We start from the raw sequence: 69593 nt of genomic DNA, 5'->3' as shown, positions 1-69593 counted from the left end.
TCAATGTTTAATAAATGTGCCATGGATCTTCTTGCTATGTGAATATTGACTTGACAACAGTTGTCCTAAAGTTGACAATGGAGTAGTTTCCACAATGATACGCAGACAGGGAAAGATCTTTAGTAAGTGTTTATTTGCAGCCAATAGTTTTTGGAACTTCATACTCTATAATATTTTTGAGCACGTGAAAGCTGTGGTGAACATTTTTGGTTTACATTTGGTCTTTTAGCTTCCTCCTTTCACCTGTATTTACATATTGTTTTTCAATTTTGGAGTAATGCTACTTTGAGGATGTGATACTCTCATTTTGATTGTATCTTTGATTTTCTATATCTGATTTAATTTTGATCATGGTTATTTCAGGTCTCTTAAGCTTGGTGTAGTAATTTCAGGCCCGGCGTCAATTGGATACAGAATTCCATTTACATTTATGCAAATGCTCATAATGATTTTCTATATTGCTGTAACATGTATACATAATTCCATTTACATTTATGCAACTGTTGTATATAGTATTTTTTTGGTTGGAGCTGCATATTCTAACAAAGAAGTTGAACTGTGATTTCGAGATGATAGAATCTATGTTATGTCACAAACGGTTCTTTCGTCATCTCCCTGGTGTCGTTATATACTTTTTTAACATGTCACTGTCAATTACTGGCCAGGCCAAATCTCTAGTAAGCGAGGTCACTAGTCAAGTCACTGTTTACCTTAAGTCACTGGCCATGTCATAGTCATGAACATGTCATTGTTAATCCCTGGCCTGTGAAGTCATTGCTCAGGCCAAATCCCTAGTTAGTGAGGTCACTGGCCAGGTCGCTAGACAAGTCATTGGCCAGAGAAGTCACTGGAAAAGGCCAACTCTTTGGCAACGTGTGTTAACCTCATGTCACAGATTATGTAACTGATCATGTAACTGACCATGTAACTGACCGTGTAACTAACCATGTACCTGATCATGTAACTGACCATGTATCTTACAATGTATGTAACTGACCATGTAATTGATCATGTCACTGACATTGTCATTGACATGGCATGTGACTTCACTGGCTAGATCAGTAGCTGGCCAAGTTACTGATCATGTAACTTGCAAACTCAATGCTAACCTTCTTATTTTAAAAATGGAACAAGAACATGTCAAGTCACTAGCTAATGAAGTCATTGGTCGGACTAAGTCTCTAGTAAGTGAGGTCACTGACTATGTCACTGGCCATGTTACAGTCATGAACATATCACTGTCAATACCTGGCCAAGTCACTGGTCAAGTCAATGTTAACCTCAAGTTACTGGTCATGTCGCTGACCACATCACAATCAATCCCTGGCCAAGTCACTGTTAACCTCAAGTCACTGACTATATCACTGTTAGCCTCAAGTCACTGACAAAGTTACTGGCCATGTCAAAATCAATCACATGTCATTGACCATATCACTGATCATGTAACTGTCAAAGTCACTGGTGATTTTCTCATTTTCACAATTTTGTACAGGATATACAAACAGAAGACATGAGCTAATTTAACATAAAGTCGTAAATTTATGGACTGTTTTAACATAATGAATAACTTTAACTTGGATCATAAAAAGATATAAAAAAAAAAAACTAATTGATTTCGTAAGCTACTACTGTATGATTGGCCAATGACCTGCATCCTAAGCCATAAACAAATTCTAGGATACCAAGTTGCCTTCAGATAATCCACAAAATTTTATGCATCAACAAAATCTTCCATGAGATCCGCAAACAAACCATTTGTTCCTCTTTGTTGACATATGTCATCTACTTCCTGATGAAGCCTTCTTGATACTGTAGCTCGCATCTCGTCCTCCAAACATTTCTTTACCAAGTTTTTGTGCCATGCATGACAAACCTGCTAAAAGCTTATTAACACTGAGCACTGAAATACATCCCTGAGTTCAAAGAAAATAAGGGAATTCCAATCCATTATCTTCAACTAATCAATTGAAACAAGAAAAAAAAAATACTACTCCAGATTATTTCAAATAGTTTCCTGTATTGCCACTGATCCAAACACTAAAAGGAAGCCTCATTAAATAAAGAAATAAAATTGTTCAGCCTTCAAGCCCAAAGCATGTTGACCACGGATAATAATAGCCGTTGAGTGCACCAAAACCATAACTATGAATATATTGGATTATAAAGGAACGGTTGGCACACAGCCACATACTATCAACTCAATAGTGTATTTTGCCATGATTCTTCTTGCAGTTTGGTGGAAGCTAAATACCATTAATTCTATATAATTCAGTGTATGAACCAACATCAGCATTCCCATCTACTTCAGTAATCTATAAACACTAACTCAGTATACAAAACTACATGACATTCTGTACCTTAAAGCTTTCAGGCCCAGATAAGTAGATAACCATGTTAAAAATAATAGTGCCCTTTAATTTTCTATAACTAACACAACATACATGAGTGATGTAAACTTGATAGTATTTTACACTGCGAACTTCCTAAAATAACTCGAATTCACAGTTATACAATAACTTCTCATATTCTTTAGTAATCACACACATACACAAACAGAGTATACATGCTGCATATATTTCAATAGAATCAAGATTGAACTTTGCACTATTATGCACTTCTCTTTAGATAAAACCCTCAGTAATACATTCTTCTTCTAATAAATGTTGCTATAACAAATCCCCTAAAACCTTATGGCAAATCCTGACTTCACTATATTTCTACCAATTTACCTTAAAGCTATATGTACGGACTGCAGCCTTCACCGGCCAAATCCTAATAACACATCAACAAAACCATGATGCATCACAATTCACATCTCAGTGATCTCACCAAGGTTGTTCTGAGATGTAGTAAAGGTTTTAAACGAAACAATAATTCCATATATGCAAAACAATTAACTGATTTACAAAACCGTTTGATATATAAACCTCAATAGCCACCGCCATCAAACCAGTCCAGTCCTAAATCACACCAACAAAAACCACAACTGATCTCGATTAAAATCGAATCATCCAACCCAAAAAACAACGAATCATCAAAGATTGTTAAGAGAAGAAACAAATTAGCCAAGGAATGAGTTAACCTCTGAAACCAATAAACCGCGGCACTATAACATCAGCAGCCTTCTCTAGATTAAGCCAAACCCTATTAGCACAGCAACAAAGAACAAATTTGATTTTGATATCTTAAAAACCAAACGAATCAATCGATCGCAGAATGAATCGAAGAAGAAAAGAGGCTCTGAACCTATTTCCGAATCAAATCTAGTGATTAACACAACAAATGCGCTTACCAGTGGAGGTGGTGACAGCCGGTGAGGTTTTTCGCTCGTCGAAATTTGGCATCGTCGGAACAGTCTCGGGAACGCTTCTCTTGGTGTCTTGGCCTATTTTGCGGTCTCCTGCTTCCGATTGTGGATAACAAATCACAGGCGACACTGAAGCAGATATCGGCTTCGCGGTCAGTGATGAAAATGAAGAGATCGACGTCTTGGTTAATCCGGTAAGGAACTGCTTCTGGAGGTCTGTGTCTCTGTGAGGGGAAGAAGAAGAGAGAGAGAGAGAGAGAGAGTTGGCTTTAAGGGCAGAATGGGAATCAAAAAAAATAAAAACTGACCTTTTTTTACATCACCTCATTATTCATAAGGACTAAATTAATATTACTAACAATTCATTATGGACCTTTTTATCAAGTGGAAAACTAGGTGACATTTTTATCATTTCATACTCTAATATGACCTTTTCCATCATTTCCCTTAAAGTTTATTAATAAAATCCGTAATTTTGAGAAAAATATTAATATTACCTTAATTTTATTTTACTTTATTATTTTTTTATTAAAATTTTGATATATATATTTAAATTCTAATTTTGTGCCCCACTTGATAAGAAATTCTGGCTCCGCCACTGCCCGCGGCCAACCCGTTTATTAAATAGGTCATGGCAGTAGACCTTCTTTTTAATTGTGCGGGTGCAACCCATTTTATTTCGTGCGATTTTCGAGTCGTGTGATTTGGTCGTGTCAGAATTAACAGCCCTAGTTAAAACCCAACACCTACTGGGTGGTTAAGTTTGGACAGTATCGATATAATGGTAGGCCACAGTCCACGCTTGTCACTGTTTAACAGTGGAAATTGGCACATTAGATATGCGTACAGGTAAATATTCATAATGTACTACTAGGGCTACAAGTCTCTAGTTTGTTCAAATATTTTGTTCTAGATTCTAGTCCTTAGATACATTATTCCTAGTCCAAGTCCAAAAGTAGTTTATCAATGTTTCAAACTAATATTATTCTCATTTCCTTTAAAATATCTGGTTCTTTGGGGAATTCGGTTTGTTTGTAAAGAAGAGACAACATACATCTATACTTCAGTGTTTTAAATCCATAGTTATAACAGGATTTCAAACCAACACATTATTTCATGGTTTTGTTAAGTAATCTTATTGTGGAAAATTAATTCACCATGACATACGAAAATCAATGTAATAAAACTCTCATTCTGTAACGGTATTCTTTTTTATTTCTGAAACACAACCACATTAGCAACTTGATTTCTCTGAGTCAATGAAGTAAACTTGCAACAAATCCACAAAAGCTGAAAAAAGATGACACAAGGCTCAGAAACATCAAGAAACAGAGGTCGCGGCCTTGAAATTGCCCTTCTATCTAGAGGAGTCTAGAATCTCATATATCAGAGCAGTACGTGGGAGAAAAACGCTACCATTAGCCAATTGATGGATGGCCTAGAAAAGAATTCACACTATCATCCAGGGTCGATAGAAACAGATGCATGAGTAACGTACAAAAGGTTCTGCAACAGTTAATTGGTCCAAAAGGGAGTAAGGGTCGAAATTCATAATGACAGATAGAGAATAATAGGGTTCTTCTACCAACTTGGTCGAAAGGTGACGAAAATTTATGATTTTCTTTGTGATCAAAGAAAATGAAGAATAGTAAAAAAACATTAGCTAGCTAGCTATTGTGAGTTTGTGACCAATGAATCAGCTTAGAAATAAGGCGGGCGGGCGGTAGAAAATAAAAATGTACGTCATATAATCATAGAATCTCAAGAAATTCTATAACCTTTGATGGTGATCGGTGGTGGTGCAGTGCTTGGACTTCTGTGTTTCCTTGGTCAAGAAAAAGAAAGAGGAACTTGAGCTGTATTTCAAAAACACTTAAATTAAGTAGAATATAATGAAGGGTGAGGATTATATTACATCTGATTGATTCAAAGGAATTTTCCTAATTATATATATATACAATCGGAGTTGGGCTAGCTGCATGATCAATTGCTTAAATTTTTTGAGTTCGAAAGTTTGACCTAATTAATTGTTGTGGTTACTAATTGAAACCATGTTATGGGAGGGGCAGGGCGGGGGGGGCTTCTTCAATGGGAGACTCACAGGAAGTGAAAATTTGTTTAGCTATTGGAAACACTACCATTATAATCTCACTTCTCCGCAAATGCATTTTAGATGACAAAAGATCTTCGATTGATTTTAGCACAGATCATTTCAATTTTGCACAATTACCAATTACTGCATGTGTCAAACCAATAACTGATATCGATTAGAGTACATTGCTAATAATCATCTAACTAGCTTGGATCAATCCAAGCACCGGCCATTCTTTAGCTAGCAAGCGAATTGGTGGAGATAAAATTCTCACGCAATAAGGCACATGATTTTGAGTTTTTGACACCAAATTCATCATCAAATTTTGACTTGAAAACTGATCATTTATAGTTTTCATATCGATCGAGCTGAGGACTAAATCGATATGTGACTCAGTTATTAACCTTCGATCTATTTAACCGTCTTCTAACTTGCTCTCCATTATTGCATGCAATCAGACCACTTAAACTCTGTGGTACAGTAAATCAATGCTGAAATGACAATTAATTTTTGTCGATCAAAATGTATCTATATCAATTAAGTTCCAAATGCAATGAGTCGTGACATGTTTAATTTATGAGTCGTAATATAATAATGCTCTGTGTTCGAACTTCGAACATGCCAATCCATTGTCTTACTACAGCATCGGCCAGAGACTCAAGATGGCATGATTATTGAAAACAAAAACAAGAATAATGAAAAGAAAGTACAGGAAGTTGCAACTGTACGTTTCAGTACAATATATAACAAGCTAGATAGGCTAGGTTCGGATATGATCAAATGTGGACTTCATGTAGTTCTTGCCGCTTTGCTGAAGTTGTATGTATTCCTTGTAGTTCATAGCAAGGTACTTTGGAGCTTGGCCTTCTCTTTCACACAACTCTGCTGCTGGTGCTATGATCGTGTCTACGGATGGTCCATGTGGTATAGCTATCGATATCCTTGTAGCTTTGTTGTTCACTGTAGCCCGATGCATCACACTCTTGTACTTACCATTTGTAAGAATCTACGGACAACAACCACAAAAATTAATTAACTATAGCTATAGGCTACAAACATTCACAGTTTTTGTGTACGTTTGCATGTGCTTGTCAAAATTTACTGTAAATAGAAGTTATAAGTTTAGAAAAGAAATTAACCAGCTAGTACCTGCATTTGATCAGCAAGGTTGACGAAAAAGCCATTGGGAGGGCCATTGACAGTGAGCCATTTTCCATTGTGCTCAACTTGGAGGCCATTCATCTCATTCTGAATGAGGAGTGTGACTAGACCATGATCGGTATGATGGGGTATACCAATGGCATGTTCAGGCTGAGGACAAGGTGGGTAGTAGTTCCCCGCTAGCATTTGTAAGCCGCGATCCAGGTTCATTGTGTTGTATATGTAGTCCGGCCCCAAACCCAAGCTTTCGGATATTGCTCTCGTTATTTCCAAGGCTACTTCTCGGCTTCTTTTGCCAAACTCCAGCGAAACCTCACTAAAACAAAGAATGAGAAAAGGAAATCATCAACAATTGAGAATTAAGAGGAACATATAGACATATTATTTTAGTACACAAGTGTAGTCAGACTGTAAATTCGGACCATATAGTCCAGATTCTATGACCAATTTTGAGAGCTTATCGGGTAAGAGATTATCATCCTCAAGAGTTATACCTGAAGCTAGCTGGTTTGTAGAGGGAGTGAAACTCCGGGTGTGTTCGGACCTTGAAGAAGTCCCTCCATAAAAGTACTTTGTCCAGTGCTAGATTATAGCTTGTTCCATATTTGAACATCTCGAGAACATCATTTCCTGATTTAAACTCCTTCTTCTCCTCGTCTGGAAGACTGAAAAATCCATGACATGCGTCAATCATCGCCTTCATTAGGCTCTCTGGTACTCCATGGTTAATTGCCTGATATCAAATGAAGTTATAAGAGAATTAGCTTCATGAACAAAAAATCCACGTATAACAAGACCAACAACCAAAGCTTATATATTAGTTAACATACAATGAAGAAGCCCCATTCTTCACAAATTTTGACAAGATCGCCAACGATTTTTGCTCGCTCGTCAGGAGAACCAGAGGTGAGAAGAGACATATCAACAATGGGAATAGCAAACTCAGGGTCATTAGGATCAGCTTCATCATTGGGGTTTATGTTGAAGGCATATGCAGAAGGCACAGAGTTGAGAGCTGATGACTCAGCTAGTGATTTGATGCTTGTGACATTTGATGTCTCCTGGGCTTGAGCAACTGCAGCCATCTTGAGATTGTGGTGATGGAAGTGACTAGATACTGAGTAATTTGTGAAGAAGAGAAAGAATATAGTGTTGAATTGGGTTGTTGTTATGGAAGGAAAGAAAGAAATGGTTCCCATTTATAAGAGTAGTCAAGCAGAAGTGATATTGAATTTTTGTGGTCAAAATCCTCTCACTAAATATACAATTTCTAGATTCTTTTAGATAAGTTGATTAATTAAGTGAACAGCCTACCACATGGGACTACACATGATTGAAATTGATGCATGCATGTAAAATACTTCTACATTACGTATAAAATAAGGCAGAGCCGTCCCTTGACCAAGGCAACCAAGACAGTGGCCTTGGGCCTCAGTTTGGGGAAGGCCTCCATCTCAATATATATATATATATATATATACACGAAAATGTTCTGAAGAGGACGTCCGCAACCCAGAAAAAGTGCGGATGTCCCTTCTTTCTCCGCGATCAAGCTCCGACGGCGACGCGCCTCTTGCCGGACGGTGGCTACATGCATCCCAGACCAGTTTGCAGTGAAGACGAAGGCCAAAGAGATCGAGGTAGGAGGTCTGGGCAGCGTGGTCGACTGCAAAGTGGTAGTCTGATCAAGGTCGACTGGAAAGTGGTTACCGGCGAGTCCACCCGACTGGAAAGTGGTCCGGGATGTTCAGAGGGTTCGTCCGGCAACCGCAGCGTAGCCATCGCCGCCGGAGGAGAGACGTCCGCACTTTTTCTGGGTTGCGGACGTCCTCTTCAGAACGGTCCTCATATATATATATATATATATATATATATATATATATATATATATATATATATTATCCAGAGCGGAGCTCCGCTTTGAAATTAAAGTGCGCATTTAGAGTTTAGGGTCAGTTTTCGGTCGCATATCCACATCTTGACCGTTCAGTTTTTAGGTACTAATGTATAGATCATCTCTGCAAAATTTCAGCCAAATTGATGATCTTTAAGGTAACTAACTCGCTTAAACCAATGGACGAACTGAATTTGTCCAACATGAACCGTACTAGCTTTAAGGCAGTTATCAATGCCTTAACGACCATCAATTTGGCTGAAATTTTGCAGAGATGATCTATACATTAGTACCTAAAAACTGAACGGTCAAGATGTGGATATGAGACCGAAAAGTGACCATAAACTCTAACCTCGCTTTGAAATTTCAGAGCGAGGCCTCGCTTTAGGATCTCTATATATATATATATATATATATGTTAAAAAAAAAAAGATAGTAAAAGAAAAAAGACGCAGAACTGCAGTCTGTAGAAGACGACGTTGAGGCCAATGAAATCAAACCCTTGACTCCATGAGACCTCAAAATTTCCTCTTTTTCTTTTGTATTTGTAAGTTAATTAAACACCCCAAGCTTTCCTCTTTCTCCATCACTTTGGGATTAGAAAAGAAGATAACCAAAAGTTTTGCTCTCACTTTCACTAATTTGGGCAAAAATGAAACATTGGCTGCTGAAACATGAATTTTGATCCCGCTCTGATTCTTTCAACGACAAACGGTAACATTTCTTCCTTTTATGTCTATTTAAGCCATTGATAGACTCTCATAGACGCATAGAAGCAATCTTTCTCTTCCTCTTACTCAATTCTGAATTTCACCATCTGTTCTAATTTCGTAATCATAATTCAGATAGTTGATACAATTTTAACAAATCATCAAGGCCTGAAGTCCAAAATTTTGTGGCTAGAAAATCAGGTTCTAATGTTCTTTATCGGCATTGTTACTTTTTATTTTGTTTATATAATATACTATGTTTTAGTTTGAACTTTGCTTTACTGACATTTTTTTTTTCAATGGACAAAATTATTAAGAAGGTCTCTCTAAATTTTTCCTTAGGCCTCACTTTGTCACGGGACGGTCCTGAAAATAAGTATACTGTATTTATGCATGGTACGTGCCAGCGAGATCATGAAGAAATGAAGAAATCTAAGCTTTCATCGTGTAATATATTAATACTAATTGAACTGTTTGTTTTTGTAAATTAGCTAAGGTCTAGTGTTGTAGAATATTCCAATCCAAATATAGAATAGCTTGTTTACTACAATCGGATATAAAGAGACACATGATGGAATTGAAATGCAAATTCAAGAGGAAGCAGGATAGGAAAAAGCTAGTGCCCTGGGTTTTAGAGCTTCTAGTTTATACAACATTTTCCAAAAGCACGTTCTTACATATGTAATATATATAAAATCCAGTAGTAGTTATCAATGTTGTTTGTAACCTGATACCCAGCTAAAATAATATTTCTTCTTCTTTTGATAATGATGATAATTAGTGATATTTTTTGTAAAAAAATGATAATTAGTGATATTGGGTGGTTGTGGAAATTGGCTCTGACCGTCAAAGGTAGATATTCATGATGTACTACTAGAACTACAAGTCTCCAGTTTAATCAACTCTTTTGTTCTAGAGTACTTCTAGTCCTTAGACTCATTGTTAGTCCAACTCCAAAAGTAGTTTATCAATGTTTTAAAATAATATTATCCCCATTTCCCTTAAAATATCTGGTTCTTTGCCTCCTTGGGGAACTCGGTTTGTAAAGAAGACATAACATACATGTATACTTCCTTCTTTTAAAATATGTAACAAGATTTCAAACCAACACATTATTTCATGTTAATTAATTAAGTCATCTTATTGTGGCAAATTCACCATAACATGCGAAAATCAATGTAATCAGACTCCCATTCTGCAACGGTTCTCTTTTTTATTTTATGAAAGACGGCCACATTAGCAGCCTGATTTCTCCGAATCAATGAAGTAAACTAACAACAAAACCACAAAAGCTGAAGAAATATGACGCAAGACTCGGAAAGATGAAGAAAAATCGGAGGTCATGGCTTTGAAATTTGTCCTTCTATCTAGAAGAGTACAAAATCTCATATATCAAAGCAGTACGTGGGGGACTTCCACCATTAGCTAATTGATGGATGGCCAAGAAAAAAAATCCACCACTATCTGGATAGGTAAATAGAAGATGCATGAGTAAGAAAAGGGTTCTACAAAAAGTGACGAAAGGCATAATGACAGACAGAGAATAATAGGGTTCTTCTACCACACTTGCGGTCCAAAGGTACGGTGTTGACATTTTATGGTACTTTATATTTGTGATCAAAGAATATGAAGGATAGTCAAAAAAAGTTAAAAAACAATAGCTAGCTAGCTATTGTGACCAATGAATCAGCTTAGCAATAAGGTGTGCCGTGTGTGGGACGGTAGAAAATAATAATGTACGTCATGTAATCATAGGACCTCAAGAAATTCTATATCATGTGGTGGAGACTGGTGGTGGTGGTGAAGTGCTTGGACTGCTGTGGCTGAGGATTAACGATTATATCTAATCGAATCAAAGGAACCTTTCTAATTGAAGTTGGGAAGCATGATCAATTGCTTAAAATTTTGAGTTGGGTTGTGGTTAATTAATTGAAATCATGTCCGAGATATATGCATAGATGGGGAAAGCTATGGTATATTAAGATATTATGTAATCGCACTTTCTAAGGATGATTATTTAATTGGAGACGACTCGCTCACAGTGAAGTGAAAAGTTATTTAGCTCTTGGAACACGTATTACCATTGTAATACTAATCTCACTTTTCAGGAAATACAGTTTAGCAGACAAAATATTTTTGATTTAGTGATTGTAGCAGAGATCATTTCAAATTAAGGAACCTAAAGACTAAATGTGTCCAATCTTTGAAACTAATAACTACTAATTACCGTGTCAAATCGATAACAAGCATCACCTAACTACGAAGGATCAATCCAACAAGCATAGTCTTTGGCTAGCAAGCTGATTCATGGAGATACAATTCTCACGCAATTTCGAATAGAATTTTGACACCAAATGCATCATCAAATTAATTTTGTGGAAAGAATTTTTGGGTAACGTACTCTTAAGCCTTTCCAAAAGCAATGACAATCCTGTACTAGCAATATAAGTCGGCGATGACGGCTTCAAAGTGATTACCAGTTAGATGAACATAAGCTGAAGATTGGTGAGAGCACCATGGCCCATCGGTCTAGAAGATGCGTCCGACGAGCCGACGAGGTTACTGAACGAAATTACCATACCACAAAGTCTGACCGACAATTAGGGCTTAGGGCCTTTAGGCCGGGTAATATAGTTTTACGCCATAAGTATTACTTCTTCCTCAAGGCACATCAAATATCCTTTCATACACTTCCTAGATCTCCTTTACAAAACATAGATGAATCAACTTCCCCCAACAAACAAGATTCATATCCATAATAACATTATATATACATCCATGGGAAGATATATAATGTGATCACATTAATAGGAATCGTATCAGAGTTGACGTGCAGTAGAAGGCCCAAATTGCAACTTATGCAAAATATAGCCTAACTGCATAAGTGGCTTTGATCAAGGTTTTTTTAATTTTTTTTCTTTTTTTTTAAAGAGACTGGCTGTTGGCCATTATGGTTTTCTGTTTTCATTTAGTTAGATTTCTAAATAAATGTCGACAAAGATCGTGTGATCCAATTATGTATTGTAACACACGAGCCAGTCTAGGCCCTAATTGATTAGGTTAGAAGGTTTTTTATTTCAAAGCAAAAAATGTAATTGTGTAATTGTCAATTGATAATTAAATTGGCTAAAGATATAACTACCTAGTAATAAAAACATTCCTTGAAAAAACTAACCAACCAAAAAAAACTCTCTCGAGAAACCCTAATCTCGGCGGCGACAGCCATTTGAGAAACCATTCTTGTCTGGTGGCGGCCCTGGCTTATCAGCTGGCCTTGGCCTCGCCGACGCCATGCGGTTTTGCTGCCGAACGGGGCCTGATTGCGACAACTTCAAGTGTTCCCTTGTGTTGGATGTTGCTCAAGCTTCTGGCGGGAGGTGTTTGGTTTCGGGTGTGGTTGCGACATCTCTGGGAGGTGGTTGTTCTTATTTTGATGGTGGCTCGGATTGACGGCGCGGCTCGAAATCTGAGGTGGTGTGGGTCGGAGTCGCCGAAAATGGAGCAGGTTTGTGGTGGTGTTGCATGTGGCGGCGAGGTCGTCATGATTTGGGTCGTGGGGGCGGAGTTTCGTCGTGATTTGGGTAGTGGTGGTCTTGGCTCGGGGCGGCGAAATTATGGTGGTGCTGTCACGGTGGCGGAGCGGCGCTGGGATGGTTGGTGGTCTGGAGGTGGAGGCTGTATCCTGGGCCTGCCAATCCTTGAGTGGGCCTTCTCTTGGGCTCCCTTGGACTGCACAAGCTTTGGGCTGGGGTTTTCTTGGCCCATACAATTTCTCTTTGTTTTAGGGATACTATGTTAGTAGTTTTACTTTCAATAATTCCCTGAGTTTTTAGAGATCTATGCACTTGATGTGTCTATAGTGCCTCTGGAGTAGTACTGAAGGAGGATTTACACTAGTCTCTACGAATTTAATGTATAATGAGTGGACCTATTTCTATGTACCACCGTGGGTACTACCACACCTTCTTGATCTGTCTAGTTGAAGGCAGTAGAAAGGTATGTAATGGTCATTCTGGCATGCAATGAATACTATTGACACCCGTTTTGGGTTTGATTCAAAAAAAAAAAAAAAAAAAAAAAAAACTAGTAATAAAAACCATTTAACTAATAGTTTGAATAGGTTAAGGGGTAAACCGGTTACCAAATTTTAAGTAATTTGGACCATTGAATATATTACTAATCCAACGATTTAAAATATTTAACAAAATAGGTGCATGCCAAACATTCGGATACTTCAGAAAATTCTTAACTTTGCATGATTGTTTCTATTTTTTTTTTTTAGGGATTTTCTGCGACTAATTGGAGTCAGCTAGTTGTGTTTTCACCACTCATTTTTTTTTTTTTTTAAGTTCTGATTTTGTTTCACCACAATGTAGTGTCATTCTATTCTTCCATGCAAAAAATGACTCATTCTAGCTTTCTAATGTCTCCTCATTGAACTCAGTAAGGATTGATTCAAATCAGGGTGAATTAAAGATCTTTCTAGCTGTAGTACGTGAGGTTGCAGCATTCCAAATTAAGATACATCATCTGTGTTACAAAATCATTTTTTTGTTGGTCATGATCAAAATTTATGTACTTTATATAGAGGCGAGCCAATCCATAGTATTGCATTTTACCTACGCACCACAATAGAAGTTGATATTCTTATTGTGGGTGTTCTAAATAATGATAAGGGATGCTGTTCAATAAGTGGGCCAATTAAGCAGAAGTCACTGATTTAGGATTTACCATTACTTGACCTTTAAGATGAGTTAAAGCACTTCAGGTTGTGATCTCAGGTACAGAGCTGTGACAAGTGCATACGATAGGAGTTCAGGTACAGGCAATGCTGGTCGACGACATTACCAAGCGTCAGTCATTTGATCGTGTAACAAGGGGGTTACAGTAATTGAGGGAACATACTGACAGCAATAATATTGTTGTCATGCTGCCTTTTTTTTTTTTTGGTCAAAGATATTCATTAAAAAGCTGGAAAGCAGCCCAACCATACAACAGTAGAAAGCCAAGAGGCTAAACTGAAAATAAACAGAGCTCTCAAAGTCAAAGCCACAGAAGCCAAGACAAGAGGAACTACGTACAGACGCAACAAACAATCAAATTAACCTAAGTGAAGCAAGACAGAAAGAAAACAAGAACACAATTAAAAGAGAGACATCAGAAGCTTCGTCGGACAACCAACGCAGCAGCGTCCATCAATCAGGGAACGCATGTCTTGGTAACAAATCTCACCTGGGGACACTGCGAGCTGTACCATTTGAGGATGCAAAGGAGTTTTCCCAAAGGGAGAACCTTTTATTTATGGAGGCATCAGCTCTTGAAACTACTAATGTTGGATATGCATTTGTCACAATGCTAACATAAATTTATTGAATAGTTAGGTAGAAGGCTCACATTGCCAATGAGGAAGCAGAGTCTGGAGGGAATTCCTCACTTCTCAAGGGAACTAAAAATATTGTCCCTGGACAACAGCCTGTACCTTAAGCAATATCCGACTGTTGCTTCTCTTCATAGGTTTGTTGGCCCTTAACCTACTGCGATTTATGTTTCTGCTGTTTGCGGATCAAGTAATGTTCTTTAACCCTCTTCTGTTTAATATCTTTACATACATTCCCGACCGTTTGTCATTGTTTGACATCGTTTCATTTTCTCATTTTTCAGGGGACATTTTAATATGTCAATCTTTTTATGATATTTATTTGGGATCATAATGTTTTGCAGGACTTTAATGTAGGAAAATTCTACGGTACCTGTATGTATGTGATACACTCATTTACAGATTTAACAACAATTTTGTTGTCATTGTGGTAAATAGAGTTATTTTTTTGGTAATTTTAGTTCTATTAGAGGTAATTACTCCACCTATGATATTTTTACAAGTTTATGAACAAATTGTTGTCGATGTGATAACTTTGTTCAATTATATGTAAATGTGTAAATGTGATAACTTTGTTGTCAATATTGTAAATTTGGTTCAAATAAATTGTAATTTTGGTTCAATTAGATGTAAATGAGTGTATGATAAACATTCAAGTACTGTAGAAAACCCCCTTTAATCAGGGGTGGCCCTGGGGGTGTTCAAATGGAGCAGCCGCACAAGGCCTCCGGTTTTCGAAGGCCTCTAATTAAATTCAATTTTGTAATGGCTTTAGATAAATATATAGGTGAAGAATGTTAAGAGTTATTGAATTGTTGTTCAGTTCAGTTGGCCACTTTACCTTAAGTTGTCCATGGGTGCTTAGCTCTGTTTAATTTTTTTATTTGCCTTTTTTGTGATCTTCTCTCTTCTTTTAATATTTTTTTTTTCTTTTCATTCCTAAGGCCGGCCTCTCTACTTTCTTCTTCGATCTTCTGTTATGTTTCTTGACTTTTTTTTTTTCCTCTATTTTTCCTTCCTTGTTTATGTTTTTAGGTGTCCACTATTTTTTTCTTCTATTTATACCAAACATTTTTTCTTAGTTCTTCTAAGGGTGAGTCTAGTTAGACATCCTAATTTGCTATTTGGACCTCCTCTAATTTTTGTAAAAATTTAATCACTATTTTACCCCTCTTATAGAAAATACAAGATTTTGGCCCTCATATATCAAAAAAAAAAAAAAAATTACAAGTGAATATTGCAGTCGTGTCCAATCCCAACAGAGAAGTTCCAATGAGATATGTTTACACTATTTATTTGCAGATCCAATATGTTTTCTCCGTCGTCTCTCTCTATCAAACTTAAGGAATTATGAATTAATTTATATTTAATCTTTCATTCAGCAACTATAACAAAGGCAATCCAATGGGTTAATAAATTTGATGAGCAACAGAGCCAGCGAAAATCAGTATTCTACAATCCTTTAGTAAACAAATATAATTTCTATTCTCATTATCAACATGCAAGCTTTGTTCTGCAACCAAAAAATTAACTCAAACCAATTCCTTCTCATATTTGTTTCTGGGCTTGGGCTGCCGACCAAATCGTAGAAGCTTTGCAGTGAACTTTGGTACTCGGCAACCAACTCGAGCTGAAGATATAAACGGATGGAATATGAGGTTGATAAAATGGAATTCAAATATATAAAATACAAGTAAGGGTAAATTAGGAAATTTGATGGACAAAAATAAAGAAGGAGGTATAAAAAGCAAATTGGGAGGTCTGAATAGAACCACCCTTCTTCTAATTGAGATCGTGATTAATAAGGCATCATTTAAATTTTTGCACTAGGCCTCTTAATTTTCAGGACCGGCCTTGCCTTTAATGTATTTAACTTTCAAAAAAAAATTGTTTTGCAGGACACACTGATCATTCTGCACCGACTCATGCGTGTTATTACATGAAATAGAGCCTTCATTCAAAGGCATACCAAATGGTGATGGAGCAAAGGAGGAAGACTTAGGTGATTATGAAACTCATGCCACTGCATGTTTTGGATAAGTTGTTAGCATGGGAGAAAAAACTTTATGATGAAGTGAATGTGTGTTCTAATCAATCCGCATTTCATTTTCAAAGCTGAATACAATACCTCAAAGAAGATCTCATCTAGGAGTAATGCAGTGAAAATAAGTTGAGCCAACTCATACTCACACATGTGAAACTTAATTTAGACTATCTAATGAGCCACGCAGAGCAACCTTCCTAGACCCAAGATAAATCCCTTCGGCGCATGTGAAATGCTCCAACTGTTCATTGCAGCACAGTGCCTGGCCACTTTGACAGCTTCGGGATTCGAACCTAGGTTGGGGAGCACACCCAACCAGGCAAGAACCACTAGGCCACTTGCAGTGGTTTAATTGCATATTTTGTTATTACGTATAGAACTCAATGTTTTAATAGGAAAATTTTGTAAGATTACTCCTTATTGGACAACCATAAATTATAAAATTGTAACGGTATAGAGCACTAAGTCAACAATAAATTAGATAATAAATTATATCTTTATTGATAATCTGGTTACAATATATATTGTATGATTATATATATTGTTTATGGGCATTTAATACTAATCATTCATAGAATACCTCCAACGGTCATGAGGATTGTCATAAAGTGTTCTTTATGGGTTAGGCCTTTATTGATATCTAACCACTATATATGTCACGCCCCGAATTTCAAATAAAGAAATTCGAATCCAAAACGCGATGACTTAACAAGCACAAGCAAACACTTAGAAAAATTTTCATTTAAACTAAGCAATAAAACAAATCGAGCTCACAATGTCAATACAGACTCGTTCTTTAGAGTCACATGCATATTACATTATAGAGAGTTTACAAATCAAACTAAACAATAATTCAATAAGTAAACACACTCATTACTCAGCGGAAGACTCAACCAAAAGTACACTTCTACGTCCAAGCTAGGATAGCAACAACACCTCAGCTTCGACAACTGTTACTCTGGCCTGCATAATAATCCCTACACCATGGAATAGTGCACTAGGTTGAAACAACAAAGCCGGTAAGCTTTTGCAAGCTCGTTTGAGTAAACCTAAATAACCACAAAACACCTTTCCGACTCAAGGATAACAAATCAACACAAAGATTATTCCAACATCAAAATCTTTTTCTTTTTAAAGAAAACAACAGTCACCACCGTGACAACCAAATTATTCTAAATGAAAACTGATAATCCCTGCATAGAAAATTAGTTCAAGAACACAATCCAAAATAGAAATCATAGTAACTCATGCACATAGTTTAGTTCAGGGAAAAAAATACAAACAGTACCCAACCTATGGCCCACTAGTAACTTTAGTACCTAAGTTTTCAAAACTATCACTTTGGTACCTGAAATTCGGAACCCGACCCAACTTTAGTACCTGAAACACTGTTGGCTGTTACGGTGTTAGCCACCTGGCAAACTTTGAAGGGTATTATGGTCCCTTCACTGTTCATCTTATTCTTCCTCACACTCTCTGTCTTCTTGTTTCTCCCAACTTCGTTTGTGTGGCCGCGGAGGGTTTTGATGAGGTCGCCGGTTTCGAAGTCCAAGAGGTGGAGGGTTTTGTCGTCGGAGACGGAGACCATGAACTGGGAGTCGGCGGAGAAGGCAAAACACGAGAGAGAGAGAGAGCTGGGAGCTCTGACCCAGGCACCACCGCGACCTGAGAAGGAAACCCGACCAGGGGGACGCCTTCCGGCCACCCCACGACGGCGCGCGGCCACCAGCAGCTTCATCTCGGTGTCGTCTACGTCCCTGTTGTCCCAGATTATACATGCAGCGACTGGGAACGGAGAATCGAAGATCCAAAGCTTGAAGAACCTCCGGCGAGTTTCAACAAATTCTGGCGACTCCGGCCACCGTTTGGGGTGTATTTGGTATGGAAATTCATCCCCTCGTCATGCTCTACATGTTTATGTAATTAGTTTTCAATTGGATCATGTTTTGACAACTTCATTTCTGGGTTCATCTCGGTTCTGCCGTGTTCTTACGCCGGCGACTTTCTCGGCATTTCTGGGCTCCGTTTCTTGCTCGGATACAATCAAAGATCAACCCTGGAGAAGCTTGTTGAGCGGCTAGCATGGAAGTCAACAGTTCACCACCATTCCAGTTTCGGCAGTGAGCTCGGGAAGCTGAGTTTGGGTGATTGAAGTTGATTTTCGATTTTCCAAGGTATAACCCCGACCTTGAATCAAAGTTTGGTACTTGGTGACAATCGGATGTTAGTCCCTGAAAGTTGAAGATTTGGGTTGGCTGTGCGGTATGGGTTGCATGATCAAAATGAGTGTGTGTTGATGAATTTGCTACTGGTATCAAAATTTTGGATTGGGGTTGATTGCTTTGTTGTATGCTTACTGTGAAATGGTTGACATGTGATGTATGGGTTAATTGAATTATGTTGTTAGGTCGGAACGCCGGATTTTGGTGTCGTTGGAAAGGATTGTGGAGAATTGGGTCGTGCAGCGCGATTTCACGACAGGCCTGGAATTCGAAGACGACACTCAAATACCCAGAACACCGGACATGTAGGACGCCATCGATATTACCATCACCATTGACGGCAATAGAGATGCAGCACACCAATCAATCCAAACAAGAAAAAATCCAAAGAACAAAAAGAAAAAACCTCAGAGATCGTTACTGGGATCTGTTATTCTTAAAGCATTGGCGAAACCCAGATGGGAAACGAAGCAATCTGCTATGTAGAATTGTGGGCCGGCCCTCCATGGATCTGAGGATCGAGGCTCATTGGAAAAAGGCGAGAGCTTTGGGGGAAAATTTGGGACGGAGAAAACGAGAAAAGTATGAGTCTTTGGGGAAAGTAACGGCGAAGGAGAAATGGGTCGGTGTTGAAATTGAGCGAGGCTGCGTCGTTGGGTCAGAGCGGATGACCGACGAGAATGTGCCTCTTCTGCAAAATAAAGAGAGGAAGAAGAAGACGAACAGTGAAGGGACCATAATACCCTTCAAAGTTTGCCAGGTGGCTAACACCGTAACGGCCAACAGTGTTTTAGGTACTAAAGTTGGGTCGGGCTAGATAACCTGGGTACCAAAGTGATAGTTTTGAAAACTTAAGTACTGAAGTTACTAGTGGGCCATAGGTTGGGTACTGTTTGTATTTTTTTCCCTTTAGTTCAGAAGATCACATTAAAATCAAACAAAATAAATCATAGTAATCCCTGCATGGTTTAGTTCAGGAGATTACTTAAAAATCAACAATAGAATGAAAAAGAAAATTAAATAAATAGGAAAATCAAACAACTCACGCTGAAACCAAGAAACCACCATTCAACTCCAAATAAACGATCTCACAAAATGAGTCATTTTCAAAACTCGACATCCTTACCTCATAAGGGTAATATACATCACTGAAGTGATAAAATCATATTATTTCAACTCACACCATAATATGAAAATCAAGTCCCTCATGGAAAATAAAAGAAAGAAACCACTTGAAACTCTCTTTTAAAAACGTGTGTTCATGAGTCCGAGGTAACCATGTGTTACCCCCCATGACATACAATGGCGGACATACTAGAACTCTAACTGATCGTAACCACTCACCCGGTAAAAAGCGTGGTTCCCGATATATTTGCCTCAATCACCACTGTGACACCAAATCCGTAGATCCGAAAACATTTAAAAAGTCTTACACGACTCAAAATTTTACCCTAGAACTCAAATACTCTTTCAATACAATAAAATCAACAATTACATGATATATTGTATTCCCACAAAGAGTAAATGCTCACAAAAGTAATCTGAACAAATTCAAAATTTATTACACATAACACAATGCCACGCCATCAAGGTTATATTCCATGTAAATATATATATACACACACACACACACATACACGCAGTGATCCACTCAGGAATGACTACTAATGTTAACTATAGTTCATAATCACGAAAATTGAAAAATTTATTTTTATAATTAAAATCTCATTTTACTTACCCATGAACTGTAGTCGAACAAGTTTGAATAATTTAAACAAATATTTATTTCATAAAACAATTTTCACAAATCAACGATTAACTGTATGATAATGAAATTCGGTTCGTAAATGAACCACGTGAGATTTACTCACCTCTAATTCCAGCTGTGTCTTCATCGATAGCCAAGATCACACAATAACAAAATGTTCGCCCAATACAATTCTGTCAAGCACCTAATCACATAAGGTCTTAACTTAGCACACAATTCACAAATCACAATTATACGACGATCCAACTGTTAGATCCTCACGAATCGCCTTGAGGATCATCTTTACTAATTATACGAAGTCCCACGGTTGGATCCTTATCCAAGGCCATCCAATATCTTCGGAACACTTCTGTGATCAATATATCGAAACTACAGGTCGATCGAACAGCCTGATCCTCACGGATTGAAAACTGAGACGATCGAAACCGTAAAAATCCTAACATGATCATACAATCTCCAAAAATTAATATCGAAATGCTCTTAACAATGAGCATATCGTAATCAGGAATAGAAATTGTCCCTGGAGTGGCCTGGAAACCGCCGCAAAGCGCCGCCATTAACTTCCAAATTAGGTGGCAGGGCCTATGCCAAAGTCTTCCTCTCAACAAGCCCAACAACTTTCACAACTAACACCAAGTCTAAATCAAAGCAAAAAAGCCAGAAATTACCCCAACAGAAAGCAAATCAGAATTTTTGCCCAATTTTTCGATTTGCTTCAATTCTCTCTCCACGCTTCAAATCTGTTCAAACCACTTCGTGAGCATGATCACGTCTTTAGGGGTTCCAGAATGGCCGGTGGCCGGAGGATGGAGAAATCGGGGTTGACCTCCCACTATAGCTAGGATCCGGAATTGCTTGCTGCAGTGTCTACGGACCGAGGTAGGTAGAGATGCTGCCACAGGAAGGTGGAGGAGAAGAGGCGAAGCTATTACAACAAGTGGCGAGGCCAATGGTGGTCGGATGGCGAAGAAATCAGTAGAAGAAGGTGAGCGACGATTTCCGTCGAGGAGAGAGAAAATGCAGCTCAAGTTTCCAATTTTGGAAACTTGTCCTTGTTTGCAATTTTTAGAAAGTTTCATCCTTTATACCAAAATAAAAAGTTTTTCCAAATGCCATAACTTCTTCATACGAACTCCGATTTTCACTTTCCGTATCGACGCACTCTACAACTTTCATGAAGGAAGTTTTCACAGAATCCTAACGTAAAAAGGTTAATATTTGAATCGAGTGTTTCGAGCAATTTAATTGTCCGAACTAATTTCTAATTCTCAATTAATCATCAGAACAAGGCATCAAAACCATAATTTGTACCAACTGGGACATTCATTAATTTGACACACTATACAGGAAATTAATACGAAAATTCAGGTCATTACAATATATTCAGGGTCCCTGCTCTCACAAAGACATATTGAATAATCTAGCCCATTTAGAGTGTATATGGATTTTGGAGAGAGTAGAAATTTTCTAGACTCGACATCAACTACAAGAAGAATGGCCATCTTAGGTACACGAATATATTGTACAATAAGCAAACCATGTACCAAGTTCACCAGGTTCCACCGTCTGATAGACCCGTTCGACAATGACGTACCACTGGATGAGGAAGGGAACTCTATCTTCCCTCACAAGCACAACGGTGTGTTCTCTCTTTAGGGTTTAGAGAGAAAAGGTTTGACAAGGAACTCTTTTGTGTTTTGAATTGAGGGAATTTTAGGCTATAATTGCACAAGCATTGAATCATTGCAGTAGTCATAACTTTTAATTTGATTCTTAACCTAACAAGCCTCTCTTAATGTTTTTTTTTTTTTTTAAATACACCCTTAGCCAACCCACTTTTTCTTTTTCTTTTTCTTTTGCAAACAACATGTGACGCCCATGCAGACGTGCAAGCAATGATTGGGAAATGCTTTACATATAAGCAATAATCATCACTGATTAACTATTAGTTAAAGTCTACATAAGAGCGTTAGAGCAGTAATATAAAATAAAACCTCCACTCAATTTGCTAGCAACTTCACTACTTCGTAGTACAAGTGGTTACTCTATGTTCGTTGTCTTTCAAGGTGACTCCGAGAGTAGAAAACATGAAGCTTCACATCTTCTCATGGAAAATATCCAGAAGGTCATCCCAATATTTCATGATCTCATTATCCAAGGCATCTACCAAAAAGTCACCTCACAGTGCTGATACACAGCTCGTAAAAATTTGAGGAGCTCCTCCGTTTTTTCACTGAATTCGTTGTCTAATTTAATATTTTAGTTTGTTTTCATTAAAACTTGTATACCCTCAATCCTTGGATATGAGCAATATTTACTTATTCTATGCTTAGAATTGATACTTTTTTGGATGACTTAGATGAGCGCTTGTTTTTAGGGTACCACCAAGGTAGTGGGTACCCGTCACTATTTTGCATCTCTTTCGGTTGGCTTTTGAACCAATCTTTAGTTAGGAATGCATCAAACTTGTCATAATATATAAGATGAATCATTTTCTCCAAGCACGATGTGACGAACCATGGCTTCAACAAATCTTAGTGACTGACTTGGCTGCTCTCGTAGAATATTTTATCCACCACTCATTTTTTTTTTTACTCGTAGGTAAGTCCTCATTCTTCCTTGAACAGATTAAATAAAACATGTCTTTCTGTTCCATCCTGAAACCATAGCTTTCCATCATAAAATAATTCTACTAAAAAAATTCGCCTTGCAATGCTGATACACAACTTGTAAAAATTTGAGAAGCTTAACAACAGTACCACCATAAACCTTGTCCTTATATATTAAAATATTCTTCAAATATTTGTTCAGAATCACAGTATTTAACGTGTTACAGTACTTGTCAAAAGATGTAGAGTGAGCGCTGTGGAGAACACTTGTCAAAATATCCAAAAGACCATCCCAATGTTTCATGATCTCATTATCCGTGGCATCTACCAAAATAGTCGCCTCACAGTGCTGATACATAGCTCGCAAAAATTGAGAACCGAATGTGGTGACCGGAACTATGGAAGACTAATTGTTGCATATGAGTTGTTGATTTGATTAAAAAACAAAAATTGTTCATTCACTGAAGGAAAATCAATCGATCAATTCATTAGAAAAAAAATATATCGAAATACCATATAATCTTGTGAGACCGGCTTGAAGCCCTGAAGGTAGATGCCTAACTAGATTTAACAAAAAAAAAATAAAGAGTTAATTACTGTTTACTCCCTATACTTATAGGGTTTCATCGTTTCAGTCCCTGACCTTCGAATTTCATCTAAAAAGTCCCTGAACTCCCAATTTCCTCCCAATTGGTCCCTGCCGTCAAGCTCCGTCCAAATTGACTGTTAAATTGCTGACGTGGCATCCATTTTAAGCTGAAATATCCATTTTACCCTCAATTACTTTTTTATCTTTCTCTCTTTTTTTTTTTTTTTTTCGTTTTCCTTTTGACCTCCTCTTCTTCCGTGGATCTGCAAGACCCAATCCCCCTGAAAACCCACTTCATCTCCTCCACCAATTCTTCCAAGTTCACTCACCTAACCACCTCCTTGACTTGCTCTGCCATCATAGCCCTCGACGCCAAGTGGAATCCCCTCCGCTCCCACCACCCCACTTACCCAACCGTCCCTCTCCTCCAACTTGCCTGCCAACTCGGCCGCGAACTCGCCGGCGACTCGGTCGTCTTCTTCCTGCTCGACTGGACCCTCCTCCAGATCAACTCGCACCTCCAATTCCTTTGACGGGTCCTTCTCCGACGATCGCGACCAGATCTTCGAAGCCCTAAAAGTCCAAACTTTGAGAAGATCTTCGGCAACTCGGCCAGGTTCTCCATCAATTTCGAAGCTTTGAACTTGGATTCCATGTACGGTGGTGGTGGGCCCACTGATTCCTCCTCCAAGGTCCCTGATTTTGACCCGGCGTTGCGGGGCTGAAGAGCTCCACTGGAAACGATATTTTCTCCTCGACAGTGACGTCGCCGCCGTCTCGGGCAAGTGATAGTAGTGGGTTTGATGACCTTCTCGGTGGGTTTGGCAAGGCTGAGCCGGCATCGTGGAAAAGCTCTAGCAAGGGTGTGCCGGCAGCTTTCGATGATTTGTTAACTGGGTTTGGAACTAGTAGCAGCTTCCAATATGAAAGGTATTGTTGCTTTCTCTCATTGCTATATTTGTTGCTTGAATTGGATTCCGGCCTTTACATGATGAATTTTCGATTTGGGGCAGTACTAGTGTGGAGTTTGAATTGATGGTTAGTTATGTGAATGTTGCACTGTATATTGTGCGTCAAATTTCATGGGCTACGTGTTGATGAATATTATAGGAACATGAGTTTGAACATTTTTTTTTTTTGCTGATACTGTTTTGCTGTGATAATCTTGTTATTCATGGCTAGAGATTCTTAATTCTTCCTCAATTTAATGCTGAAGCAGATTATGTATCTGGATTGAAACGACTGGGATGATGTCGCCACCACTCTCACCGCCCATGCCAATTCCCCCTCGTCTCGCCATCCAAGACCGCTGGGGAGAAGAAGATAGAGAGAGAGCTGGGTTTTTTTTCAAGAAGATGATGGAGATGAACAGAGGAGAGAAAACCTGGAAGAAGAAGAGGTAAAAGGAAAAAACAGAAGAAAAAAAATTAATTTAAAAAAAAAATAGTAAGTGAGGGTATAATAGACTTTTTGGAAGGGGGGGGGGGGGAAACCACCGCCACGTCAGCAAGATAACGGAGTCTTTGACGGATGCTTGACGGTAGGGACCAATTGGGAGGAAATTGAGAGTTCAGGGACTTTTTAGGTGAAATTCGAAGGTCAGGGACTGAAACGATGAAACCCTATAAGTATAGGGAGTAAGCAGTATTTAATCCAAAAATAAAATAAGATTCATAGGCCAAATAAGATACTGTGGAAAAAAAGTGAATGATTTTGTTGAGTTTTTTAACGTCCAAATAAGATACTTTTTAAAATGAGTAGTGCTACATACACCAAAAAATTATACAAAAAACTAATACCAAAGGATGTGGCATACTACGTGGCATATGTTCAGTCATCACCTTCAATTAAATAATTTGCAGCATATTATCTATCTTATAATATTCATTTTCAATTAACCTAAAAATGTAAAAAAAGAAAAAAAAATTAAAATAACTTCCTTATCTAAAAGGAAGACGTGATGATCAAACAAAGCAATCTATAACTCTGCAAATTTTACAATTCACAGATGTATAGAAAGAGGTGGATGATTATAGATACCTAGCCTTGAAAAATTAAACGTTCTTTTTTTTTTTTTTTTGAGAAGAGAAAAAAAAATTAAACATAATTGAAACAAGCCATGTAATCTAACTAAGATGTCGCTCATCTTTAGAAATTAGAATCATCGACCTTCGAATCTTCAACTATTGATTAAGGCACTTGAGGAAGGTTGAGGAAGACATCGATGCAGCAAGGATTCTTGTCTTTGGATTAGAGGCCGGAGGAATAGTAAAGTGTCTTTGCATGATTTGCCCTTTTTTGACAGTTTTATCGGATTCTTGTCTATAATTTTGTCCTCGTCTATGATTGTATCCATGATTTCATGGCTATGGCTATGGCGGGTCATCTTCACTGTGGAGGACTCTGGAGGTGTTCTATCAAAATAAAAATTTTAATTGTTGATTTTTATTTTAAATGAAAAAGAATAAAATAGGAAGACATGCAAGAAATTATTAGGATTAAGATGATGATGTGGCACATGCCACCTCATTTGGTATAGGTTTTTTGTATAACATTTTGGGATCTTAAGCATTTTCCTTTTAAAATTTGTTGTCCATCTTTTTTTTTTTTTAGGAAGCTGATTTATAGGATGAGAGAATCCAATACTTACATCAAGTAAAACCCTCTCTACTAGGTATGGCGAGGAGTTGCGGGGATCCATAAAACTTTTGATATTTTTTCATTCTTTAATTCTTCAGAATTTACTAAATCTTCCCAGCTATTGCTAATGTTAATGCTTTTAATAATATCATGCACGACAACGTAGTTCTTCATCTATTCCAAATATATGTGAATATGGAAAGAAGATATTTGATTATGGAAAGCTATGGTTTTAGACTTTTAGGATGGAACGGAGAGATATGTTTCATTTATTCCGTTCAAGGAAGAATGAGGACTTACCTACGAGTATAAAAAACGAGTGATAGATAAAATATTCTATGAGAGCAGTCAAGTCAATCACTCAGATTGGTTGAAGCCGTAATTCGTCACATCACGCTTGGAGAAAATGATTCATCTTATATGTTATGGCAAGTTTGATGCATTCCTAAATAAAGAATTAAAGATTGGTTCAAAAGTCATCTGAAAAAGATGCAGAATAGTGATGGATACCCACTACCTTGGTGGTACGCTAAAAACAAGCGTTCATCTAAGCCATCCAAAAAAGTGTCAATTGTAAGCATAGAATAAGTAAATATCGTTCATAACCAAGGATTGAGGTTATACAAGTTTTAATGAAAACAAACTAAAATCTTAATTTAGCTACTACCTTAATTTCGTATGGTTGCTCAAAATTAATTCAGAAAAATAATGACTTTTAGCAACAAGTAACTGAAAAGACAAATAAACTTCGACATGTAGGATCCATATTGCAGAAAAGCATTGGTTAGCACAAGCATAAAGCTTTGGACTTGACCTTCAACAATAACATTGGTTGGTGCATATTTCAGAATCAAGATCTGGGTGCATATTTCAGAATCAAGATCTGCTCTTCCAGCTAAAACTAAACTCTCACAACACTATTGCTTGCCTATTAATCTATCATGCATCAACTGAAATTAATCCACCAGTTAGAGTCTACATAACAGCATCAACTATAACTAGCAACTTTACTACTTCCTACTTCCTAAACTCCCATAGCAGCAAACGTGAAGCTTCACATCTTCTCCTGGAAAAGCTCTACAAGGCTGTCCCAATGTTGCCTGATCTCATTATCCATGTCAACTTCTGAAAAACCCCACACACGGTGCTCATACACCGCTCGTAAGAATCTGAGGAGATCAGGTATATCACCGCCACAGGTCCTGCTGCCCTTATATGTTAAAACAGCATGCAAATAACTGCTCAGACGCACTGTGTATAATGTGTTAACGTACGGGTTGCAAGATGCAGAGCTCATAGTTTGGGTGAACACATGTTGCCTTAGAAGTAACCCAGTCACATATTGCCGATGAATCTGTGAGAAAGATCGGATCCTTTCTTCGGCTGTTTTTAGAAACGGGTACGTAATAATCTTCTCCAACAGGAGGTCCCATCTGAATAAAAGAATAACAATAAGAGTGAAGAAATTGAGAACTTTAATTGTATGCTGAATATATAATACAAGTGTGGTTATCTGCTAGAGTTCAAGTCTATCTAAACTATCTACAGCTTATGAGATAACTATAGACAACCATAAACAGTCCCGTTCACCTGGTCACGAGATGATTTGCTCACTTACCGTCAGATTTCTAAAACTCAATCCAAGGGCTGACAGATCTAATCATTTAAATCACTTTCTCCTCTTCAATAATCATTTCAATTACTTTCTCCTCTTCAATAATCAAATTGATTATTGAATATTACCCACGTCTTCTGCACTCAGTACCCAAATTTTGGGGAACCCAGGATGAATGAGGTGATGATTTGATGGTGAGAGTTAAAAAACACAGAGCGTTTATCAACTGGTGAAGATCATAATTCATTATAAGATGATCAAAGTGAGAGAAAAAATGTATTTTATCAAAGAAAAAAAAAACACGAAATTAGCTCCGTGTTTGGAGTTTTGTCTACAGTATATTAATACGAATATATAACTAAATCAACTCCGTTTGCTAGTGAGCTAGCTCTATTGCAGTTGTAGACTAGTTTAACTTGATCATGAGTTAGTTTATAACCGGATAAAATGTACGATCTTTCGGATGACTTTTGAACCAATTTTAGTTAGGAATGCATCAAACTTTTCATAACATATAAGATGGATCATTTTCTCCAAGCACGATGTAACGAACCACGATTTCAACAAATCTGAGTGACTGACTTGGTTGCTCTCGTAGAATATTTTATCCACCACTCATTTTTTTGTACTCGTAGGTAAGTCCTCATTCATTCTTGAACGGAATAAATGAAACATATATCTCTGTTCCATCCTAAAACCGCAGCTTTCAATAATCAAGTAACTTCTTTGCCCATGGCATGTACTGAAAAAAATTCGCCTCATAGTACTGATACACAGCTCGTAAAAATTTGAGGAGCTCAACTATAATACCACCATAAGCCCTACCCTTATATGTTAAACTATATATCATTCAAATATTTGTTCAGAACCACAATATTCAATGTGTTATGGTACTTGTCAAAAGATGTAGAGTTAGTATTGTGAAGAACACTTGTTGTCTTAGAAGTGAGTTGGTTAAGTATTGGAAAGATCGGATCATTTCTTCCGCAATTTTCAAGAATGGGTATGTCATTATTTTCTCTAGCAAGAACTCTCAACTTAACAAAAAAATAATAATGAGGGCAAACACAAATGTATTTGAAAATTTCAATTGTAAAACTACAGTAAAGGAGCACAGGGATAAATGTTCAAATCAAAATAGTTTTACTGTAGATAACATTTGTCCCCACAACTTTTGTTTTTTGTTTTGTTTTTTATTTTATTTTTTTCATAAGAAGAGAAGAGAAGAGTTTTATAGATACTATGATAATAGAAGGATTAAATACTTGTTACTCCTCGTACTTTTCCCTGAAAAACAGTTTGGTCCCTCGCCTTTTAAATTAAACTGAATAATCCTTATTCTCTCAAATTCTCATATAACAAGTCCAAAATGATCCGAAATGACTATTATGCCCCTCATTTCCTATTTTTATTATTTTTTTCTCTATTTTTTTAATTTTTCTCCCCTTTTTTTTATATTTTCTCTCTCCCTCTCTCCTGGCCGCACGGTCTCTCTCTCTCTCCCTCGACCTCTCTTCTTCTTCTCTTCCTCTGCAACCACCGGAGAACACCAGCGCCGCCCTCTCCTCGGGCTCCCCCGCCTCCACCGCCAAGAAGCTCCAGAACGCCATCCGCCTCCTCGAGTCCCAGCTCCGCTCCGAGGTCCTCTCCCGCCACTCCGACCTCCTCTCCCAGCTCTCCTCCCTCCAGCACGCCGACCACGCCCTCTCCACCGTCCGATCCTCCGTCCACACCGCCCTCACTCTCCAGCTCTCCAACCTCCACGCCACCTCCGAGCTCCTCCACCACACCCTCCGCGCCCTTCGCCTCTCCAAGAAGCGAAGATCGATCTCGCCAAGGCCGCCCAGCTGCATTGCGAGATCTTGGCGCTCTACGACGAGTACGATCTCTCCGGCATCAAAGTCATCGAGGAGGACCTCGGCTCGGTCAGAGAGACCGGCGACAAGTTGCGCGGCGAGGCCATGAAGGCGTTGGAGCTAGGGATGGAGGGGTTGAATCAGGGGGAGGTGGCCATCAGGTTGCAGGTGTTCTCCGGTGGTTGCAGAGGGAAGAAGAGAGAGGGAGCGAGAGGTCAGGGGAGAGAGAGAAGGAGGGAGAGAGAAAATATAAAAAAAAAAAAAGGGGGAGAAAAATTAAAAAAAATAGAGAAAAAATAAAAATAGGAAATGAGGGGCATAATAGTTATTTCGGATCATTTTGGACTTGTTATATGAGAATTTGAGAGAATAAGGACTATTCAGTTTAATTTAAAAGGCGAGGGACCAAACTATTTTTCAGGGAAAAGTACGAGGAGTAACAAGTATTTAATCCATAATAGAAACTCATGGATAAATGCTCAGATCAAAGCAATCAAGGAATCTATCCCTTTCTTTCCACTGCTTATCGATTGCCAGTAGTATTTTCCATACATTGTTAATCGATTTGATATCTCTCTTTATCAAAATCGTCAACTGTTTCGGACAGACCAAAAATTTTATAACCTTTCCTTCCTTCAATTGCTCAGTGTTGGCAATGATCTTTTCAACTATCGATGGGGCTAATGATCTTACAGTTGACCTTTTTTTTTCTTTTTTTTTTTGCAGGTTAAGTTGAGCACTTGTTTTTAGCATATCACCAAGGTAGTGGGTACCCATCACTATTCTGCATCTATTTCGGATGGCTTTTGAACCAATCTTTAGTTAGGAATGCATCAAACTTGTCTTAACATATAAGATAGGTCATTTTCTCTAAGCACGATCTGACGAACCATGGCTTCAACAAGTCTGAGTGGCTGACTTGGCTGCTCTGCTAGATATCTTATCCACCACTCGTTTTTATACTCATAGGCATTTTTCTTTGAACGGAATAAATGAAACAATTCTTTCCTTTCCATCTTGAAACCATAGCTTTCCATCATAAAATAACTTCTTTGCTCCGTACTTTAACTAGTACCTCAATGTTTCAGCTCTATTGATTATCTCTTGCTGCTCTACTATTGTAAACAAAGTTGAACTGAATAGTAAAAGTCAAATTAGAGTCTTTGACAAAACCATACAATCTGGTTTAGTAAACATAGGAATACATAATGCACTACTGTGCAGATGATAGAACTAACGAAACACTTACAACTCTGAGTTAAGTGATATTTTTGAAAAGTTAGTAAGTTAAGTTCAAATGTGTCATAACTCAATGACTATTGGTGATTTTTTTGGCTAAACTTAATAAAAATCAGTAAAAGGTGAAGAACGATGAAGCAAAGCTCAGAAATATCTTAAAAAATTATCGGTTGAAGTCGTGAATTTGAAATTTCTCTATCGAAAGGTGTCTAAAATCTCAAATCTACAAGTTGGTGAGAAACTCATCCACTAACCAATTGGTGGCCAATGAAATGTTGACCATATATGCTCTTGTATATTGTCCAAAGAATGTAGAAATTAGACATGCATGACTAGTAATAAAAGCATCCTGGAATAATCCAAAAAAATCATGAAATATGAGTTCAAAAATGAGGAAGAAAAAATCATTTTATGATGAAAAAGTTGTGTTTCACAATGACATTGAAAAGAGGATCTTCTTTATTCCCTATAAAAAGAGGAATGACTCATATTAGATCACTAAAAGTGAATGACAGAGTAGATTTTTTAAGAGTCTAGTAGGATCAGCAATTCAGACATCTTAATTAAAGTCATGGTTTGTGACATCTTGTTTGGATAAACAAAAAATGCACCTCATCTGTTATGACAAATTTGATGCATTTTTTTGTGAAGATTGTTTCCGAAATCATTCAAAAGAGATGTTAGATGAATATAGGGACGTACATCCTTGGGATTAATGTTTCATTAGGTAACTATGAGCTAGTCGAGAGTTGATAATGTATCTTGTTGGAGATAAAGAAGAGGAAGCACAATTCTATAGTTTTATCTTGGAATTGTCGTGGACTTAACAAGTCAACCATAGGTATGTTGAGAGTAATTATTCTTATCTATGATCCCATGATTATGTTCCTTATAGAGACCCGCTTGTCATCTTGTAAAATAAGAAGAATATCTTACTCGCTGGGGTTCTAAAATTTTAGGGCTTCCCCTGCCAAGAAAAATGTAGCTGATCTTAAGGATTTCAATGCCAGCACAAATGAGGATGAGGATGATCCAAATAATAGTGTTGGATTGACCATATTATGGAAAGCAAATTTAATATTAGAATTTTCTGATAACTCAGACAACTATCTTGATTTTGTGGTTACCAAGTCTCCTCTTAATTCTTTCGTTTCTCCCTTTTCTTTTTTTCCCGATTTCATCTGTGTATTGTTTTTGCACAAAGATACCATGGGCACGCTAAATACATGTTGAAGTCTCAGCTGATTCACATAGATTTGGAAAAGATGAAGAACTACGTTGTCGTGCATGATACTATTAAAAGCATTAACATTAGCTGTAGCTGGGAAGATCTAGCAAATTCTGAAGAATTAAAGAGTGAAAAAGATATCAAAAGTTTTGTAGATCCCCACAACTCCTCGCGACACCCTAGTAGAGAGGGTTTTACTCGATGTAAGTATTGGATTCTCTCATCCTAGCTTAGGGGCTACAGTGGCAAATATAGGTGATCGAGTGAACCCTGTTTCAGTGACACTCAATAGAATAGCTCAGTAAAAACAATATATTGAATTTACAAATGCTACTTTGAAATGAAGCTATATGTGAACCATATTATTATCCTGGGCCTGGGGGAAGAGATTAGACCAAAGGATATATCTTTTTAATATATGCTTGTACAAATGCTATTAGTTATTTCTTTTTTTCTAATGAATTGATCAATTGATTTTCCTTTAGCAAATGAACAATTTTTGTTTTTTAATCCAATCAACAACTCATAAGTAATAACTAGTCTTCCATAAGTCAAACTCACGACTTTCCATTTACAAATGCGAGACTTAGAACATCTTTAGCAGACTCTCTATTTTGACTCCTTAACTATTTTGGAGAGCATGTTTAGTTTTTTATATATTTTGGGTCTTTAATTTTATTTTGGGTCTATGCCCAAAACAAATTGGACGTCGCACTGCAGGACCCAAATTAAATTGTGCTCATTACAAGCCTGTTAGATTCTGTAAGGCCCTTGGATTCGGTCCAGGTGATAGTTAATTTCACTGCTATATAAATAGAATTATAACACGTTTTTATTACATTTCTCTTAGGCTTGATCAATGTGGACTTCATGGAGTTCTTGCCGCTTTGGAACCACTAATACCAACATCGGCCGGAGATTGAAGATGGCATGGCATGATTATTAAAACTAAAATAAACATAATGAAGTGCAACAGTTTCAATACAACACATAACGAGCTAGATAGGCCGGCTAGGCTCGGATGTGATCAAATGTGGACTTCATATAGTTCTTGCCGCTTTGCTGAAGTTGTATGTATTCCTTGTAGTTCATTGCAAGGTACTTTGGAGCTTGGCCTTCTCTTTCACACAACTCTGGTGCTGGTGCGATAATTGTATCCACAGACGGTCCATGTGGTATGGCTATCGATATTCTTGTAGCTTTGTTGTTCACGGTGGCGCGATGCATCACACTCTTGTACTTGCCATTTGTAAGAATCTGCAGAAATTTTTACAAATTAAATTAGATTTAACAGAGGCTAGAAACAATCACCAATCTTATGGATGTGCCGGTGATAGTTACCATAGATATACGTACAGAAGTACGACTGTACGAGACTACGAGACTAAGAAAATTTCAAGTAGTACCTGCATTTGATCCGCAAGGTTAACAAAAAAGCCATTCTTAGGGCCATTGACAGTGAGCCATTTTCCATTGTGCTCGACTTGGAGGCCATTCATTTCATTTTGGATGAGGAGAGTGACTAGACCATGATCGGTATGATGGGGTATACCAATGGCATGTTCAGGCTGAGGACAAGGTGGGTAGTAGTTCCCCGCTAGCATTTGTAAGCCGCGATCCATGTTCATTGTGTTGTATATGTAGTCCGGCTCCAACCCCAAGCTTTCTGATATTGCTTGTGTTATTTCCAAGGCTACTTCTCGGCTTCTTTTGCTAAACTCCAGCGAAATTTCACTAAAACAAAGAAACATAAAACAGGAAACCATCAACAGTTGAAAATTAGGAGTAACAGAATGTTCTCTTACTACACAAATTATGAGACTGTGAACTTGATTGGATCATTAGTCAATTATAGTATGATCCAAACTCAGTATGATTTAATTGACAGATTATAGTCCAGTAAGAAATTATTATTCTCAAGAGTTAGTTAAACCTGAAGCTAGCCGGCTTGTAGAGGGAGTAGAACTCGGGATGTGTTCGGACCTTGAAGAAGTCTCTCCATAGAAGTACTTTGTCCAACGCAAGATTATAGCTCGTGCCATACTTGAACATCTCAAGCACATCATTTCCTGATTTAAACTCCCTCTTCTCCTCGTCCGGAAGACTGAAAAATCCATGACATGCGTCAATCATCGCCTTCATTAGGTTCTCTGGTACTCCGTGGTTAATTGCCTGATATCAAGTGAAGTTAAAAGAGGATTAGCCTCCTGAACAAAACATCCATGTATAACAAGAACCAAAGCTCATATATTAGTTAACATACAATGAAGAAGCCCCATTCTTCACAAATTTTGACAAGATCGCCAATGATTTTTGCGCGTTCGTCAGGAGAACCAGAGGTGAGAAGAGACATATCAACAATGGGAATAGCAAACTCAGGGTCATTAGGATCAGCTTCATCATTGGGGTTTATGTTGAAGGCATATGCAGAAGGCACAGAGTTGAGAGCTGGTGACTCGGCTAGCGATTTTATGCTTGTGACATTTGATGTCTCCTGGGCTTGAGCAACTGCAGCCATCTTGAGATTGTGGTGATGGAAGTGACTACTGAGTAATATGTGATCGAAGAAGAGAAAGAAGAGTGTTGAATGGGTTGTTGTTTTGGAATGAAAGAAAGAAATGGTTCCCATTTATAAGAGTAGTCAAGCAGAAGTGACATTGAAATTATAAACGTGGTCAAAATCCTCCTACTAAACATAGAATTTCTAGATTCTTTTAGATAAGTTAATTAATTAAGTGGAATGTATAGCCTACCACATGGGACTACAAGTGATTGAAATTGATGCGTGCATGTAAAATACTTCTACATTATGTATAGAATAAGTACATTGTATCTATATATGATACGTGCCAACAAGATCATGAAGAAATGAAGGAAACAAAGGTTTCATCGTGTAATATAATTAATACTAATCGAGCGAGTTTGTTTGAGTAAATTACGGTCTATTACTAATCGAGCTTTGTAACTGATAATCCAAATTCACTAACTTCATGTCGGATTTGGATTGTATTATGTATCTACATTGTGTCAATTAGTATGTATGTGTTACATAATAAATGTCCAGATATTAGTCAGGGTCTGGTTTTTTAAGTCACTGAATTGATGTACATTTTTTTTAAGTCGTCTCATGGCCAAAATCATAAGTCATCTCATTACCAGATATTAGTTAGAGTCTGGTTTTTTATGTCACTGAATTGACCAAGATCATACTGATCGACATGCATGCATGGGAAAGTAAAGTCCCATTTCTGCAACGATTTTCTGTTTCGATCATTTTAATACTTTCGTACTATGAGAGACTATCACAAATCACAATAGCCACATATCTTTGAGTCATTTCAACAGAATCATAGCCACTAGAGCAACTAGCTAGAGGAAACGTGTAACAATTTTGACTTCCAATTTCCAAAGCATTATTACACAATTCTTATTCAACCTGTAAAACAAACCGGTCTTAGCATATGATCTCGACTAAGTATGAAAGGAAGGAAGACCATTCAATAAACCAATAAAAATCGAGAAATATAAACTTGAATCTCGACAAGATCAAGAAAAATCAGAAAAGACTGGTCAAAATTGGCCTGTGGAAAAAGTCTAGAATGTTGATTTCATTCTGAAAGACTAAAGTTTGGTTACGTATATTCAATTAGGTGTTTGCACGAGAATTATTTCAACTTAATTAGGGTTTTGAAATATAAGATCTATATATGCAGCTTCGAGGCCAAAGTTATATTTTTCTGTGATAAGAGAAACATGCATTATTGAAACTGTACATATATGTGCTCACACATAGATATATTACAAGAACATACAAATGAACTCAATCTAATAGAGATAATTAAATATGCATGTAATATGTTTAGAGCGAGGCTGCGAGAGAGCTCTAACAATCTCTCAAGGATGGCAAGACAGAACGGCAGGAGTCTTCCGAGTAGGACGGTGTTTAGGTAGGCGACGGTGTTTAGGTAGGAGTAAACGGCCCTTTAGGTTTAGGAGATTTCTTTCGTAAGGTTGGAATTTTAGTAACAATTATAGGAAGCAGCTCATAGGGAATTTTCAGGACTTCACGATGTGTAAGGTCAATGAGAAGGCGATGCGAAGTTTAAAACCGAAGGGAGAGAAAGCAGGAGGATCGTCTTCCTCATCGGTTTGCAACAAGTAAAATCAATGTCATCATCATCTTTATCTTCATAACAAGCCTCATAGTCATAGATGACGCTCCTTCTCTCAAAAAACTAGTTTTTACTTTTTACAGTGGTACTTGTCCCGAAACTATAGTAATTTGTATTCTTTCTTTTTCTTCCGGGTTATTTTATGAGGAAATTCATGAGGCAAAATTAGCCATGTTGGATAGAAGGAGTTCAAATTCAATCCCTAAACTACTTCTACATCTGAATATCTGATACAAGCAAAATGGCTGTATCATATATCTCTATAAGTTTACCATCATAGTGTCGTTCTTTAGTTAAGGGAATAGCGTTCATGATTATTAAAGAAATATATCCGTTATTTTTCTTAATCTTTACCTACCAAGTTTTCGTTTTACCATAGCCCAAAAAAAGCAACTGTTTTTTTTTTTTTTTTTCAATTAAGAAAAACAATTACAAACAAAAATCACAAGCACAACCACCCTCAAACTGATCAAACTGGAACGCAGAGCTCGCAGAGAGAGGAAGACCGCCAAACCAAGTACAAACAGAAGAATAGGAGCGGCCTAAATTAGCTATATGATCAGCCAAAAAATTGGCCTCACGTGCAAAAACGTTGCAGACTGAAAATGCGAGGCCAACTAACTAACGGATGTCCTGGATAATGAATTGGATCCTCCAAGGAGTGGATATACAGCCATTCAGAGCATCGATGAGGAGTTGGAATCACCTTCCACAAACAGAGGTTGAGAAGTAATATGAGAAAGTTGAGCCAGACCTTCACGTAGCTTCGGCAATTAAGACATCCAAGGAGCCAAGTTTCTTACAAAGAGCCAACAGAAGGTGGCCAAGAGAATCACGGACAACAAAGCCAGCAGCTGCTGGCTGAGGAGGGATCCATCAAAGTTCAGCTTCAGAGTGGAAGGAGGGGGTGGACGCCAAACAAAAGAAACTGTTACAAAATACGATTTGAACCTCATAATGAAGAAGAAGAAAGCCTGTGTCATGTGGTCTCAGGTGTGGTGAGGGTTACACATACAATTAGAAAAGAAAAAGAAAAACAAGAATCTTGTCAAAATGAAGTAATTTCATTTGACAAATGTACTAACTTATAAAACTTGAATCTGGAACACACAGATTAGCCACATTACCAACTCATTAGAACGAATATGAATACTAAGGCATTGTTCTTCAAGGCATAGTTATCCTGTCATGCAGTTCTGTTATTTACCAACAGATTACACAGCATAAACGAGCTTTATCAGAACAAAAGAGGGGAAAAGAAAATGAAGGAATAGTTGCAAAAAGAAAAGCTTAAATCTGAGTGGTCATAGCTCCATCTTAAAATCAGGTGACAATGCTTCTGCTTGCTTTCCCATAATATGCATGCTCAAGCTCATCTACATCTTCACAAACCCTTCTCCAAACACATAATTGATGAAACCCTCTCTTCAATAGAATACACCCTTTTCTCAGACCAACAAATCCATACCTCCTCGAAGAAGGTGAATAACCCATCCAATTTTGAAAACAACAATCTCACAATCTATCTCAAATGGACCTCCAGATCAGGCTCTTCCCTTATTTTACAACTGTTGGGCAGAAAGGATGAATGAACCAAATTCTTATACCCAGAGATTTGACAGAAAACCTGCCCACTAGCACCAGCAATTCCTTGTCCAGCAAAATGCAAAAAAAAAAAAAATAATAATAAAAAATAAAAAACAGCTAGAAGGTTGAATTTTCCGCAACTTTTCTGTCTTTACATGAATACTCCAACCCTACCTTCAGTTCAGTGCCTCTACTGTCTACTGATATGGAGCCTAAACCAAAGTAGACTAAAATTTTCATTCCCTTTATGGAGCGGGTTCCACTTTTATTTTGTTTCTATATTTTTCCGTCCTCATTAATCTTAGCCTTTCATGTTCTTCAAATCAGATCACTGGTCATTCTTTAACAAACAAAAATGTACCATTGGAGAACCAAGCTCACAAGGAACAAGCCTTTTAAAAACCAACATTGACAGTACCCAATTGGACACTGACACCAATGTTAGCCATTTCGTGATGCAAACCACTAAAAGTTGGAAGGCTTCAAGCCTTCAAGTGACAATAGGCTTTTGGTCCCTTTTAACCTCACCACACCTGGACCATATAACAACACCCTGCAACATGATCTTGTTAAAACTAGCACATCAACTAATGGAATAAAGACAACTTCAGACTACGAATGAGGAGGTAGCAGAATCAGTAATTGTGATTCTATTGTTAGGGGCATCCATCATCATTTATAACATCATCAAATGATATATTACTGTAGTTCCAAATTGGGCAACATAACATGCAGAGGTAAGCATGTATCACAGAATAATTCCATTAGAAATACAATGGAAAGGAGACCAAAAGGGTTATGTGTCATGGAATAAATCTTGGACATGCATATGTGATGCATCTAACAGTATGCATGAAACTAGGTAAGCTTTTTATTGTTAAAAAATAGTGAGATAGTTCCTTAATATACCAATTAACATGTTTCAGACCTTTGAACAGACACAAAAAGAAAGTAGCAAGATCTACCAACTTAACAGAATCAGCAGCACAATAAGATTTAGTTCGCAAGGTACATCCCAATATACAGCACAGTATACAGAACATAAACAGTTTTATGTAATTGAAAGGGAAAAAAAAAATTGAGAAAGGCCATGCATATTTAGCATACTCAACCAAAATTGATATAAAACTTATAGAAAAAAGAAACCTGTGGTTTGTTTCCACCATCAAGGAATCAGGTGTTCTTGCTTTCCAATGATGCATTAACAAAAAGCTACCACAATCTGTTCCTGTGATTCCATTATGACCAGATTTTGCTTCATCTCATCTCCATTTGCATCTTCACAATCCCTTGGGCCATTTCCATCTTCGCAAACTTTTAATCCACTACTCAATGTCTCAACGAACACCCATCCTCTTTAACCCATTATCCCCACCGAAATTCATTAACTATGAATCGCTTACAAAAGGCTGGAACTTGGTTTTTCTTAAGCTTTACATGAACACCATCCTTTACCCAAAACCTACCTTCAAACTTGATGCCTTTACTTGTCTATCGATCAGCGGCTCCCAAACCAAAAGTAGACTACTTTCCATACGCGGTATGGAGCCGGATCCGCTCTATACTATTTCTGTCTCTCCTTGTAAATCAGAGCCTTTCAAGTTCTTAAAGTAAGTTCAACCAAAAGCGAAGCTCTTAAATCAACATCATTGGTCATTCTCAAGAAAAAGAACTCTTACCATCAGAGAACTAAACCCTGCAAGAAACAAACTCTCTGAGGAAATCCAACACAGACAATACCCAATTGGCCACTGATACCAATAATAACCATTTCCTGATTCAAACAAATGAAAGTTGTAATGCTTCCCAAGTTAAAATGTCTTTGAATCGCTTATCACCCAGCCACTCCACAACCAAACAATACTTGCAAGTTGCAACACAATCTTGTTAAATCTCACACTCGTGAAATAATGGAAAGACAACTTACAAACATAGAGGTGGCAGCATTTGTAGTTGTGATTCTATTGTTAGGTGTATCAATCGCCATTTGTAATATCATCGATGATATAAATGACTGTAGTTGTGATTCAGTTGTTAGGTGTATCAATCCTATTTGTAATATCATTGATGATATTAGTTACTGTTTTTAGGTTATGGCACAACAAATATCAGGAGGTTGAAGGTCAATGGGAAGGAAAAAAAAAATCTTTAAGCAGTTAGTTATTGTTTTGTAGTGTAATTACTCCTATCATGGCAATAATAATCTGAAATGTGATAACAGTTCATTCAGTATAACACTAATCTGAAGATATGAAGCAAACATAGATGAAGGTAGATACAACAAGGAGTTATGTCACATAAAAGTTATTTGAGGCCTTATGCACTCTCTAAGGAACCACTTAACTATAAATGTTGAATAATTCCAAATGTTTTATTTAATGAAATGCTCCTGAGGTTATTAAAACTTAGGTTTCTTGCCTCGATGGACAGTTTCAGAAGCCGTTTTGTCACTTAAAGTCTCTAACCAACCAAAGGTATAGTCTGAGGTTTCTTTCATAGTATTAGGCTTCCATCATCATTATACTTCATAATATATGATATAACCTAAACATATCTGAAACTCTATGCAAACTACCATGTCATCCTATATGGTGAATTAGGATCATTGATTTATGATAGACCAATTAAAATGGAAATGAAGTTTACACCATACCTTCAAAGTAGTTCATTGCTACTAGCCACAGCTTACTTTAACTGAATCAGTAAAAGTATACTTGTATGGTAAAAAACAATCTCTCTACTCTTCTCTCTCCTTACCGCTTAACTAAAAGTAATGGATTGCAACACCAATGCCTATGCCATTATGAGGGAAGAGATAAGAGTCCATTTGGCATCCTAATGAATTCCTCTATTGTGGAATTTCAGTGACATTCACAAGAAGCCTTTTCGATTTGCCTCGGCTGTAATTGTATTATTGTATTTCATTGATGCAGTATATCATTTTCTATGAACTCATGCATGTATCAAGGAAACACATGTGAATAAACTTGCATACTCATAAACTGTGAATGAACTTACAGATAGTTGAGAAATTCTTGAAATATTCATGCAAGTATAACCATGATTTGATTCATAAATTTGATGTACTCATGCTCAGATTGTAATGTGGGAACAATACAATGTATCTTCCAAATTCCCGAAATCCCTAAACATTATTATTGGCTCAAAGGTACCATCTACCAGTATAGTTTCATGGACACATACTAATCATTCTATAAGCTCAAGGATGACATTTACAGGGCTCTAGTGAGTCTCAGGCTGAAGCTTACTACATCACGATTTCCAATATTTCCCTTCAACATTTTTACTTTATCTGAACGGCATGAACTGAGCTGCAACTACAGCCATCCTAGAGCAACTAACTAAAATTCTTCCGCTTCTTTCTATGTATTCTATTTACTAGTATTAATTAAAGATTTCATTTGTGGAAAGAATACGGCATGTCATGGTAAGTTTTATTTTGATATGTAGTACCAAAATGGGCAACATAACATGCAAAATATCTGACAAGAGGATACCAATGTTTTGGACATAATGGAATCAAATAAACTGCTCAGGTGCCTAATTTTAGAAGATGTCTCCAAAAGGGACACTAGAAGAGTTAAACACAAAACAACTTAGACAAGCACATAAGTGAAATATAACAGTATGTAATTGAAACCCAGAAGCACTATATTGTTAGAAAATTGGTATATATTGCAATAAATCTACCACCTTACATGTTTCAAACCTTCCATCCGAGTCATTAGATACAAAAAAGAAGCTAGCCAAATCTACCAGCTCAAAAGTAATAACAGCATGATTATTAACCCCAAAAATCTTACTTCTTGTTAAAACCAGAGAACCCTCTTCTTCGAGGCACATCATCCTAGTACACATTTCTCGTCATTTACCTACAGATTACAGAAATGATGCAAACTTAGCACAATCTAAAACAAAACAGAAAGACCACAGGTAATTTAGCATACTCTAAAAAAGACCTTACAGCATGAACAACTAAACCGCAGCTCCATCTAGGAATCAGTCGACACCGCCTTGATCTTCCTCTTCTTCTTCTTCTTGCTGTCCAACAATGCACTCACACAAGCATTCACTATCTGTTGCTGTGACTCCATAATCACCTGAGTCTGCTTCATCTCCATGTCCATTTGCATCATCACAATCTCCCTAGCCATCTCCATCTTCCTCTTCTCCACCTTCATATACTTCTCCCCAAGCAACTGAATCGACGAAACCATCTCTTCAACCGGATCGACCTCTCTAGCACTCCTCAACAAACCCGAACCCCCTCCCAAATCTTTAACACCAACACCACTAGAATCCACTCCTCCGAATCTTCGAAGAAACCCTGAGCTTTCATTCTTCTTCAACTTCATCTTAGGATTAAACAAAGGCGCCAAATTCCTATGACCTAATGATTTCACAGGAAAACCAGCATCACCACCACCACTCCGTACATCAACAAATTCATCCAAATCAGCTAAAAACCTAGAACTCGAATTCCCCTCACCTTTACGGGCCGTGTGGCCCGACCCGAAACCCGACTTACCAGACTCGCCCTCCAATTCCTCCATAAACCGATACAAAGCCCAAGGCGAGAACCGACCGGGTCGGGTCGAGGCCCGCTGCTTCTCGGAGCGGTACCGTTTGCGGAGCTTCTCGATCTTGTTGTGGCACTGCGCGGCGGTCTTGGAGGGGGAGACGAGGGGGAATTGGGCGGCGAGGGTGGCGGCGACGTCATCCCAGTCGTTGGCTTTGAGATTGGTGCGGCCGAGGGAGGACCACTTGTCCTTGAAGACGGAGATGAGGGCTTGGGCCTCGTCGTCGGTCCAGCACAGCGGCGGGAAGCGGCGGCGGGGAGTGGGTGAGGACATTGGGGGTGTAGGTTAGGAGAAGAAAAAGAAGGGAAGGGAAGGGAAGCGTAGGTTAGGAGAAGAATGAGGGTTGTGATGGTGGTGGTGGTGGGTGGTCGTTGACATTGGTTAAGGGAAGAGAGAGAGAGAGAGAAGGTGGGGAATGCTAGAGTGCGCAGGTGGGGAGGAGTGGGCACGCTCTCAAGGTCACAACCACTCCCCGTCACTAAAGACCAATACGACGACGCCACCGCTGTGCTGTGCCCACACAGCTACCGAATGTGTGGGGTTTGGAATACAAAGCGCACCTTCCGCCGAGAGGGCAATATTGGTATTTTACCAGTTCTAGGGGTAAATCGGACATTAGTGATCATGTGCGCCTTAGTACGAACTAGTAAAAAAAGTGAACCTGACGTGAATCGAACACGCAACCTTCTGATCTGGAGTCAGACGCGCTACCATTGCGCCACAGATCCATTGCTGATGGTTCTCTGTACTATCAGTAGATTGGTCTTCAGTGTTTCCAAACCTTCATCTGCAAGGCATGAACATTTTTCTCATGTAATTGGCTTAAACCAATGTAATATGACCACCAGATACTTTTCTCAAAATGATACTTGTATGACATTCTTGATGAAACATAGATGGGATTTGTTATCGGTGTTGTGTGCAATTCAGCCAAAATTTGCTATCTCAAATGTTAATAACAAACAAAATGAAACTCAAAAATGGAACATCTCAGGCCATATCATGGTTTAATCCATTACAAACATACACAAGGAAGAGGATACGTAGGTCTCCAAAGGCCTCTCTAGAAGCCATTGGTTTTTAATACCAGCTACTGTATATATATAGGTAACCAATGTCAGACTCTCAACTTAGGATTCATCCTTTTTGGGTTCTCAAACTTTTCATATATCTGTTATGGTTATGGATTGATAACCAAGGTGAAAGAGAAAAAGAAAACCATCAAGGCGCAAACCTTTCATGTTCACGAAAATGTCATTATCCTTACAAGACCCTTTTCCCAACTCAGAACTTCAAAAATAAATAAACCTAAATCCAAGGACCAACAACTCGATTGTAGAAGCTTACGCTCGAGCACTGCCATTCATCTGATAATCAGTCCTAGATGATTTTAACCTGTCTTTCCTCAACCTATCTGATATTAAAAAGGCCAACTCAAGCGACTGCGATGCATTCAGTCTGGGGTCACAATGTGTGTGATAACGGGAGTTCAAGTCACTGAAGGTCACAGTCTTTGACCCTCCAACGCACTCTGTCACATTCTGCCCAGTCATCTCCAGATGCACTCCTCCAGGATAGCTCCCTTCTTGGTCATGGACGTCAAAGAAGGCTCTCAATTCAGCCTGAGGCAAAGAGTATCACCACCAAATAATCAATACACGGATTAGTCACTCAGATGGTGATAAAATCATACAGGATGACTAGAGTTTTATTTCCATTGACTGTACTTACCCTGATTGCATCAAATGGCCGTGTCTTGAGCCCACATGGAGCCTTTATGGTGTTCCCATGCATGGGATCACTGACCCATGTAACAATAAGCCCTGCCTGGCGCACAGCTCTGATCAAATGGGGGAGCTTTATCCGCATATTATCTGCTCCCATCCTGGTAATTATTGTCAGCCTACCAGGTCTGTTGTGAGGATTAAGAATCTCACACAGTTTCACAAGTTCATTTGGGTCCATCTTATCACTCACCTGCACAGTTCAAACATTAGTACCTAATTTAGGCAAACAATTTTGGAACATTCTTTGCCTCTAACAAACCACAGTTCCGTATTGTCAAATTGATGTCAAAAACAAGACTCAAACTACTATTTCTTCAACTCATTCAAATCTTTTATTGCTTCTTTGTATTCTAGAAGTAACAAACAATTTACCTTAATGCCAAGAGGATTGGATACACCACGAAGGAATTCAACATGTGCCCCATCCAATTGTCGAGTCCTCTCCCCTACCCAAAGCATGTGGGCAGAACAATCATAATAACGGCCAGTTGTGGAATCCTCCCTAGTCAAGGCCTGCTCATATGGTAAATGGAGGCATTCATGAGATATCCAAAACTCAATTGTATTCATGATTGGATTGTCACCAGTAACCCCAGCAGCACTAAGGAATCCAATAGCTTCATCCACTCGCTGTGCAAGTTCCATGTACCTATTTTCAAACAGATAAATTTATTACAACACAATATAACTCGTTGGAGATGTGTATGCTAACAATTGTTTCCCTCCAAAATTTCAGTACTAGGGAACATGATGATAGAAAGTCTGGTCACATATATAACAACCTAAGTAGAAACTTCGACATTTCTGACTACACCCATCTCGTTTATCAGATGAAATTTATTGTGGCAAATAACACTGGAGGAGCTTTAATTAAATGGCAAGAAGAAAACTTGAGCAAACTGTAGTATTGTTGCAACAGCAGCAATACATAAGGATCATAACAGTTTAGACCACTCAAATGGTGGTGCTAACTAACTCTGAGGAAATAGAAATTTCCTGCTTGTACTTGTAGCTTTTTGTGTCAGCCAGAAATACAAGATGGCCAGAAAGGCCAGGCTAAATGGAAGAAAACCAATAGATAAATCTTGAAAGTATCAGATGAATGTTGAGCTTTGTCATAAAACAGATACCTGTTCGCTTGCTCGCTATGCTCTACGAAGTCAAGATTCCAATCTGAGACTCTCTGCATTGCAGCATAACCACCAGTGGCAAATGCTCTAAGGAGATTCAGTGTGCCAACAGATTGGAGGTATGCTCTCAGTAACCTTTGTGGGTCTGGTATTCTAGATTTCTCATCAAAAGCATCACCATTGATATTGTCTCCCCGATAACTTGGGAGCTTCACACCATCTCTAGTCTCAAAATTATCAGACCTAGGCTTTGCAAATTGACCTGCCATTCTCCCAACCTGTCATAAAAAATAAATATCATATTAGAGCATTTTTCAGTTGTCCGTGTAATCAATCACTGAGCCCCTAGTTAATGACAACGTTGCAAAGCACGCACAGTTAAACATGTGAGGCAGTTCAGAATTTGAATCTTGGATCATCACATAAAAAATTTGACATAATTTACTTTATACTTTATCAAACCAGGTAGAGGCCTACATGTGATCATTTTTATGGGCATGTACTCCTGCACACATAGGCTAAGACACAACAACTACTTGATGAAGTCACTAATTACCCAAATCACCAACACGAGAAGCAAACTCAGAAACGTTTTTTTTTTTTTTTTTTTGCACTTTTCAAAATAGTAAACGGGAAGTGCAGTATTCTATACCAAAAAGAACCATGATGCAAGAGAGAAACAAGACCGAGGAAAAAAAAAAACTATATTACGTTGAAATGATTTTAAAGTAGAGTTATAAGAAAAGAATAATCCAAACAAAAGGGTTTGATATTATTAGAAGCCTGAGATAATGCACATCATCCTGGCAATTACCAGACAATATCTAATGCCAGGATAGGTGCAATCAAATCCTCAGAGTTCAACAGGCAGGGTAGAACTACAAATTTCCTATAATTACATTGTCATTGTTCATTAAACTTGAAGAATTCCATCATAGCACCTTGTACACTAGACTCTCTAATTCTAACTCTCCATGACCAATCTATCTGAACACACAGAACAACAAACCTTCTATCTCGTAATGCTCCTCTCTAGGAACCTAAGAAAAAAATATTCAAAGACTCTAAAAGACAACCATGAACTCAACCATCATCGTTCAGTGCATGCAGACAACCCAATACAAGATTCAAATGGTTCATGTCATTCCTGTATATTCCCAGCTACCAAAATAGCCATTTAGGAGATGATTTTTCAGTCAGAATCTAATTAACATGATAGCGAGAAATCAAAACAGCAAGAAATGTATTGAATTTTCTGTCAATTTAAAAAAAAAAAAAAAAAAAAAAACAAATTATGCACATTATCCAAGAGCATCTAAAATCCCAATTTAACAATAGACAAAATATAATTGTTCATGTTGGAAGAGCAAGAAGCAAAGGACCTTGATGACGGGCATTTGGGCCCCATAGATGAGAGTGATGGCCATCTGCAAGAAGACTCTGAACGTATCCCTAATATTATTAGCATTAAACTCCTTGAAACTCTCGGCGCAATCACCTCCCTGAAGCAAAAAGGCCTCGCCTTGAGCCGCCTTGCCGAGCAAGGTCTCCAGCCTCCTCGCCTCTCCGGCAAACACAATTGGCGGGAAGGTCTCGAGGGTGGTCAACACGGTGCGGAGCTCGTCCGGGTCCGGGTAAACCGGGAGCTGATGGGCCGTCCTGGATTTCCATGAGTCGACGGCCCAGTCGGAGGGCCCGGCGGTGGAGGAAATTGCGGAAGGGGAGGACGAGACGGCGGAAATTGTGGTTTTGGGGTTTTTGGAGAGAGTGAAGAGTTTGAAATGGGTTGTGGGTTTTGGGGTGGTGGTACGGGAGAGGAAGGGGTTTGGGGTGGTGAGATTAGCAGAGCCTGCTGCTGAGGCGGCGGCTGTGGCTGTCAGAGACATATCTGACTGGAGATATTTGTGTTGCAGGGGAGTGTCAGAATGTGATGATGATGGATAGGAGAAGAATGGATTTGAAGAAGGATCTAATCCTTCTGAGTCTGTTTTTATGGGTAACGTACCCACACCGATGTTACTTGCGACGCGCGTGACGAGGTGGCTGGAGGAGACGACGTCGTTTTGAGATAGTATAGTTTGCTTTGTTTTTTAAATCATTTTAAGTTCCTATACACATTCCGAGTAAGAAGACATGTCACTGAAGTCGAGGAACTAGACACGGAAAAATTGAGCTCCAACAATGCAACGGTGAACCTGCTACTCTGTACAAGTATCCTTCCAAGACAGTAACTTCCTTAAAATTCAGGCCAGAAGAAAATGCCACTACCAACAAATGTAGATCTACGAAAGAAAAATTTGAGAAAGGAAAACCTTAACATTTGTATTTATATTATGAGTACTACAAATTCTAATTTCTAATAGTATAATGAATTGCCAATGGCATGGCAAAGTAACTCTGTTCAATTTTGTAAATTACAATGAATGACAATGGAAAATGGTAGGCAAAACTTCAATACAACAAGAAGATGCAAATGAAAAATTTCTCAATGAATAAAATAAATGGCGCTACTTCTTACGTTCTAAGCTCTAACTGTACAATTGCAATGGTATGAGGAAGCTTCATAACAGGGTTGGATATTTGGCATCAAGGAACTCTCTCAACGTCCGAGCTGCTTTATGACCACCCATTAATTCGGCTAGCCTCTCCACTGGCATAAGAGCAAGTTCTGCCAAGCTCTTACAACCATCCATTATAGCCCTGTAATTCGAATCTGTCACACCTGGGAGTCGCCTCAAGAACTCCACGGCAGATGTATTGTAATTTTCAGCCCTGAGTACAAACACAATATGCATTAGAATTCAATCGTGAGTATGCCAATAAATTCAAGAATTACTTATTTGCACATTTTGTCTTTACATCCCAAAATATAGAAGACTTTACCTCACGTCATCTTCTATGATCCCATCTTCAGAGGGTACACCGACTCTAGTTGCTTTTGTCTCGTCAGGTTCATCCTGATTTGCCTTGAGAGTAGTGAAGATTTCAGCAGTAGCATACAGACTGCGAGACCAGATGATTCGTAGCCGAGGGAAATGTAGAACAAGCAACGACAACTTAGAAATAATACTATTTGGCGTGACATCATCCCCAATATCACTTGCAGACTACAAGAAGACATCCAACACTTGATCAAAATAAATAAAATCCAGCAAATCAAACCAACTTAGAATTAAGTCTACCCAAATACTAATCCCCATTGATATTACTCGGATTACCTGAAATGAGAAGCTTTTGTCTTGTGAAAATTCAATCAGGAGGACAGGTATTCTATAGTAGCGCACCATAGTCTCGACTTGGTTATATAGGCGGCCTGATGTGAAGCTCATAAAAAGATCTTGAATACTCTTTCTCTCCACACATATTAATGGAGAAAGGATATAATCCCCAACTTCCAAGGTCACAGGTATTATGCGCATGCCCTTCTGGTGGAGAACGTTTGGAAGGCTGCTCATGAACTCCCTCATGTCCACTATGACCTGAAATGGTGAGAGTTTTTAACAAACATGCTGCTGCTAAAAAGAGAATACAAAGTATAGCAAAGGTCAAGATACTGGACCTGCATTTGTTTCTCAACCTCCCTTCTTCCCCCTGCTTTTCTAGTTATAGAGTTTTGGGAAGACACTTCGGGTTCTAGAGAAGAATTCAATCCCATGCAGTTTCCATCCTGATGTAAATTAAGGGCAACAACAGCACAAATATATTAACTTAAGTACTAAACAATAAACATCTATATGCAGGAAAAAAGAATAAAAAGGACACCCCAAATGTTAATATGAGAGAGAGAGAGAGAGAGATGAAATTAAATTCTTTTCTGTGCACTCAAGCAGCAATTTGTAGACATAGTAATTAACCAGTAGTTAATAGTCCATGTAGAAGGCCAATGGCCGACCAATAAAAACAAGGCAAATAAGCATAATATGAATACCAAGTACATCTGCAACAGACAGTTCCAGAGAAGATTCTACAAGGAAAATAAGCTCACCTGATCAACTGGTATCATCATCAGTGACTTCTGCCTGATCAAAGATTCAAATGCTCCATTCTCCCTTCTAATGCTTGCCTCAAACTTTTGACCCTCAGAAGAATCTTCATAGAAAAGAAAATATACTTTCAACTTCTTTGAGGGATTCTCAGCTTTATGGACTTCAATTTCCCTGACAAAAGTCATATCTGGATGGTAAACAACAATCATAGAAGGTCTCAAAATGTCAAGTATAGGTTGACCACTTTCGAGAGCATAAAAGTGCACCGGAGGTAGTGGCTTAGCAGTTCTCGATTCAGTAGAATGAGGCTGTCCAGTATGCTTCCTCAAAACCCCTTCACCTACAGGGTCACCCTGGAAAGCAGCTTCACTGGAATCGGCTGACTGATGGATTTCATCTGCGTGGCCTTCATTTTCTGAATCAGAAATAACTAGTGTATCATTTGTTTCTTCCTTTTTATCATCACTGCCGACTTTATTCCCCAAAGTCTTAACACTAGCTGCGCCTTTTCTGTTCCGTACTTTTCCTTTTCCTTTTCCCTTTCCGCGCCCCTTCCCAACAAGAAGTTGAGGATCATCTCCAACAGCATTATCTTTTTTAGTTTGATTTCTAACTTCTGATCCTGAAGCAGGTTCCTGCTTGTTTACACTGCTAGCTTCTGCATTTTGTGGAGACTTCGCAGGAACCACTTTCCCCTTTCCCTTTCCACGTCCTCGGCCACTAACAATAAGCTGGGGATCATCTCCAATAGCATCTTCTTTTTTAGCTCGATTTCTAATTGCAGAAGCTGCAGCCAAAAGAGCATCATGTTCCTGCTTGTTTATGCTGCTAGCTTCTGTATTCTGGGGGGCGGTTGTCTGAACAACTCCATCAAGAATACCAAAACCTTTGGCTTTCTTTGGTTTCTTTTTATAGCGTGTATGCAAGTCACGCAGTTGTCCCTTGCCCAACAAGTAGTTTTCCCATTCTTCCCGCATGACCTAAACAAAGAAAATAAATCACTAATTGGTTCATAATCTTTCTACAAGCTTCTACAATAGAAATGATTATTTAGGTCCAACCTCTAATAAATCAAATCAAGAGCACAGTAGCATATCACTTCCTTTCTCTCTATCTTTGCACCCATTTTTCATCGAGAATAAGAAAACATGTCCAAAAGAACAAAACTAACTGAACCAGCAGAGTTGTCGGACAACATCACACAGGCAAGTTTTCCAAATTCAATTTATCTGAACAGTAAAGATGCAAAACAAAACTGAACTAAACACAAATGAAAGTAAGAAACCTTTTGTGGACCATTATTGATGAGATCCTCAAGCTGCATGCATGATCGTTCATCTTTGCATGCCACTAGAACAATGTCACTATCTTCTACATCATCTTCAACCAGAAGTTCTTCTCTTGATGAAGCATGCTTTTGTCTTTCTTCTTCTATCTCTTCTAGAACCTCCTGCAGTTACATGAACACGTGGAAACGTATATAAAATTGTCTTAAATCTATCAACTTCAGTATCTTCCACATAGCTATTCAAACTGAAATAAAAGAAGCAAATGAAACAATTTTCTCTGTCATATGGCATAATGGTAAAGTGGTCCAACAGGTTGTCATCTAAAAAAACTAAGAACATTATGGCCACATAGAAATGGGAACTCACTCACTCACACGTAAGACCTTCCACTTTGGTGGCTCCTCTAAAACTTCATCTAAAACTACACTGGTCGTTGAAGTGCCACCAACATCTACATACGCAAATAAAATAGAAGTTCAGGAAGAAGTGAAAACATAAAAATAAAATATAAAAAAAGTGATGAATCCGCACCTTGCTCTTTATCATCATCCCCCTTCAGTTTTCTCTTCTTGCCCTTCAAACTCTTACTCTGCTCACTCAAATCCACCCCACCGGATGTGACAAATCGATAAACCCTCTTCTTTGCATACTCAAATATCTTATAACTCGACTCTGCAAATATCCAGACCGATCGAAAACTCTCCGACACTCTCAGTGTATCCAAGTACTTCAAATAAGTTACCGCATCATATCTACCAAACAACAACATTCCAAAAATCAATCACCATAACCATTACTAACCCAAACAGCATTCCCAAATCCTAGTTAAACTCAAGATCACATAACTCAAATCGCAAACTAAATGCAAAACAAGCCCGAAAAGAGAGTAAAGCCAAGTATACCTAACAAGGTAATCCAAGAGCTTCCTGAGGGTCTTCAAGTCAGACACAAGCTGCTTGGTCTTCTTCCCCAATGTATGCCAAATCGGATCCAATTGCCTCCTCACAATCTCATCAAACGACTTAAACAGCCCGTTTTCGACAGTCAAGTCCTCCACATCGACCTTGTTCGTCTTCCTCATCTCCTTCAAGCAAGCATCCATGACCTCAAGAATCGCCTTCTGAATCCCCACCATGTACTTCGTCATCGGAACCCTAATATCCACCACCTCCGGCGCGTCCCTCTCCAGCTCATTCGAAACCTCCACGTGGAACCTCGGCCAGAGATGCAATCTCCTCATATACAAACACTTCATCGTCCTCTCCGTCTTCGCAAACCCGGAGACCATCGCGTGCGGCTTATCGGAAAACGCGCGGACGAACGCCGTCTTGTTGAGGGACCGGAAGATCCTGACGATGAAGGCCTCGGTGGAGGTCTCGGAGAGGGAATGGACGGCGGGGATGACGAGGCCGGCGATCTGGGAGGTCGGGATTCGGGAGGTGAGGAGATCGACGATGAGGATGCGGGGGGTGATGAAGAAGGGGTTGCCGGAGGAGTAGAGGGAGTTGCGGTGGGTGGCGGGGAGGTCGGCGGTGATTTCGGGGATGGGGTTAGGGTGGAAGTGGTGGAGGAGTTGGGATTTGAAGGAGGAGGGGTTGTGGGGAGAGAGGATGAGGAGGGTGCCCTGAGAAGGAGTGTGGAGGAGGAGAAGGGAGGAGATGAGTTTGGGGAGGGAGAGGCCGGAGGAGAGGATCACCAGGCCGGTGCCGTTGGGCGGCTCGTCGAGAAGGTCGGCGATTATGTGCTCGTGGAATTGGACCATTTCGGAAGTTGTTGGGGTTTCACTCTTTCAGGGTTTGGGAGAGTTTGTACTTTGTAGGCGCCACTCTTAACTGACCATCGCGCCCTTTTTTTTTCAGCAATTTGAGATTTTTTTTTTTTTTTTTTTCTTTTTAGTCCCCGATAATCTTCTCGATCAAATTGGAACTAGAAACTGGACACTGTAAGTGATCTAGCACCTATTAGGTGATCTCAACGAATGATATTTATAGGCAAATTACTAAAAGGTGCAATTGATGTTATAATCATTCATTCTTATTGGTGCAAGTGCACGTCGGTGCTTTGAATCTCTTCCTGTTTTAGAGTAAAAAACTGTGAAAAGAGTTTCAAGCAAAGGAGAAATGGATAATTTTTTGCTACCGAAAGCTTAGAAAACGACCAAATCACCTAGTTGGAGAAACACACAATTACATTTCAGTACGAGGGTTGATTAATTTTGTATTGTTCTGTACTCTATAAATTTTCACTATTCTTTAGGCGTTAGACACTTAGACGTATGTAAGTGTCATATTATGTGTTGGAAATTCATTTTTATTGAGCCATTCCTTTGTAATATTATGACGTTATGCTATAAAATTATAGTTTCTCCTACGAAAAAAAGAATAAAAAAATCTTATGGGTGGATAAAACTTATCCGTGCCATGTTAATTGACGATTCCAAACTAAGGAGAGTCACTTCAAGGAATTTGATTTCAGCAGGTGTTAGCAACTCAATTGGTGCTTAGTTTCCACCTGCTAGACAGAAGTAGCTGAAGTATGTGCAAACATGAGTTTGGCTTCTTCATCTTACAATACTGCTACATAAACAGAACCCTCCGATTCAGCATTGCCATCATCAACTGGGTTAACTATTCTCATGCTTTGTATTTAGTCTGATACATCAATGAAGTTTGGTACATGAAAACAAAAAAAAATTCTTGCTTGATATGTAATCATTCCAAGAGTCTTATTATTCCCTGCTTGGTATATGCTCCGATACATGAATGAAGTTTGTTTCGTGTTTTAAGTTCCATCTAAGTCAGTTATCACTCCAAGAAAGCAAAGCAAACTTGAGTTAGAATACGGAGAGGAAACCGGATAGAGGGATCAAATTTCATCGTATGCATACCAGTATTGTATAGGCTTTTCTAACCTTATTTTCCGTTTCTGGTGAGATCCCCATGGCTTGTCTTGATTCTTCGCAACATCAAAGGAACAGGCTTCTCCAACACTGACACATTGATATTGTTCCAAACATCAGGGGTGGTGGGAAGCTGAGTGATTTTCTCAGCGATGTACATGTCCTCTGGAAGAACAGAAGCAAAGACAGTGTATTCTTTTTTCCACTCCTCATGGTTCGCAAGGCTTATGAAAAATTCAGGACCAGAGCCAATCCATGCTACCGAACCCCTTCTTAAGGTTGGGCAAACTTCAGTTGGAAACTTCTTAAATGTGGCTCCTTGGGCTTCCAGTGTTCCCTGAACCAGTGCAAAAGGAGGGCCGAAAGGAGCCTGGGAAATTCACAGAAGATTAATGTTAGTTACATTGAACATCCAAGTACACAAAAGTGTTCATGACAGTCAATATGTTCATCAAATTACTTGGATTCCAGCTGAGGCTGTGATAGAATTTGGTTTTCTGTAATCAAAAAATTATTTAAAAGGAACACTTCATCATATTTCCTCCTATGAAAGAACTAATATACATCTTACCACAAGAATGAGTTTCTGTTTTTCATTTGTAGAAGGAAAACATGAGAACACATCAAAAAGGTATGGAGAGATTTATAGTATTGAAATTAATCAGGAGAAAAATTACAGAGAAATTTTCATCAAATCTATTTCTCCTTTTCCAGGGCTTTTTTCTTTCTTTTTTCTGGATCTTCACATTGCAAAGTTTAGGTAAGCTACTCTCGTAATAAGCACGTAGTTGGATATACAAGGGTATACATGTTACGCAGCTAAAGACCAAAATGCCAAAAGCATACAGATTGCTCCATGTTGATCCATTACATGCAGAAAAATAAACTTTAGACAAACTTATGCACTTTGGTAAAGTCTTACATCTTTAATGTGGTTTCCTTCTGAGTCCCATGATTCCCCACGGCTCTCTGCACGATAGAATTGGCAGCCTGCACAATGACGCAATTCCAACAACTCAAGAATGTAGGCCACAGAATGAGGGGCACAGTCAGGGAAAAGCTGCACAAATGAGTATTATTGGAAAAACTAAAAACTGTTAGTGTGTGGCATTAAATCAAAGAAAACATATAAACCTGCATATATGACAAATGGAAATATAAGATTTGTTTCAAAAAGGAGAAAATCAGCATTGTGGGAACCACACATCTCTCCAATATGTAAAATAACAGAAACTTGTATTTCTTTTGATTCATTAAATCAAAACCACAATTATTATATTCTTTTACATTGCAAAGACTCCCCTCTACACAGCCTCCATCAACTATCAAACAAAAATATCTTAACAGATCCAAACATAGCGATCACACTATCATATCAATTAATGTACTCCTATCAAACAAATTTGAACAGATTTACCTAATATAAAGCCTAAAAATTTAGTTCTTAAAAGGATTTGTCATCTTGTAAAGTAAAACTTCCAATCTTCAGTAATGCTCTCTCATGCTGTTATGCAATAATGATGAAAACAAGAGATTAAGAGCCAAACTCAGAATCAAGTTTCATTACACTAGAATTTCATGCAATGCCTATTTAACCAAGCGACATATATATACTATGTTGTATGAGCATTAGTTTATGTATGCAAAAGGTTAACTCCAGAAGTGGCACTCTGACTTCTGATTTGAAATCACCCTCAGGTCCTAAGAATTTGTGTTTTTGCAAACAGTTACAACGTAACTTTATGGGGTGGGTGTGTGTGTGATTGTTCTATAGGCAAAAAAAAAAAAATTCTGAGGGCATTAACACTTACTTTTATATGTAGAGTCCCATATTGTGTTTCCAAGCCAACAATGCCCTAAAAGGAGAAAAGAACGCAAAGTTAAGTTGACAATTGAACTAGATTCTGGGAAAAAAACAAACAAACAAAGAATATATAACTAGTGAAAGTAATTCAAAGACTGCGAGAATCACAGAAGCCAGTCAACAGTATCAGGGAAAGTTACTAGGAACCTTTCCCATGGTGCTGTCATCCAATCTAATGTTAGTCAACTGTTATGGATTCGAAGGTAGACCCTAATTGCAATTTTGCAGGAGGAACAACACCCTGATCTAATCCTGTAACAGTTCATGCTCCTGCTCAGGAGGTAAAGAAAACGATACAGAACAAGGTTGCTTACCCTGGTTCACAGCCCAGTCTTGCAGAGTGACCCCACAGGCCCACATTCAATTGAATTTTATTTCACTTTACCTAATGGTTGTTTATCTTTTGAACACAGGTTTTTTTAGTAAAAACTAGAAAGATGTTTAACAGAATAACTATACAAACAAAAAGTAATAAACAATCGCTCTCTTATGTGCAACCCTTTATGGTCTACCCATCTGTGATTAAATATTTCTAGCTACATTTCCTATCAGCATTGGCTTATTAAAACAATGATAAGGCAAGCAAAGTGAAGAGAGCACCACTTTTGAATATACTCAAACTGAAAACAACATATTCACAGTTGCAACGGCTAAGAAACTACAGACCTTCACCAAAAATGAAAGTACTGGAAGGAACAAAAAACTAAGTTGTTGGGAACAAGGCATCATTCTGTTTCCAATCTAATGAGTCCCCAAAGTTGCATTACCTCTCCTCTCCCAAAGATGATTCCAGATGTCCAACTAACTTTCTCCCCTGTTTCCTGGCGCTGAGGGGACAATGTATCCTTCTGCTTCTTCAACCAGCACTGAATTGACAAAGTTAACACAAATAAGAACCTTCTGCACTTGTACATATAGAATAATATCGAAATACAGAAAACTCAAACACTACTTTTCCCCTGCTTCATCTGATGTGAAAATGCAGACTTCAAAAACAATACTCTCCATTTGATCTCTCAATTAACATACAAATTCCTAACAGAATCAAATGCATAGCTTAAGAGTCACTGGGATATCATAAACACAATCCAAGTCAACCTCAACTTGTGATCCATCAAGATAGCACACAAAATCACCTTCATACAGTAATATTCCAAACTACATCCAAACTTATCTATATGCTATCATTACATTCATGGAGCAACTCAGAAACACAAAAAGCATGAAACTTTAATCAACTCTGATAAAAACACCAGGCTCTAGATTCAACTCACCTCGCCAAATTTAGTGCCACAAGCCTCCTTCTTCCCACAGAAGACCCAACTATCACACAAACAAGGCCCATCAGTCCCAGTACACATTGCTTTACAAGCCTGGCAACACTCCTCAGAAGAATTGAACTTAAACTCTGAACCCCACTTGACAGCAGCACCCCACAGCTCCAAATTCTCAATCCCTCTGCAACACCCCCTATCACTCTCTCCCTTCTCCCCACTCTGTTCCACCAATGCCATTGACTGGAGCTCGGGCGCATTGGGTTTAAGCACCACAGAGAGAAGAGCGTAGACCAGAGCACAGGAGACCAGACCCACCCAGAGGAGGAAGGGAGTGGAGTAATGGGTGGCTTCTGGGTCGTTCTGCCTCCGACCCATTTGAGATTTGGTGGGGAAGAAGGAGACCCAGAAAGGGATTTAGGATCTGTGGAGTAATGGTGAAGGTATTTTGGGTTGGAAGATGTGAGCGTTGACCTTTGACAAAGATTGATCATGGAGTGGAAGAGGTATTGGTATTCAGTAACTGAGTCAGTGATCTTTGTCTTATTACAATTTGGGTGATTCGTAATTAACATGCCATACGCAGCTAATATACACCATACGTAATGAGTGAGTTATTTGACTAAAAACAAAGGGTCTTTCTAAATGTACCCAGCAAATTTCTATGTAGACCCAGCAAATTTATTTGTTTATAAATATTTTTAATTAAACCACCTAATTTCCCAAACTGCCCTTATCTTGTACCCAGCAAATAAACAAAGGCCACGTTTGGCAGCGAAGGCTTGAGGAATCCATCGGCGGCGGCCTACTACACCCAATTCAACTATATTGTTATATTGTTAAATTGTTAATCAAATTAATCTAATTTATTTCATGCTACGATCAGATTTCTTGGCAATCGAAGAAGTAGGAGGTGAGAGACGTTGGTTTGTTCATTACAGAGTTGATGTAGTGTTTGCTGGCCATGTCCATGCATATGAAAGATCAGTATGCTTTCTTTACCCTTATTTTCCAGTCATCTCAATGTACAATCTTTTTTGGGCCGGGGTCAAATAATCTATTCAAAAACACCTCAATTTATTTAAGATTTCCCGAATTTCTTTTTTACATTGTTAAAGTAAAATTTAAATTTATTTTAAAGATAAAATATGTCTCTCTAGAGTCTAGATATAACATTAAGCCACTATTTGAACGTTTCGAAACACAATTAAAGACACAAGAAATTTTTTTGACGCCTCAAAGTTATTTTATTTAGAGCTCAAAACAAATACATAGGTAAAATTAGTCCAAAACAAATGTTTTGATAGAGAATTAGGGAAAATTTCACAAATTGTCACTCAACTATGACTCATTCGACACTTTAGTCACTGAAGTTTCAAATATATCACTTTGGTCACTCAACTATTACACTATCAATCACTTAAGTCACCCAAAGAGTATTTTTTATAATTTTTTTTAATGAAAAAAATTAACAAAATGACTTAAGTGATTGACAATGTAATAGTTGAGTGACCAAAATGATATATTTGAAACTTCAGTAACCAAAGTGTCGAATGAGTCATAGTTGAGTGACCATTTGTGAAATTTTTCCAGAGAATTATAATATTTGAGTTAGAGCATAAATATTGAAATGAGTAAAAAGGACTAAATGAAACATAAAAGAAAGAAGAAATAAGGCCCTTGCTTAGAAATCACTCACGTGTTCCAGATTTGTCAAAAATCACCAATTTGAGTTCCAACTTTTGGGTACCAGATCAATGCCCTAAATCTGCTTTTAGTCTCACATGCACGTGTTAAGGAACATCCATTGTTTTTGTGCCTTCCAATATGGACCAAGTTACAGTTTACAACTTACAAATTAAGATTGGCCTCAAAAACTTTAATATATAGTTATGAGCGGTGAACTCATGAAAGCCAATTAACAAGGTTGTAATGCAAGCATGCATGGTTTAAACAATACTAAATCCTTACAACTTACAAATGGAAGACGACCCTCAGTATGCAAGCCGGCAACACAGCGGCGGAAGCTTGCCGGCCATACATCACCGGTCTGGAAGAGGGATTCGCTGGAGCTGAAGACCCTTGCAATATTTCAACCGGACATTATATATATATATATATATATATATATATATATATATTATTGCTCGTCCTTACTGGAAATATGAAAGATTCTCAGTTCATTTTTGTGTTTATCTATGTTAATTTTGTGTGTTTACTAATTGTAGAATCGCTGTAAATCTTATGTAATTATGATTCCTATTTAGGTAGGTTATCATGTAATTATAGGAATATTTGATTCCTATTAGAGTTAGACGACTCCTCTTGTCCTTGTATATATACCCCTTTGTGGATGAATAGAATTATTATTGAAAACCCTAAATTGAAGTATTCTTTTCTACTTGGTATCAGAGCAGGTTCAATCCTTTGAACTTGCCTGCATTTGTTTGAATCCTGAATCCTGAATCCTGAATCCTGAATCCCAAAGCACATCACAAACCGTTGCGTACCACCACCAGTAAAATCAAGCCATCCCTGAATTTCGAAACCACCATTCTTCTTGAAACCCTAAAAAAAAAAAACCAATCCTGAAAAAATCCCAAATCAAACCATCCTGAATTTCGAAACCATCCTGAATTTCAAAACATCCTGAATTTTAAACCATCCCAAGACATTCATATCCATCTGGACATCCTTGGAAATCCAATCCTGCAAAAATCATGAATTCCTCAATGATGCAATCAGAGAAACAGGCTATGGGGCATTCGGTGACTACCGATTTTTCCGTTATGGCTCAACGCAATCAGGGTCCTCCTCTAGGCTTCTCAGGATCGTCTCCACGCCATCCTCTGGGTAAACCAAATCCATATGCAAACAAAAGGTGCATTATCTGTGGGGAATTAGGTCATAGCAAGGAGCGGTGCTATGAAGTGATTGGTTACCCTGATTGGTGGGACTTCACCAAGAAACCGCGAAAGAATCTGGGCAAGGCCGCTGTTGCTACTACAGAGGAAGTTTACCTAGACAATGCCTCCGCTAATGTAGCACAGTCAGGTATGAAGGGTAAGGTTACTTTTAATAGTACATGGATAATTGATACAGGTGCATCTGACCATATGACCAATGACCCAAATCTTGTGAAAAACCTTAGACGTTCCCCTCAAGACGTTGTCTCTACTGCTGATGGTACACCAACTCCGGTCACTGGAGAAGGTTCTATCGCTTTATCTGATACCTTAACCCTTGAATCTGTCTTAGTTGTTCCATCACTAGCTTATAATCTCCTGTCTGTTGGTCAAATTATTCTAGCTCTTGCATGTATTGTGACCTTCTATCCGTCCTTCTGTGTGTTTCAGGACATTCTGACTCGACGGATTCTTGGTTATGGTGTTAGAAGGGGGAAATTATACTATCTGGATCTAACAGAGACTGGACAGAAACAGAAGCATCTTTTGGGACAAGCTAATCAGATCAACGGGGTCGAGAATGCGAAGGAAGCTGTATGGTTATGGCATCGCCGTTTAGGTCATCTATCCTTTAGTTATCTTAAGAAGCTGCAACCTCAACTGTTTTCAGTTGTTAGTGATTTGGATTTCCACTGTGACATTTGTGAACTGGCCAAGAGTCACCGTATTTCATATTCACCAAGTCTTAATAGAAGTCCTGTTCCTTTTATGAAGATTCACTCTGATGTCTGGGGTCCTGCGAAAATTCCTTCTCTTTCTGGAGCTCGGTATTTTGTAACGTTTATTGATGATTGCACTCGCATGACATGGGTGTCCTTACTGAAGAATAAGAGTGATGTATTTGGAATGTTTACCGAATTTCACAAAATGGTGACAACTCAGTATCAACAATCCATCAGAGTGTTTCAGTCTGACAATGGTGGAGAGTTTGTGAATGGCCCTATGATTGAGTTTTGCCGGTCACATGGAATTCGTCATCAAACCTCCAATTCTTATACTCCTCAACAGAATGGTTTAGCAGAACGGAAGAACAGGCAGTTGATGGAAGTGGTTCGTGCTTCCTTGTTTGGCATGAATGTACCTCGGTCCTATTGGGGAGAAGCAATGAAATCAACAGCATATCTTATCAACCGTACTCCTTCACGGGTGATTGAGTTTCAAAATCCTCATCAGAAGCTGCATACACTTTTGACCATCCCTTCTATGCCTAATTTGGAGCCCCGGGTGTTTGGGTGCACAGCTTATGTTCATATTCCCAAGCCTCAACGCAGCAAACTGGATCCCCGTGCCTGTAAGTGTATATTTGTTGGTTATGCTGACTTCCAGAAGGGCTACCGATGTTATGACCCGCTCACCAACACAGTACATGTCTCTCTTGATGTCTCGTTCCGTGAATCTGAACCCTATTACTCATTGGGAGCTTCTCAGTCTTCCCTTCAGGGGGAGAGAGGTTGTGAAGGGAATCCTTGTCCTATTGTTGATTTTGATGTCTTTGAAGACTTGGAAAATTTGGAGGAGCGATTTGAAGGACGAAATTCTGACACAGCCAAAAACGATCGATCGCCAGGGACAAACGATCGATCGTTTCCAGAGACAGAAACTTCCAGTGGGCAAAACGATCGATCGCCAGAGACAAACGATCGATCGTTTCCAGGGACAGAAGCTGACGACACAAACGATCGATCGTTTGGAGATAACGATCGATCGTTTCAACAAGCAGGGACTGAGGCAGAAGCAGACGCCACAAACGATCGATCGTTTGAGGCTAACGATCGATCGTTTCCTGATATGACCGGTTTGGAGAATTTGAATCAAAATCCAGACGTATCTGAAGCTCACACACAAGATATTTCCCCTTCTACATCACCAACTGAAGATTCCGCTCAGAATGATCCACCTCAGGTACCCCTAAACTTTAATGAGTCTTCTGGGTTAGAAAGTGTTGAACCTAGGAAATCACAAAGGGTTACCAAGGGAGTTCAAAAAAAAACAATATGAACCAGATATTAAAGCCAAAGCTAAATACCCCATAGCTAACTTTATATCTAACCATAGGATTTCCGGGTCACATGCACTTGTTGTTGATCAATTATCTACTGTATCTATTCCTAGTAACGTGCAGGATGCATTGAAGGATCCGAAGTGGACAAGGGCGATGAATGAAGAATTGGAGGCTCTTCAGAAGAATGCAACATGGGAGTTAGTACCTATGCCGGTTGGAAAGAAGACTGTAGGATGTCGTTGGGTGTTTACTGTGAAGCTCAATGCTGATGGAACTATTGATAGATACAAGGCTAGGTTGGTTGCCAAGGGATACACACAACGTTATGGAATTGATTATGAGGAGACTTTTGCACCTGTGGCAAAAATCAATACTGTTCGGATCCTAATCTCACTTGCAGCAAACAAAGATTGGCCCTTGCACCAGTTTGATGTGAAGAATGCGTTTCTTAATGGGAATTTAGAGGAAGAAGTGTACATGGATGTGCCCCCTGGTGTTAAGAATTATCCAAGTGAAGCTGGCAAGGTGTGTAAATTGAGGAAATCGTTGTATGGCCTGAAGCAATCTCCAAGAGCATGGTTTGGAAGATTTTCAAAGTCCATGAGAGCTTTTGGATACAAACAGAGCAATTCTGACCATACCTTGTTTATCAAGCGGAAGAATGGCAAGATTACAGCTCTTATTGTGTATGTGGATGACATGATTGTCACAGGGGATGATCCGAAAGAGATGAATGAGTTGCAAAATTATCTGTCAAAGGAGTTTGAAATGAAGGATCTGGGACAACTGAAGTATTTTCTGGGTATTGAAGTTGCGAGGTCTAAGAAGGGAATTTCTCTGTCACAGAGGAAGTATGTTCTTGACTTACTTGCTGAAACGGGGATGCTGGACTGCAGTCCAATTGAGACACCCATTGAGATGAATCACAGACTTGCCATTTGTCCTGATCAAGTTCCAACTGATAAGGGAAGGTATCAACGTCTTGTAGGAAGGTTGATTTATCTTTCACATACTAGACCTGATATTGCTTATGCTGTGAGTGTTGTCAGTCAGTTTATGCATTGTCCTAGTGAAGAACATATGGATGCAGTTTTTCGGATTTTGAGGTATTTGAAGATGGCGCCAGGTAAAGGATTACTGTTCGAGAAAAAAGATGAATTGGAAGTTGTGGGATACACAGATGCAGATTGGGCTGGTGATAAAACTGACAGGCGGTCTACATCTGGGTACTTCACGTTTGTAGGAGGGAACCTTGTCACTTGGCGTAGCAAGAAACAGAAAGTTGTTGCCAGATCAAGTGCAGAAGCTGAATTTCGAGGTATGGCACATGGAGTCTGTGAAATGTTATGGATTCGTAATGTCCTGAAAGATCTAGGTTACAAGCTTAAACAACCTATGGATTTGCATTGTGATAATAAAGCTGCAATTGAGATTGCACATAACCCAGTTCAGCATGATAGGACAAAGCATGTGGAGGTTGACCGTCACTTTATCAAAGAAAATCTTGACAGAAAGGTTATTCGGTTTCCATTTGTAAACTCAGAAGAGCAGTTAGCTGATGTTCTTACTAAAGGAGTGTCCAGGAAGATATTCGACAGCTCGGTTGACAAGTTGGGCATGATAGATATCTATGCACCAACTTGAGGGGGAGTGTAGAATCGCTGTAAATCTTATGTAATTATGATTCCTATTTAGGTAGGTTATCATGTAATTATAGGAATATTTGATTCCTATTAGAGTTAGACGACTCCTCTTGTCCTTGTATATATACCCCTTTGTGGATGAATAGAATTATTATTGAAAACCCTAAATTGAAGTATTCTTTTCTACTCTAATGTCTATAAATCTTTAATGCTTATCAATTAGTATTTAGAGTCAATATTTCAATGTGTCAAGATCAACCCCGAAAAGGTTGTAAGAGAATACATTACTCGATCATCGTATTGGTAATTGTGGGGGTAAAAGTTTTTTAAGAATGATCTTTGAGCACAACGAGAAGACACGAGAAGACATCTCATAAAGGAAGGGGTGTCTAGTTGGGGGTGGAACATTTTGACGAGGACCATATCCCTTATCTGAAGGGGAAACATCTAGTCGAGGAGGATTTAGTTACGACGGAACTGTTCAAGGAAGACTTACTTGAAGAGGGATTCGTTCGAAGAGAGATACAAGTGAAATACAATCTCCTCGAGGTGAAGAAGACTCGTTTGAGGTGGGTTTGGTTGAGGTGAAATGTGATCTGCTCGAGGTGGGTTTGATTGACGTGAAATGTGATCTCCTCAAGGTAGAGAAGAATCCCTCAGGGAGGATTTGTTTGAGGCTAAAATATAATCTCCTCGAGGTGGATATGGATGAAGCGGAATCAGTCAACGGGTCTAGCCAGTTTATTCAAGTCCCAAGTAATCGAAGGAGTAACGCCGTGGATCCACTCGTGTATGACTTGCGGATCAAGCATACCACTATACGCACTAATCGAAATATCCGCTCAAACTTGCCTATAAATACCCGGTGAAATAAATTTTCGATCGAGGTAAGCAATCAACTCTATATACACCTATTACTACTCAAGCTATTACTGACTTAGGCATCAGAGTACCTTTTGTAGGTACCCTCACCCATTTTCTTTCGAAAGCCCGGTTCATCAAATACAAGACTCAATTCCAAAGACCATAACTCAGTTCCTAGAACATGAAATACCCTCACTCCTGCTCCAGTTAGAAAAAGCAAGTGAGGAAATCATCCAGAAAATTTTTCCACACCAATAGTAATCCTAAAATTTCACAAGCACAAGATCTTTAATCTTTAGAAAACTCATATAAATCTCAAAATACAAACGGTAATGAGAACATGAGTGCGTGATCTAGACTTGTGCATAGTTTTAGACACAAAATCTATTACATAATGATGCCTGTAATTTTCAGTGGGCAATCAATCAGACTAGTTACGCTAAAAGGACAATTGATCCAAAGCTCAAAGGTGTTAAATCATCATAGGGTGTGGAAAGGTTCATTCATCAGCCTAATAATTGTTTCGGTACCAAGCTGAAGCTGCTATCAAATGGGTTGTGGCAACCTAATCTTTTCCATTCAAAGGTGTTAAATCATCATAGGGTGTGGAAAGGTCCATTCATCAGCCTAATAATTGTTTCGGTACCAAGCTGAAGCTGCTATCAAATGGGACCAAGCTGAAGCTGCTATCAAATTAATTGTGGCAATCTAATCTTTTCCATGAGCTAGCTAGACTAGAGTAACTTGCAAAACAGCAATGATTTGCAGGAAAAAAAAAAAAAAAAAAAGGTGAGAAAATTAACATTAAATTGATTTTAAGAAAAAATTATTATGTGCGTCTGCCGGGAGTCGAACCCGGGTCTATTGCTTGGAAGGCAATTATCCTAACCGTTGGACTACAGACGCTGTTGATACGAATTGTCCAATTTTACCATTTATTAGAATTAATACTATTTTCAGAAAACACTATCACTACTATGTTTGCTACGAACGCTTATCTGGAAATCGGGCCAAGGTTTGTTCCTCCTCTGATCTAAAATCATGTTCTACACATTTCAGTGCAGCCTCATTAAAACAAGGACGACATTTTTCATTTTTCCTGACTGTAATTTTGAACAAAATAATTTCATAGATCGGTAATTAGAAGCAAATGTTTATCAATTGAAGATGGTGAAAAAGTATGAGAAGGAAGTGAAGAAGATTGAAAGGAACATTGATCATCATTTGCTTGCACTAGAACATGGAGAAGGATGATAATCGATCCCGATATCAACTATAGAAAGATGAACAAAGGATTTCCCCTGTTGTCATTGCACTCATTTGTTGGGTGTTAGTTGTCTCAAAAAAAAAAAAAAAAAAAAAAAAAAAAGATAAATTATATTTCTGAGATGTGTAATCTTTTACTTATATTGATCGTCAAGAGTTTCAACATATGGAAATTATTTAGTTTTAGATGTATATCTAACAAAAAATAAATAGTTAGTGCAACTATCCAAAGTGAATAAACCAAGACCAATCGCACCTCGAATCAAAAATTACATGCAGTAACTAAAGGAGATTTTACCTTTTTCACTATGATCAGTCAAATTTGGAAGATGGTTATGATAGTGATTCGAAAACTCTTTTGCACTCAAACTTCACAGTAATCGTCCAAAGATATTACAACCAATAAGAAGTTACAAGCCCGAGTTCAATATGTTCCACTATTTGTACAGATGTGTATAGTATATGGTCTACTATACAATGTGATGAACATCAATGATCCATACAAAAAGCTTTTCTTTGTTGTTCTGAAGAAACAGAGGTTTTGATTCTGTGTAAACAAACTCAAACAAATCTTCTGGATATCATTTTAAGCAAAGTCACCACTGAGATCAACTTCTGAGTCCAAATCTACATCATCAGAGTCGGATGGTCCTGCTCCTGCAACAGCTTGGCCAACTCCTTTGGAACCTTCCCCTGGTGTCCTTGCATCTTGTATGATCCTATTTATTTCTTCAATGCTCTGTGTTGGGTGGTCACGTTCGACTTCTGCAAAGCTTTTTTTCTCAACCTCAATTAGCTCTCTCGCCAAATTTTTCAGAAACCAGGGGTGCTGTTTTATCTCAGGAAGACTCATCCTCTACAGTGAGGATACAGACCGGAATGTCAGTAGAAAATCCACAGATAGTTAAGATGGTGTTTCAAAATCAGACTAATTAGAATGGTCCAATTTAATTGTAAGAGCATTTTGAATGCTACTTTTATGCATCACAACTCTCAAGTGAATAAGAAACATTTAATAGCATTTATAGTAGGAAGAAAAATTACCTTAGAAGGGTTGGCAACAAAAACACGAGAAAGTAGGTGCTTGCAGTCTGCTGAAATACGTACATAGTCGGGTATGGTGTACTGGACACTCATAATTCTCTGTTTCAGGAATTGCAACAAATTAATTTTTGCGGAAGCAAGTTGATAGCATTTTGGAATTAAGACCACCCTGTCCAACTATGTAGCGTTTGGATGGCTCACCTCAATGGTCTTACGAAAATTTCGAGGATCTTCAGGATCCTCAAAAGGATATGCTCCAACCAACATCACATATAGTGTCACACCACAGGACCAAACATCTGCAATCTACCAAGTTTTTCACCAAACATCACTATCAATAAAACCAATATAATGTCTACTTATAAGTTTTAGATGAGATTATAGCTGATATTTGCCAAACACAATGACAGTCAGAACTTATAATCTAAGATTATTGAATTTCCTAAACTGGTAAGGAAACAATATGGACAACTAGATACCTTTCCATCATATTCCTTCCGTGACAGAACCTCCGGAGCAATGTATGCAGGTGTTCCGACAGTTGATTTTGGTTGCGAGTGCAAAATAGCAGACTGCAAGGTAGTAAATAATTATTATATGTATTATATCAAATAACTACATGCACCATTAGAATAGTTAGGAATTAATTTGAATATCAACCAAATAAAGTCTTATTTCAACTAGAAAATCATAAACCTTAGAGTATCCAAAGTCACAAATTTTAAGACGTGGTGTTGCACTTCCGTCCAAGAGTGTGTTTTCCAGTTTCAGATCCCTGTGACAAATTTCCTGCAGTATAATCATTGGCTAATGTAAGAAAAGAGGCGGTATTATTTTAAACAAGGAAAGCATTTCACAATGTATCTGCATCAAATATAATTACCATGGAATGACAGTAGCTGACTCCAGATATCAGCTGCTGAAAGAAAAATCTTGCCTGTTGTGTGGAGGAATTGCAGTCAACAAATACTCGTGAATCAAAAACTTCTAAATAGATAATTCCTATATGCAGAGAAACCTAATGATTATCATCTAACATGAAAACTGAAGAAGCTAACCTCATCTTCACTAAATCTACCAGCACTACATATCCTCTCAAAGAGCTCACCACCAGCTGCATATTCCATGACAATAGCTAAATGACTTGGAGTCAACAAGATCTGCAGCAAAACAAGTATACTTCAAGCATTCATCTCAAGACTGCCTTATCTCAGCTCTTTGGTGCTCACTTCGAGTTTGATAATTATCATCTTGGAGTTATCTTTACATAAGATTAGTCTAACATCACTGCATTAACACCACAATAACACGCTGGAACACTCAAACATACCACACACACTCCAAAGTGCCTGTACGCACACAATTAACTCAACACTAGCTAATTACCTCTTTGAACCTGACAATATTTGGATGCCTCAAGGATCTGTGATTTATGATTTCCCTCTGAACATTCTCATCAATCTGCAAACCAGAAAACCAAAACAAGGTTCATATCCATAATAACATCACATGTACATCCATGGGAAGATAATGAGAACAGAATAATAGGAATCATATCAGATTTGAGGTGCAGTAGGCAATTCGGGCCTTGAAGTATGTAAATATAGACTAACTGCATAACTGGCTGGGATCAATGATAAAGGGATATAATCATATTCTTAGAAGTCTCAATGATATAAAAAACAATCATGTGCATGATCATAAACATCAAAGACACACAAATTCAGATAGGAGCCAAATGTAAATTCAAAGTCTTCTATTAAACAACTTGATTTAGCTATGGTTGCTCAAAATTAGTTCAGAACAGTAATGACTTTTAGGCTTTTAGCAATAAATAACTGAAAAGCCAAATACACTTTGGACTTGACCTTCAACAATAACATTGGTTGGTGCAAAATTTGAGAATCAAGATCTGCTTTTCCAGCTAAAACTAATCTCACACAAAAACTACCACTTATCTATTATGCATCAGCTGAAACTAGAAAGCAGAAACAAAAAGCAGAACACGGGTTTCTGATTAAAATGAGAGTCAACTTCAGCTCAAATCTCACCTAACTAATATGCAACCACAACAACATCATTGATAAAACGAATGAGAAACAGAATTCCAAAAACAAAACACAGGTGAGGCTATTCATCACAAACTCGGTCAGCAATTCCAACCCTCACCCAAAAAAGCAAAACACGTTTCACACATTAGAAACCAAAACAACCAACCTTCTTCCCTCTCTCTATGTACTTAACAGCCACAAGCTCCTTGGTCTTCTTGTCTCTGACCAGCCTCGCCACTCCAAAGTTGCCAGACCCAAGATCCTTCATTGGCTCATACCTCTCCTCCATTACAATCCAAACCCAGAAAACAAAAAAATGAAGCAAAATATCTCAAGGAGAGAAAACAAAAGCAAGAACCCAATTCAAAAAAATCTAGCTGAACCCAGATAGGGATAGACAGAGAAGACCCAGTTTAGAAAAATGAGAGAAAAGGTTCAATTGAAAGCAAAAGGAAGGAAAGAGTAGAGTAGAAAAAACAAGACCCCACAAAAAGAGCAAGTACTATGAGCTTAACAAGCCAACCCCCAGCCCACCCTTTTATAGGAAGACCATAGAAGTCTTCAACTTTTTTTATTTATAGTGAAAAAGAAGATAAAAAATGAAATCTGAGAGCCTTTACTGCTAAGAAAGAAGTCGATATCTGAGAGACACGTAAGCCCTACAGTTCATGAAGACATGAACACTCTTGAGTCTGACTGACAGAGGCGGTGGTGCGCAGGTTAAGCCGCGGAGTCGGACTCAGTGTCACCCGGCTGACGTGCGCCGGGTGGGGCCTACACAGGTCTTGATCTTTTTTTGCTCTACGGTAATTGGAGG

General features: G+C 38.4%; 8 protein-coding genes, 2 non-coding genes and 1 pseudogene across 15 annotated transcripts; 1 reads left to right on the top strand and 10 right to left on the bottom strand.

Moving 5' to 3' along the window:
• Window positions 1–1591: 1591 nt before the first annotated feature.
• Window positions 1592–5841, bottom strand: LOC133744787 (uncharacterized). Its single transcript, XM_062172829.1, has 5 exons — window positions 5831–5841; window positions 5086–5163; window positions 3293–3574; window positions 3083–3144; window positions 1592–1873 (listed from the first exon to the last, which is right to left on the bottom strand). The coding sequence occupies exons 1-5, from the start codon at window positions 5839–5841 to the stop codon at window positions 1779–1781; spliced, it is 528 nt and encodes a 175-aa protein (XP_062028813.1). The 3' UTR covers window positions 1592–1778.
• Window positions 5842–5888: 47 nt separating this feature from the next.
• Window positions 5889–7747, bottom strand: LOC133745658 (2-oxoglutarate-dependent dioxygenase 19-like). Its single transcript, XM_062173765.1, has 4 exons — window positions 7391–7747; window positions 7055–7293; window positions 6549–6876; window positions 5889–6405 (listed from the first exon to the last, which is right to left on the bottom strand). Exons 1-4 carry the CDS (start codon window positions 7643–7645, stop codon window positions 6160–6162), a joined length of 1068 nt encoding a protein of 355 aa, XP_062029749.1. The 5' UTR covers window positions 7646–7747; the 3' UTR covers window positions 5889–6159.
• Window positions 7748–12660: 4913 nt separating this feature from the next.
• LOC133744785 (ras-related protein RGP1-like) lies at window positions 12661–14678 on the top strand (annotated as a pseudogene).
• An 18489-nt stretch (window positions 14679–33167) lies between these two features.
• LOC133746313 (2-oxoglutarate-dependent dioxygenase 19-like) lies at window positions 33168–34939 on the bottom strand. The gene is made up of 4 exons (XM_062174497.1): window positions 34615–34939; window positions 34285–34523; window positions 33758–34085; window positions 33168–33608 (listed from the first exon to the last, which is right to left on the bottom strand). Exons 1-4 carry the CDS (start codon window positions 34867–34869, stop codon window positions 33363–33365), a joined length of 1068 nt encoding a protein of 355 aa, XP_062030481.1. The 5' UTR covers window positions 34870–34939; the 3' UTR covers window positions 33168–33362.
• Window positions 34940–37683: 2744 nt separating this feature from the next.
• Window positions 37684–43250, bottom strand: LOC133743925 (trihelix transcription factor ENAP1-like). Of its 6 annotated transcripts, XR_009863309.1 has the most exons (4): window positions 42096–43250; window positions 41935–42003; window positions 39257–39806; window positions 37684–38663 (listed from the first exon to the last, which is right to left on the bottom strand). XR_009863309.1 is itself a non-coding variant. In XM_062172001.1 (3 exons), the coding sequence occupies exons 1-2, from the start codon at window positions 42982–42984 to the stop codon at window positions 42124–42126; spliced, it is 762 nt and encodes a 253-aa protein (XP_062027985.1). In that variant the 5' UTR covers window positions 42985–43250; the 3' UTR covers window positions 41786–42003; window positions 42096–42123. The 6 variants fall into 6 exon arrangements, 3 of the variants coding, with proteins under 3 accessions (XP_062027985.1, XP_062027984.1, XP_062027983.1); XR_009863310.1 differs by having other exon boundaries at window positions 37684–39806; window positions 42091–43250; XR_009863308.1 differs by having other exon boundaries at window positions 37684–39806.
• Window positions 43251–43367: 117 nt separating this feature from the next.
• On the bottom strand, window positions 43368–43439 carry TRNAW-CCA (transfer RNA tryptophan (anticodon CCA)). The gene has a single exon. It is a non-coding gene; the product is annotated as a tRNA-Trp (tRNA).
• Window positions 43440–43663: 224 nt separating this feature from the next.
• Window positions 43664–47587, bottom strand: LOC133743924 (phospho-2-dehydro-3-deoxyheptonate aldolase 2, chloroplastic-like). The gene is made up of 5 exons (XM_062171998.1): window positions 47011–47587; window positions 45629–45906; window positions 44871–45147; window positions 44443–44688; window positions 43664–44333 (listed from the first exon to the last, which is right to left on the bottom strand). Exons 1-5 carry the CDS (start codon window positions 47512–47514, stop codon window positions 44055–44057), a joined length of 1584 nt encoding a protein of 527 aa, XP_062027982.1. The 5' UTR covers window positions 47515–47587; the 3' UTR covers window positions 43664–44054.
• Window positions 47588–47907: 320 nt separating this feature from the next.
• Window positions 47908–52738, bottom strand: LOC133743923 (DNA repair endonuclease UVH1). Its single transcript, XM_062171997.1, has 9 exons — window positions 51806–52738; window positions 51435–51655; window positions 51278–51354; window positions 50900–51064; window positions 49614–50594; window positions 49188–49295; window positions 48847–49107; window positions 48512–48735; window positions 47908–48400 (listed from the first exon to the last, which is right to left on the bottom strand). The coding sequence occupies exons 1-9, from the start codon at window positions 52663–52665 to the stop codon at window positions 48190–48192; spliced, it is 3108 nt and encodes a 1035-aa protein (XP_062027981.1). The 5' UTR covers window positions 52666–52738; the 3' UTR covers window positions 47908–48189.
• Window positions 52739–53480: 742 nt separating this feature from the next.
• Window positions 53481–57464, bottom strand: LOC133746305 (uncharacterized). Its single transcript, XM_062174485.1, has 6 exons — window positions 56941–57464; window positions 56434–56532; window positions 55614–55658; window positions 54725–54862; window positions 53815–54172; window positions 53481–53710 (listed from the first exon to the last, which is right to left on the bottom strand). The coding sequence occupies exons 1-5, from the start codon at window positions 57316–57318 to the stop codon at window positions 53816–53818; spliced, it is 1017 nt and encodes a 338-aa protein (XP_062030469.1). The 5' UTR covers window positions 57319–57464; the 3' UTR covers window positions 53481–53710; window position 53815.
• A 7785-nt stretch (window positions 57465–65249) lies between these two features.
• Window positions 65250–65321, bottom strand: TRNAG-UCC (transfer RNA glycine (anticodon UCC)). Its single transcript has one exon. It is a non-coding gene; the product is annotated as a tRNA-Gly (tRNA).
• Window positions 65322–66023: 702 nt separating this feature from the next.
• On the bottom strand, window positions 66024–69355 carry LOC133745556 (serine/threonine-protein kinase SAPK2-like). Its single transcript, XM_062173645.1, has 9 exons — window positions 68943–69355; window positions 68112–68186; window positions 67784–67885; window positions 67609–67662; window positions 67422–67514; window positions 67205–67297; window positions 66927–67031; window positions 66726–66824; window positions 66024–66537 (listed from the first exon to the last, which is right to left on the bottom strand). Exons 1-9 carry the CDS (start codon window positions 69063–69065, stop codon window positions 66268–66270), a joined length of 1014 nt encoding a protein of 337 aa, XP_062029629.1. The 5' UTR covers window positions 69066–69355; the 3' UTR covers window positions 66024–66267.
• Window positions 69356–69593: the final 238 nt, after the last annotated feature.

This window comes from Rosa rugosa, chromosome 4 (genome assembly GCF_958449725.1).
Source record: "Rosa rugosa chromosome 4, drRosRugo1.1, whole genome shotgun sequence".
In the NCBI taxonomy this organism is placed as follows: Eukaryota; Viridiplantae; Streptophyta; class Magnoliopsida; order Rosales; family Rosaceae; genus Rosa; species Rosa rugosa.
Note: the sequence above shows the minus strand (reverse complement) of the source record. Positions and strands in the feature narration are given on the sequence as shown.

Bases quoted from the DNA above. Each gene is read 5' to 3' on its own strand.
- LOC133744787 (XM_062172829.1), bottom strand. The intron at 3,145-3,292 runs GTAAGCGCATTT...CTGTGCTAATAG, and splicing joins GGCTGTCACCACCTCCACTG to GGTTTGGCTTAATCTAGAGA. The intron at 1,874-3,082 runs GTTAACTCATTC...AGCTTTTAGCAG, and splicing joins GCGGTTTATTGGTTTCAGAG to GTTTGTCATGCATGGCACAA.
- LOC133745658 (XM_062173765.1), bottom strand. From the start codon at position 7,645: ATGGCTGCAGTTGCTCAAGCCCAGGAGACATCAAATGTCACAAGCATC. The intron at 6,877-7,054 runs GTATAACTCTTG...TCTTTGTTTTAG, and splicing joins TACAAACCAGCTAGCTTCAG to TGAGGTTTCGCTGGAGTTTG. The intron at 6,406-6,548 runs GTACTAGCTGGT...TGTTGTCCGTAG, and splicing joins ACCTTGCTGATCAAATGCAG to ATTCTTACAAATGGTAAGTA.
- LOC133746313 (XM_062174497.1), bottom strand. From the start codon at position 34,869: ATGGCTGCAGTTGCTCAAGCCCAGGAGACATCAAATGTCACAAGCATA. The intron at 34,524-34,614 runs GTATGTTAACTA...ACTTGATATCAG, and splicing joins AAGAATGGGGCTTCTTCATT to GCAATTAACCACGGAGTACC. The intron at 33,609-33,757 runs GTACTACTTGAA...AAATTTCTGCAG, and splicing joins ACCTTGCGGATCAAATGCAG to ATTCTTACAAATGGCAAGTA.
- LOC133743925 (XM_062172000.1), bottom strand. From the start codon at position 42,984: ATGTCCTCACCCACTCCCCGCCGCCGCTTCCCGCCGCTGTGCTGGACC.
- LOC133743924 (XM_062171998.1), bottom strand. From the start codon at position 47,514: ATGTCTCTGACAGCCACAGCCGCCGCCTCAGCAGCAGGCTCTGCTAAT. The intron at 45,907-47,010 runs GTCCTTTGCTTC...TTTTTATGACAG, and splicing joins CCCAAATGCCCGTCATCAAG to GTTGGGAGAATGGCAGGTCA. The intron at 44,334-44,442 runs GTAAGTACAGTC...TCTTTGCCTCAG, and splicing joins GGCCATTTGATGCAATCAGG to GCTGAATTGAGAGCCTTCTT.
- LOC133743923 (XM_062171997.1), bottom strand. From the start codon at position 52,665: ATGGTCCAATTCCACGAGCACATAATCGCCGACCTTCTCGACGAGCCG. The intron at 50,595-50,899 runs GTTTCTTACTTT...TTCTTTGTTTAG, and splicing joins TCAATAATGGTCCACAAAAG to GTCATGCGGGAAGAATGGGA. The intron at 49,296-49,613 runs GTGAGCTTATTT...AATTTACATCAG, and splicing joins TGATGATACCAGTTGATCAG to GATGGAAACTGCATGGGATT.
- LOC133746305 (XM_062174485.1), bottom strand. From the start codon at position 57,318: ATGGGTCGGAGGCAGAACGACCCAGAAGCCACCCATTACTCCACTCCC. The intron at 54,863-55,613 runs GTAAGTGTTAAT...TCATTTGTGCAG, and splicing joins ATGGGACTCTACATATAAAA to CTTTTCCCTGACTGTGCCCC. The intron at 54,173-54,724 runs GTAAGACTTTAC...TGAATTTCCCAG, and splicing joins AAGGAAACCACATTAAAGAT to GCTCCTTTCGGCCCTCCTTT.
- LOC133745556 (XM_062173645.1), bottom strand. From the start codon at position 69,065: ATGGAGGAGAGGTATGAGCCAATGAAGGATCTTGGGTCTGGCAACTTT. The intron at 67,886-68,111 runs GTAATTAGCTAG...GTTTTGCTGCAG, and splicing joins ATATTGTCAGGTTCAAAGAG to ATCTTGTTGACTCCAAGTCA. The intron at 67,298-67,421 runs GTTTATGATTTT...ACTACCTTGCAG, and splicing joins GTGACTTTGGATACTCTAAG to TCTGCTATTTTGCACTCGCA.